Source organism: Lathyrus oleraceus, chromosome 1 (assembly GCF_024323335.1).
Source record: "Lathyrus oleraceus cultivar Zhongwan6 chromosome 1, CAAS_Psat_ZW6_1.0, whole genome shotgun sequence".
Taxonomy (NCBI): Eukaryota; Viridiplantae; Streptophyta; class Magnoliopsida; order Fabales; family Fabaceae; genus Lathyrus; species Lathyrus oleraceus.
Window position 1 is genome coordinate 444,908,136 of NC_066579.1, and position 72,089 is coordinate 444,980,224.

A 72,089-nucleotide genomic window follows, 5' to 3' on the forward strand; every position below is an offset into this window, starting at 1 on the left:
TGCTTTTACCCTTAGCATCACTCTTGGACTTAGAAATCTTTGAAGCCATGGAAATTGTTAAAACGAAAGTGCACACACCGGGTGTTTGACAAACTGTTTGAATGAAAAATGAATGAGTATAAAATATCTTTGAATATCCACACACTCAAACAAGACACACAATCACGGCAAGACGCAAAGATGAGAAGATAATCCAAAAACAAGTAGGAATTTGGAACTTTTGTGACTTAGATGAAAAGAGGGTTTTTGAAAGAACGAGAGGGAAAAATAAGATGAATGGAAGAAATTTGATGAAAATGTGAATGAAGATGAAATGGGTTGAGAGAGACAAACAAGATTTAATGAGATTGGATGACTTTTATAAGATGAGATGAAGCTTGGAGATTTGAGAGCTTTGGGTGCATGAATGTGAAATGAAGATTTTTTTACCAAAGAGAGAATATGAGTCGACCTCTGAGTCAATGTGTTGACCGGTTAAAGTTATATGTTGGCACATACTTAAGCATTTAATCAAGAATAGAAAAATTAATTCTACAATTTGACATATCCACGGATGTGTCGCCACATCCTGGAGTATTTTTAACAAATACGAAAACTCAAATTATGCGTCGACCTATACGACCATGTGTTGATGCATTATGGACAAAATGTTTTGACTTATGAAATGATTTTTGATGACTCACAATGACTTATGCATCACTAATGAATAAGAGATTATGCATATGCAATGATTTGATGGTTTGAAAGCAATTAACATGCAAACACAAAAGTAAGCATGAAATGGAGAAAGATATAGATCAAATATGACGATATTTAGTATAAAGCCACTATAAACATATGAAGTGAAACACACAATGGTTGCATTGAAGTTTTTGGAAGTGAACAAATAGTACACATATAATACACATACTACATCATATACATTTGAAAAATAAACAGGTAAAATAAATACTCACTTAAGAAATAAGAAAAAGGATTGAAACGATATAACCTCATTGTACGGAAGATGGAGGATGCACAGGCATTCCACAGGAAACTTTCGAACGAAAGTTGAAATGAATGCAACAAGTGCCACAAACATAAGCAGAACCAAAACTCTCTTACCACTTTTCTCTTTGTACAAGTATTTGAGAGTGTTATTAATAATTTATCCAAGAGTCTCGTTGACTTGATGATCATCCTAATACTTGGACTTTAAATCTTGTTCAATTATGATAATCATCTTGCTCCTCCTCACGTTTTCTCATATTAGGTTGATCAATCCCTAATTTGATGAACTTGAGTATGTCTTATCGAAGATAACCTACATCATTAAGAATAATACTTTTTCCGACACTTCTCGGATAGAAAACATTAGTAATAATTGGTACACTTTTACCAATTAAAAGAACACTAAACATTAACCTCTTTAGTAACATATTCTATCTTCCTTGTCACCAAGTCAATAAATAGAGAAGTGTTACAAGTATTATGTCTTGAGCTTCCACGAATAAGATCTCATACTCTCTTCATAGTGCCAAGACATTTATCATGCAAGATCAACGACTAGCGTTAGGTACTCAATCTTCATTGGGTCCTTGATGATTATTGAAACCTTGGTTTCATTTAGGCAACCATTGATGAGTGCCTTTGGGGACCAAGAGTCTCCTAAAGTTACACTTTGTAATGGTATGACCCTTCATGCAACAATAGTGACAATAAACATTGTGAGAAGATGATCTTTTGCTAATTGAACTCTTTTCAACATAATTATACCTTCTATAAGGATTATGAGAAGGCGTATCATATTTTCAAGTGTCAATGGCAAAAGTGACTTTGGGTTACAAAGCCTTGTCCAACTTGGCTTTACGATATCTCGACTCTTTTTGCCAAGTATGACAAGTCTCACACCCAAACCATGAGGTTATATTATCATCACATTTATCTTTTAAAATATTTATCATATATTTCCTTAGAGCTTCCATATTCTTTTCATTTTCCAACATTTTAGCTTGCAAATGAGAGAAAATTATTTTGTTTGAAGCAAGCTTTTTGAAAGCTTCTATGACTTATCTTTGTAGATTTTCAAAATATTCTTGCAATTAAGAATAAGATAAGTCATGAGTAGATTTAGGCTTAGAGTGACTTGCATTCTTTTTCTTTCCTTTGTTGGTCATGTAACACATCTTTTCCGATTTGTCGCTGGAGTTAGAACTTTCTCCACTTGAAGAACCACATTCGCTTTCCTAAGAAACATAAGCCCTTATAGGCTTATTGGACCTTTCGTGAGGACCTTTTTCATTTTCTTTCACGATTTGAGGACACTTCAGCCTAACGTGACCTTTTTTGCCATAATGGTAGCATGTACTTCTACCCTTACTTTTATTTTTCTCATCTTCCTTTGAGGAATTTGATAACCTTTTGGATTTACCATGATCCTTATTTTAGGAGTACTTATTTGTTTATTCCCCCATACATCTATTGTAACTTTTGATGAACAACTCCATATCTTCTTCATCGGAGTCTTCATCATCTTTAGTTTCACAATCACTAAGCTCACTATTTGAGGACTTTAAACTAGAAGTCTTTAGAGCAATGGACTTCTTCTCTTCCACCTTGTCTTTACCTTTCTCTTTCTTCATCTTATTTTCATATTATTTTTCATTTTTTCCAAGCAAGTGAATTCTTGCGCATGTTCTTCCAATTTACCAAACAAGGTAGTAAGATCAGGTGCTTTAAGATCATTCGCTTCTTTAATCGCGGTGACCTTGGGTTTCCATTCCCTATTAAGACATCTTACAACCTTGTTATTAGCAATAACGTTGGATATAAGATTAACTAAAGCATTCAATCTATTAATAATATGTGTGAATCTCTTTCGCATGTCAGCAATGGTTTCACCATGTTTCATACGAAAGAGTTCAAACTTTTGGTTTAATGTGTTGATTCTAGCTTGTTTGACCTTATTAGGTCCCTCATGGGAAAATTCTAATGCATCCCACATAGCTTTGGAGGCTTCACAATGAGAAACACGATAATACTTATCAACACCTAAAGCGGATATGAGAATATTTTGTGCTTTTCAATCATGTGACCATAACTTTCTATCATTATCATTCCATTGACTTTCTGGTTTTGGTATGATGACGCCTTCACCATTTGTCATTGTAATTTCTTTAGGACCATTGGTGATGGCTTCCCATACACCCTTACCAATGGAGTTGATATGGATATGCATACAAACTTTCTAATAGCCATAATTTCCTCCGGTGAAAATAGGTGCTCTATTATATATCTCTTTAGTTCGGTATCCATTATCTAATAAGAAAATCTTAAGACCGGAAACAATTGGAGCTCTGATACCACTTGTCAGACGATAGGCCTAGATCTAGAGGGGGTGAATAGATCCCAAGTTAAAAATTTATCCAAAAATTTGACTTACAAAAATTTATGGCACGGAAGCAAGTTTCAAATATTTCCCGGATCAAAAATCGTCTAACTGAACCTACTATTGAAAAATCTGGATATGCGTAAGAGTTTCAATGATATGATAATAATCCACAAGTTGATTAACAACACTTTAAACAACAAATTGAATACTCTGCTATAGTAAAGGTTTATCTGCAATAATAATAACACAAAAAAAAACTAGTTGAAACAATTTATCGAACATTTTACGTGCGATTAACAAAGTTTGGATGTTAGTATAGTGTTTGTAGTTCTTAGAAATCCAATCACTATCAAATGGTGTGTGATTACTACAACAAGACAAATTTCACAATGATTCAAAAATTATTATCCAAACAATATTGATCAAGAGATCAAAGTAATCGGTAATTTGCGAACCGAAAAATACAAGAGAGAGAGAGAGAGAGTACACAAGGATTTATTTAGGCAAATCCCCAATCGACCTCACTAGGGGTACGTCTTCCCTAAATTTGAATACGAATTGAGATATTATTATAATAAATCTTACTTTGCAGATGTATGTATACAAGAATGAGAAATTAAATCCCAAAAACCCTAAGTTTGTTCTTGACTCTAGCACCTCCAAAAACCTTGATCAAAGATTGATCAAGACACCAACAATGCCGCTTTAATTCACATGTTGTTGCTACTTCCTTGCACGATCTCCTTGTCTCAAGGATTTCAGTCGGCTAAATTAATCTCAAGCACACACTTGTTGAACCCAAGATTTATCAACACAGTCCATTATTTCACGTTACTCCCTTGCACGACACACCTAGTCCTAAGGCCTTCACTTGATCGGATCTGAATTACACAATCTTGTCCAAAACCTTCAAACCCTAAGGATCTTGAAGGAAAACCCCACCTCGATTTTCTTATTTAAATCCCTCAAAGATCTCAACCCAATATTATTGGTACAACAAATCTAATTTGACGTTACCAATCCTAATCTAGATGGAATCCAATCCAAAAAATGATTATGTGTAGTTTGGTTGTGTGTATGCATAATTGAATTAAAAATGATGAGATATTTTGAAATCCTGGATTCATGTAGGTTTTACTCACTCTAGAAACCTTACTAGATAATGATGCATGTACCAAGTATATATATATCTGTAAGACTCATAATAAGCAAAAGGAATGCAAAAGGAATGGAAACAAATGTAATTTTTCAAAAAATTTAATCAATAGGTCGACCTATACGAGTCATGTGTCGACCTATTCAAGTCATGCGTCGACCTATAAGGTTATGTGCTGCCTATAGGTCAACCTGAAGACTCGACATATGAGACAGAAGCTACAAACTTTAATACTGCAGCGTACGTGTCGACCTGTACCATCTATGTGTCGACTTGAGGTTTAAAAAAGTCATCTATAAGTTGACCATTAGTCGTATGTGTCGACCTATAATGAGGATTTTTCACGTAAACCAAAATTTTCATGCTTAACACAATATTTCGATGCACAAATATTTTCCAGACCATTTCCAACAATGTTGACATACTTCCTAATGCAAGAACGCTAAAATATAAAGGTAGACTCGAATGATACCGTTCAATGTACATAAACGTTCTTTCCTAGTTTTGACATCATTCAAAACATATCTAAACGAGAGAATTCACTCACATATTGGAAAGACTAAGCATATTGAGGCTATGTTTCATTTCCTAAGGGAAAAGGTAAACCAGGGTGAACTTGAAGTGAGGCGTTGCTAGAGTGAAGCACAGTTGACTGATGTTTTTACCAAATTATTGAAGATCGACAGATTCCTAATTTTGAGAAAAAAATTATAAATTGTTTAGATCAATTATATATATATATATATATATATATATATATATATATATATATATATATATATATATAAATTCAGTTTTATTACGTCTCTCTCTTTCTCTCCTCACTAAAAGTACCTCACGCACTAACAACTTACATAACAATATTTTCTTTCCTTCTTTCCTCACTAAAAGTACCTTACGCACTACTAATAACTTGTACAGTACTACTAATAACTTGTACAGTAACATTGTCTCAAACCAATGCAAATCAAATTGTGATACGCAATCATGACTCTGTCCTCAAGTCAAAGACACTGTATACGATGTACAATTATTAGTATCATAAGAGTTTTTAACTAAATAGTGTATTGATAAGTACAATTGTAAGCGGTTAAATCTCGCATCGTATGGTCTGTATCAATGTTCACAAGTGTTTCTCTATATATATTTGTGTTTTAATAGCAACATTGAAATAATGACTAAAATAATGCCTCCCAATTTTACTTTTGCAAGAACTTAGTTCAATATAGTAATTGAATTAATGACTGAATTTCATCGCAAAATAATGCCTCCCAATTTTACTTTTGCAAGAACCTATTTCAATATAGTAGAAAGGAGTACCCAACAAATAATTTCTTGAGGGAATTATGCACCCACGTTAACAAACATTTCTTCCTATTTAAAATTAAGAAAAATGTATCGATACACAAATTAAAGCCTTAATTCATCTGTTTTTAAATTAATATCTGCTCTAAATCATGAAATACATTTGCCATTAAATTTGAACTTTTCTTCTAACTCAACTAGAAGATAACAGTCACCCCTCTGGCCCTCTCCCCCAATATCCCTTACTCATCAATTCAAGGACAACCTCATCAGTTACAGCACCATCACAATCATTCTTTCCAACCACTGTCATCATCCTTAATCTTCAAGCTCCATCCTTTCCAACCACGGCCTCCTTAATCTTCTGTGTCTCATCCTTGGTCGCCTCTCACGCTCCTTCTCCTGCCTCGTTCGCCTTCTCCCCTTCATTCTTCAGAGCCTCCGTCGCGCTCTCAATTCCTTCTTTCGTCTTGTCAACCAAAGAACCTACTGCTTCAGTGGCTTTGTCCTTTGCATCATAAGCATAATCTCTTGCTTTCTCTCCAGCACTCTCTATCGCCTCTACAGCCTGGTTTGTTCCTTCTGTAGCTTTATCCACAACCGAACCCGCCGCTTCCTTCGCTTTGTCATTTGCATCAAAAGCATAATCTTTTGCCTTCTCTCCGGCACTCTTTGCTGCCTCTACAGCCTTGTTTGTTCCTTCTTTTGCTTGATCAAATACTGAACCTGCGGCTTCCTTTGTCTTCTCATTTGCATCAAGTGCGATTTTTTTGACGTCTTCTATGCCTTCACTGATGGATTCTGCGGCTCTGACGACTACTCCATCTACGCCGCGTCTAGTCTTTGTTGCAATTCTATAGCATACGTGTGAAGGGTTGGAAGCTGAAGCTAAGAAGAGTCTTGAGGATTTTTGAAGGGAGAGTGAAGGAACGTTTGGGAGTGGCTTTGTGAAGTGGCAGAGTACTGTGTTTCTGACAATGAGCATTGCTTCCATGTTTCTTAATTTCTTCGACTGTGTTGTGTGTGTTTTGTTTTGGGAATGTAATGAAACATGTGATTGGTTTATACTCTGTTGTCAGTGGAAGTAAAAGGTGGCAAACAAGTGGGGGTTGGGTTGAGACGTGTTGTTCCAAGTGGTGTTTTTTGTGCCGACGTGATTTTCCTTTAGTAGTTGAATTGTGAGGACGTGATTTTTGCATTAAATGGGCCGACATGAAATAAGACTAGGTGGTAAACTCTCTATAATTACAGTTAGTGTCTTATTAATATCAACTACGTATTATTTATTTTCTTCTCTTTTTAGGCTCTTGTCTTTTTTGTGACAATTTATTATTAAAAAGAAAAAAGAGAATTGAAAGTGTGAGAAGATCTAAATTCTATTTTTATTTTCCTTTTTTTACATTGAGAGAGAGAAAAAAAATGTGTGTTAATAAAGAACATTCATATAGCAATGGTTAAGAGCATTGAAAAGAGACAAAATACTTGTATATGAACCTTCACAAGAGATTTCACCAAATTTGAATGCACAAGATTTTTTTTAAATAGAGATACCATGTCTTTAACAATATAACTTTGAATTAGTTCCAAAAAGTTAGAATAATGAGGAAGTTCCATTGTTTTCTTTCATTTTAATCTCTTATTCAATAAAGATTAGATATTAATTTTTTAAAATCGTTCGTTTAGTCAAATAATTTATATTTATATATATTAAATATTAAAAAAAAGTTAAATTGTGATGATGTGATAAATCAGTTTCATAAAAATCAAAATAGTGTGACAATAAATAATTTTATAAACTATAATCAATTTCCTCAAAGCAACTCACATATTTCTTCAAACACACATCCTCAGAAACTTTGAAAGGTCGACTCAATTTATCATCCATAATCAAACCTTTGAATTCAAGAAATGTCAAGACAAAATTATGAGGAATAACCCCTTTCTCCAAATTGTCATAATAAGTATAGAATGTTTAGTAAGTACAAGAGACTCCCAACCAATTTAATTAAAAAAAAAACTCATGATTCTCTCAATTTTTTTTCTATATACCAACGTGAAAATTTTATCTCATACTCCTACAATTATATCTATATTTTTATATTTTTTTTTAAATGTCAACTTTACCCTTATTTGTTTTTAACCAATTTATCATTTCACTTTTAACCATTCAAATGAGACTTCGGAAAATTGCACTATTCAGCTTCATACCGGAACACATTGGAAAACACTTGCGGTATATTTTTTTTCTTAACCGGAACAGTTTATGGAAGACATCCGATTTAGTGTGAAACGTGTTCTGGAAGACTTACTTGAAGAGTTCCGGTTTAGTTTTGAAAAAGTATCGTTCCGGAACACATAACATATGTGTTCTGGTTAAGTTACTAATATATACCGGAACTCTTTCATAAAGACTTCCGGTGTGTTATTTTTGTATTCCGGAACTCTTCTCTGATGTCTTCCGGTTTGCATTGTTATTTTATTTTTTGACAATTTTTTATTGTGCAGGTATGGAAATTCTTCTCCAAATATGTGTAGATACTTCTGGTGCTTTTTCAACTACTCAAAGATTTGGTACACGAGAAGAGGTGATCAGGTGGATTAAAGAGGTTGGAATCCATAATAAAGTAATCGTTATTATCACTGTTGAAAAGTATATTTTCGCTCCACAGAGATTGGTTGTTATTACCGCCGTTCTATAATCCAAATTGTTATAAGTTCAAAATGTAACCAAGTTGTTTTGTTTGAAAAGTATCTTTTGAGTAAAATATCACTAAAACAATAAAATAGTTTTAATCAAATGTAAAATGCTTGGCAAGATTGGAGTTCACTATTCAAATTGCTTATGATTCCTTATGACAACTATATAGACTTAAGATTATTGATGATGTTCAAGTATCCTCTCAATATCATTTATGTTTAAATGATATTGTGATAATCACTATATTAATCTTTAGACGATTTCTCCACCTAACTATCAATATAGCAATCTTTAATGGTTGATACAAAAGAATAGTAGTGAATAAATCTATTTCTACAACTTATTCACTACTTGAAAATATATTTTATGTCAAGACTTAAATAATTTCTTTCAACAACTACTCAAATCTAATATTCAACTTAGGGCAAAAATATCATTCAATACATCAATAATCTTTTATCATATATAAGAGTCAAATGAAATACATAAACAAATAGGAATATCTACTACCTCCAATCTTGACAAAATGGGGTTTAGCTCCTCGTCATCATTTTGGACAGCAAAATGCAATGGTAGAATAAACTTTGTTTTTCTCTTACAAAATGTGTATCTAGGAATGAATGTTTCTATGTTTTCCATTTTGTTTTCTTAAAGAGTCTAACCTTTCCTAAAATGTTCATTTTCATCTAAAACTGAAAAGCACTCTAAAACAGATACAAAACTGTCACAATACAACTGACTTCAAAACAGAACACTTGGCCCAACAAATTATTTGCTGGTTTCGCAAGGTTCACGGCGCCATCCCTGGTCGCGGCGCGAACTGAAGCTAATTCAGCTTCCTTGCCTTGCAAGCTTCATGTAATAAGTCTCCCAAGTGTTAGTCTTCCAAATTATGCCTCCAAATTGCATTTATCACTTCTTCCAAATTATGCTTATGCACTCTGAAGCTCTCTTGTCCAAAAAACTCTACAAAACTAACAAATACGTGAAATAACTACTCAAAACAACATCAATTAAACTTAATTGCATTTATACAAAATTGTGAGAATAAAAGTGTGTAATTACATCAAAAATTGGTAAAAGGGACCAATAAAGTTATATGAAAAGTAGTACTAATTGGTCTCTAACAATCACTCGTTCAGATATTGAAACAGATAAGAGAGAGAGAGAGAGAGAGAGAGAAGTAACAAATTAATATTTGGTTATGATAAATGTGGGAAATACAAGGATACTGATAGTGGAACCTAAAGTGCGGCCAAAAAATGTGGATGCCCATTTAAAATTAGGTCGACTCCGACGAAAGATGGATCTGGCTGGAAGATTGATGTAAAATGTGGGATCCATAACCATGGTTTACCTGATAGATTAGAATGTCATTCCTTTGTTGGTAGGTTGACCACATATGAGAAGCAGCATGTCGTTGATTTGACAAAGAGACATGTACCACTTAGACACATATTGCTTTCCTTGCAAGACTGAGATCCAGAGAATGTCACTCGCATCACGCAAATATACAAGCATAAGAGTATGATAGAAAAAGAGATAAGAGGTTCTAGAAGTGAGATACAACATTTGTTTAAGCTTATTGAGGATGTGGGCTATGCGTATTGGAGTAGAAAAAAGATGACTCGGAAGTTATGAGAAAGATATTTGGGCTCATCCTGATTCAGTTAAGTTGTTGAATGTTTTTCCTATTATGTTAGTTATGGAGAACACCTATAAGACAAACAAATATAAACAATATTTGTTTGAAATTGTTGGCATGACATCAACCGAGTTGACTTTTGCTGTCGCCTTTGCGTATATTGAGTCTGAGCAAACAGAGAATTTTTGTTGGGTATTGGAGAAACTTAAAGAATTGTTTGTGAAGAAATATTTGTGTCCACAAGTGATTTTGACAGATAGAGATCTTGCTTTGATGAAAGCAAATGAAATTGTGTTTCCTAGGTCGATTAATTTGCTATGTAGATTTCACATTAACAAAAATGTTGGTGCAAAATGCAAGCAATGTGTGGTGAATGACATGCAAAAGACGATCGACACATTATGGACGGAAGTTGTTTGGGCTAGTGATGAGGTTGAGTATGATCAACGATAGCATCAACTTGAGCAGGCATGTCTTGATTTTAGTGGATTTATTAATTATATGAAAGACACATGATTGACTCCACATAGACATAGATTTATTTGAGCATGGATTAATCGAGTGTTACATTTTGGTAACACGACGACTAATCGGTATGTGTTATATTTTTTACTATATATTTTTTTTACAGGTGATCTTTTTAATATTTTTAATATGTGTTATTTTTAGGGTTGAATCTGCTCATTGGAAGTTAAAGCAGGTGTTGGGAAATAGTATAGGTGACATGGTCAAATATTGGGAAGCTATGAATAACAACTTGAGGTTACAACTGGACAACATTAGAGCTTCTTTTCAAAAACATTTTTATGAAGTTGAGCACGCGCATATAAGTCCATTTTATGGTAATCTTTGTGGCTCAGTGTCTCGAGCTACTTTGAGACGTATTACTGAAGAGTTATTGAGAGTTGATTATGTTAGAACTAACAGGAAAATATGTGGCGGGACCAAACGAGTATGCGAAATACAATAATACCATTTTAGGTATCCATCATCTATATCAGATGGAGTGGTGACCAATGTTGTCGGACAGATCACAGCAACAACGCTTTGATGGTAACTAATCCACTCAACATCAATATCATTAGCCATCATACAATAAGGAGGTGGGGTGGAACATACCGTCTGTATCTGAATTGACGTATACATCTATCAGGCAAGTATGGAACAACTATGTCACCCCACTTCATACACCTCCTATACAGACATAACTCATCAAACTGACGTCATACTCTATGATCCTCGAATGGACGCCATATGACGTCGACAGGTGTCAGCTCATCCAAAATAGGTCACGAGTCGTCCACCTTCAGGACTCCTTACTTATAGGACAATCTCATCATTCGAGGAAGATCCAAATTATCAGTTGGTTTCCAATTCTCTCCTCTTTTTCCAACTGTTGGAAAGTACTCGTGAATCCGGCACTGTTACAATATAAAAACATAATAAATTAAATAAATTAAATAAATTAAATTAATATACTAAATAAAATTAATTAACATATAATAAACAAAATTAAATTAAATACATGTATGAGAGTAGGATATCCACCAAGTTGCTTGTAATTGAACATGGAAGCATCTCTGAGGTATCTGTAAAGGGCAACCACTGCAGCTGCTCCCCAACTGTATCTTGAACATCTCTTTAAGTTCGTAAACAATAAGAGGTATCGTGCCTCGACAAACGTAAAGGTTTTGTCGACAAAAATTATGGAATCCACCACCATCAACAAATACGCTCTAGTCGCATATGTCCAACTAGAAGCAGCTCTATGCGCTATGAATAAATCGTATAACCACTCCAACTTATACTAAGAACCGCTACAGCTACGAACATGTGTTTGTGCCTAACTCTGTGACACTTCTAAGTAGTTAACAGCAAGTTCAACAGCAACCTCTTCAGTGACATCTTGAGGGCTCCAGAAAACACCCATGATGGGCAAGTAAAGCAGACAAGAGACGTCATCCAGAGTAATGCTCATCTCACCAAACGGCATGTGAAGTGAAGATGTTTCTAGATGTCATCTCTCTACAAATATGGATATCAGGTTTGTGTCTATCTTTGTCAAACTGGTTCTCTGAAGTGAAGATAATACAGACCTAGAAACTCAATTCTCCATCTAATGTGGAAGAGTTTGTGGAATCCTCGATGTCAGCTTAAGCCTATGTCCATCAACCTTCAATTCTTTCTTCGGACCTCTCTCCTGAAAACAATTAAAACACATATTATAAAATAAAATATAAAATACTCAAATATTATTCAATATCAACTATATGTCGTTTACTTACCTCACCAAACCATAAATGTCGAGCAACATGATGCTCGTAGAGACGTATTGTACGGTCCTCTTGGAAAGTCAATCGGCTCTACTACGGATGTAGATGTGCCCCGCCCTAAACTACGATCTGGAATCCTACCGTCGGTACCTCGTCTTCGAACCACTATAAAAAAAATTAAAAATTAACAAAAAATAAAAAATTAAATAAAAAAAATGCACCAAAACACTTCTTAAAATAGTTCTGGTGTGAAAAAAATTAAAAGGCAAAATCGGAACACTTTTAATAAGACTTCTGGTGAATGACATGCAAATCAGAAGTCTTTTAAGAAGAGTTCCAGTTCAAAGTTTGAAAATTGAAAGTCTTTTAAGAAGAGTTTCGGTTCAACGTTTGAAATTTGGAGTGAACCGGAAGTCTTTTAAGAAGAATTCTGGTATGCTAATTGTGAACCAGAAGACTTACTTCATGAGTTTCAGTTTGCAACAACGAAAGTGATGTTCCGGAAGTCTTGAAGCGAAAGTGAAGTTAAAAATGAAAAATTCATAGTAACCTATTTATATGAGGGCATTTTGGTTCAAAAATTTATAATGTATGGGTAGAGGGATAATTGGTGGGGTATGAGGTAAAATTTTCTACCAACATAGATTATGGATGCGCCAATAATGTTTAGACAACATTTTCTTCAAACCAACCTGGCCCATTTCTTATACACATCAATTATTTTCTCAATTGGATTTATAATTAATCTTAGCATGCAATGCCATAGTGAAAAAGGTAGTTTCAGGGAAGATTCTAAATTCCTTTAGTTCTATCACTACCTTCTCAAATATCGGAGGTTTGTGAGTGAGTACATTATACCATTTCGAAATAAAATACCAACAAGAATTGAATGTTCCTAATTGGCTTTTAGAATAAATCGCAAATTCCTTTGAAGAGATTTCTGAGGGATTTTTACCCTCAAAATCGTAAAATCCTCATTTTTATATTCTATTTGATTTATTTTTTATTTTTTATTTTCATATTTTCAAAAAAAAATTGTAAATTCATTATTTTATTTGATTTGATTTTTAGTTATATTTTTAGATTTTATTTTAATCGTATTTTTTTTCATTATATTTTATAAGTCATATTTGATTGTGATTTTATTTAACTTTGTATTGATTTGATTTTGATTTTATTATTCATATTTGGTAGTGATTTTATTTGATTATAATTAATTTGATTCTGATTTTGAATTTGATAATCATATCTTGGCTTATCAAAATAGAATCTTAAGAGAATTTGCTGCACATAATTCACTTTTTTGCTGATTTTCTTTCTTTATCTGATTTTGATGAAACTTATGCTTGTGTTGTTTGTACTAATATTCATTTATGTTCAGTTTTTGTTAAAATTGAAGTTGCTTTACAAGTTGATATTTCTTATGATATTTCTTATGACAAAGTTGATGTTTCATATGTAAATGTAGTTCCTACTGTCAAAATTTTACCATCTATTGAGCAATCATCTGCTTTAGAGGATAAGTCACTCCCTGCAAAGTTAAAATATATATTTTTTGAATTGGAGGAAAAATTGGTTGTAATAATTTTATCTAAATTTGAATTTGAACAGGAACAAAAGTTGTTGCAGGTATTAAAGAAACATAAGAATTCAATTGGATGGATCTTGGTTGATATTCCTGGAATTAGCCCGTCCATATGCATGCATAGAATCTTACTTGAAAATTGAGCAAAAGCATTGAGGCAGTCCCAAAGGCGGCTTAACCTCTTTATTTTGGATGTTGTGAAAAATGAGATCTATATGTTACTAGAGAAGAAAGAGAATATCACTTTCACTTGTCCATTCGACACTTTTGCCTATAGAAAAATGTTCTTTGATCCATGAATAAAAAGTGAAGATACTAGTACAAAATTTAAAGTCAATGGACATCACCTTAAGTTATTCCATGAGAGCCCCACATTGAAAGAGAAAAATGCAGAAGAGCTTTCTTTGGGAAAGGCTACTTATACAATCATTTATCCTATAACGCCCTGACTTTAATTAATCATTTTTAATTAAGTGAATATGTGTGTGTCTTTGTGGCATTATTAGTATCTTTATGCTAGTTTATTATATGTTTCTGGTGTTTTTGAAGACTATGGATATTTTGATTATTTAATTAATAATAGAAAAGTAGAAGTATTTTAGAATGGAGAAGAAAAATATAAATAATTAGATAAGTAAGTTATTTAGAGATAATTAAAGAATTAATTAAATTAAAATATAATAGTTATATTAGAGGGGTAGAAATTAGATTTATTTATAAAATAAATATTGGTGAGATTTTTATTTAATAAAAATATTAATTTATTTTAAATAAAATCAAATATTATAGGGTTGTGAATAGCTTAGAGGGATTCGAGAATCAATTGGGATTTTTAGGGTTAAATAAATAGTTACAGTGAGAGACTTTTGTACATACGTGCAAAAGTTAGAAATTGGAAAAAAGAGGTCGATCGTAAAGTTGGGAGAAAAGAGCATAACTTGGAGCGATCGTGAGAAGAGGGAAAGAATCCTTCAACCTTCAAAATCTTCGAGGTAAGGGGGATTTTTTACATGAAGGGTGTTTACGCAATCGGATGATGAGGGGCTTTTACCCTCTCATCTATGTTTTCCTTTTTTTATTATGTGTTTGGCTTTTACAGTAGGTTTGTGACCAAAAGGGTTTATCCCAAACCTTTGTGTATTTTGTGTTTTGCTTTGATAGTATATTTTTAGCCAAAAGGGTTGATCTCAAACCCTTTTGGGTTAACAATTTGATTATATTACGTCGAATTGAGTTGTTTTTAGTATATGATAATATTTCTGTCATCGATCTGTGATTTTGCCCCTTTAGAGAAACTTTGTTGTTTTTGCTGTATAACTAATGTTTTATTTTAATCGATCGATAAACTTGTCCCAAATTCTATTTTTTTAATGAAAAATCCATAATATCATTTTTCGAAAAATCATAAAAATGGCCAAAAAGTCAGAAAAATTGAGAAAATTGTGAAAATCGAGAAAAGGGGCAGAAAATTGAAAATCGGGTGAGGGTCGCGTCGGCAATGCTGGCGACCGGAATTGGGTACAACCTCACCCTAGAACTCATGTGGTAAGTTTTTATACTTCAACATGTTCAATTCCATGTTGAGAATAATTATTTTTCTTCTTTCTGCCAAGCCATTGTGTTGATAAGTGTATGGTGGTGTGACTTCATGAATGATGCACTGACTTGTGCTAAAGGAATCAAACTCCTTTGAATTGTACTCTCCTCCACCATATGGTCTCAATATATTTGTCATCTTGCCACTTTGTCTTTCCACCATTGCTTTGAAATCCTTGAAAATCTACAAGGCTTCACTTTTAGCTTTAATCAGTAATAGTCACAACATCCTTGAGAATTCATCCACAAAAGTGATCAAGTACTTGTTCCCACCATAGATAGGTACTTTTAGTGGTCTAAAAATATACGAATGAACAACACAAAGTTCCTCTTTAGCTCTCATAGGTAGATTGGATTTGAAGGCTAGCCTGGATGATTTCCCACCAAACATATTGTACATGAACTTTTAGGTGTCTTGACCTTAGGGACTCTAATCACCATTCCTTTTGAGCTTAATTGTCTTAGGATTTTGTAATTCAAATGGCTATTACTCAGCCTCAAGTTCATGAGATATTGCAGGAAGACATCTTAACTCTGAATTTTGGATGCATACCTTGAAAGTTCTATTTCTTGACAAGCAAGATTTCAAGATCAGACTCCTTTTGTGATCAAAGAGCTTCAAACAATCAGCCTTGATGAGTGTTGAGAAACCCTTATGCACCAGTTTCCCTACACTCAGCAAATTGCATTGAATATCTAGCACTAGAAATACATTCTTGATCACATCTATCTTACCATCATTCCTTTGTATGACTACATGTCTTATTCCTTTTTGTTGTAATGGATTTCTTATTAGCCAGTTTGATGCTTGTCTTCTTACTTGCATAAAAATAAATTAGCCAGTCTCTTCTTCCAGTCATATGGTTATTGCAGCATGTGTCAAGGTATCAAACTTGAGAGTTTGACATCTCAACATCAGTTGCAGCCATGAGCACAACTGGATCTGAGTCTGAACCAGAGTTTTCTTGAGCAATCTTGGATTCCTCTTCAACATATTTGGGATTTTTTTCCTTTTTCAAACCAACCTCGGACCTATAAGTAGAGGTTCCATTACTCATTTCAAATCATCCAGAATCGTATTTTGAAACTCTCTCTCTCTCTCTCTCTCTCTCTCTCTCTCTCTCTCTAAACATTTCTTTAACTTTCTCTCACTATATTTTTAGCCTAAGTGATTTTGTAAGAAAAGTCTTTTTATGAGTGAGATCATTTTTTAAATTATGGAATGGATAGAATTGTAAAATTCACCAAGGGAACTTTTTGTGTATACCTTGGTTGAATAATGTCCAATTAGGCATTTGTTTGGGTTAAAGTTAAACCCGTAAAAAGCTTTTGCTTAGGATTTGGTGTTTTAGTCCTAGTTTAGGTTGGAGATTAGTCTGTATAAAAACTCATAGGTCCTTGGTCAGCCCAGTGCTAAAACCAAGATAGGTTGAAGCTCGTCCCAGTACTAAAAGCTTTGCAGGATTGAGATCAGCCTGGTGTTAAAATCTATCAGGCTTTTGGTTGGCCCACGTACAACCAAGGCATTGAGCTCCAAGATTTTGGAACTTAAAGACTAACCGCTCCAAGGTCCTTGTTTGTGGGAAGAAGACTAACAACTTCAATACACCATTTGGGAAGGCATATTGTCCCCTTCACTCTTAAGCCTATTCTGAAGAAAATACATAAATGCACACATCCATCGTCTTGTATATTTTGGTTGAAGTTCAACCAACATTCCTTATATAAGGGGGTTTGTGAGTCTTTCTTGCTAAAAGCTCTCAAAATATTATTTGAAGACTCTCAAGAACAATTCTTAGGGAGAGGAGTATGTCCTTTTGTTTTTAACGAACCTCTATAATTATTGGTATCGTTCTTTTTCCTTAAACTCTTTTAATTTCTGCAATTTATTTTCTGTTTTTTATTTTTTCCACTGCTAAGTTTTTCAAAATGAATTTTAACTCTGATTTTATTTCCCAAAAGTTTTTTTAAAACTAAGGTTTTCCAAACCACATAATTCACCCTCCCTTGTATGTGTGAAGTCTCAAGTCCAACACTAACTTCTCCTAATTGTTAAGAGAAAAAGTTAATTCGCGTGCATGTAGCTAAGTGCAACCGATTAGCATAATATGTCAACCAGTTACACCTAGGAGTTTTCAGTTTTATTAGGTTGATAATTGTACTCCATCTTGTGTAGTTGTATAAATACCCTTTTAGGTAGTTCATTAATGATTAGTACTCATATTTTCACCCTCAATTACTCTCACTCCCTCTTTATTCTCTCTCACTCTCTCCCTTTCCACGCTCAATTTTCACCAATCTTACTGTTTCAAGTTCCAACATTTGGCATCAAGAGCCTAGTTTGATCCATCAAACACCTAGTGTGCAAAAATGAACTTTGTTTCCAATTAATGAATCTCTGCCAATCTCCCAATTCTAGATGCAAAGAATTATGACAAGTGGTGAAAACATATGAAGGTGTTGATTGGTTATCAAGATGTTCTTAAAGTTATCAAGAATTTTGTTACTCCAATTTTAGAAGGTGTAACATATGAACAAAGGTCTACGCATAAGGAAGAGAAGATGAAAGATTACAAGGCATTGTTTTTTATCCATCTATGTGTTTATGAAGATAATTTAGAGAAATTTGGTGATTACACAACTTCGAAGGTGGGAAATCTTTGAGAAAATGTATGCAGGAGATGACAAGGCAAAGGTGGTGAGGTTACATACCCACAAGAGGCAGCTAGAGTTTATTCAAATTGAAGAAAAGGAAACAATTTTTGAATTCACGACGAGAATCGCAATATTGGTGAACCAAGTGAAGGCATGAGGAGAAACAATCATAAAGTAGTATGTTATCGCAAAAAATTTACATTCTTCGATGCCAAGATTTGACAATGTAGTGATTGCGATTGAGGAATTGAAGGATCTTGCGACGATGATCAGAGAGGAGCTGCATTTCTCTCTTGAAGCGCATGACCAAAGAATGGAGGAAAGAATGTTGATAAGGAAAACGCGGAAATCATTTTGCAAACACGTTTCAATGAAAGAGACAAGAAAGCGAAGGGAAAGTGGCCCATGAACAAAGGTAAAGGGAACTTTAAAATTTTGGTGGAAGAGAATCCCAAAGTTCCAAAAATTCAACATTCTAAAAGGGTGAAAAATGTGGCAATAAGGTTGCTTGATCCATCAACTCTAGAGGTGGAAATGTAAGAGGTAGAAAAGGAAGAAGGATGGTTGGCAAGAGTAGTGTGTAATACTATAATTGTCAAAAGAGTTTGCAAGAGAGTGCAATGCCAACAAGAAATAACATCAATAAGATGAATCTAGAGTTGCAAAAAAAGAGTTTGATGATGAGAATACACTCTTGGTCATGATCACGGAAGGAGAATGCAGAAACAACATGTTGCAAGATAGTAGCAGCAGTAAAAAAATTACGAAACCAAAGTGTAACCAGATTCAATTTTATGCCAACCGGTTACATGCTGAAGAAAACACAACGATAACTTTGAAAGAAGCATTGGAGTGTAGCGATCAATGTTATTTGAGCTCCATATGTTCAACACGTATGATGGGAAGGAATGATTGGTTTGTTACAATAAATCGTGCCATGATCAATAAGGTTAAGTTTGTAGATGATGCCACTCTAGCGGCGAAAGAGATTGGTGATATATCGATCAAGAGAAAGGATTTTGGATATTCTTTGATAAAGGATATATTATATATCTCGGGAATCAATTGTAATCTTCTAAGTATTGGATAGTTGCTTGATAAGGATTACAAGACTCATATGGAGAATAAGATGTTACGCATTATGGATGCAAACAGAGTTTTAGTCCTAAAAGCTCTTATGGCTCCTAGAACTTTCAAAGTTGAGTTGAAGTTTATGGAGCATAGTGTCTTAATATTGTAGCTAGTATAGAAGAGTGTTTATGGAATTAAAGGGTTGGGCATCTCAACTTTAGAGATCTCAACGCCTTACAAAGGAACAAGGTGGTTACCAGACTGCCATTGATCCACACACCGGATGAAATATTTGAAGAATGTGTACAAGCAAAGCAACATAAGAGAGAATTCAGCAAGGATGTCGGTTTTAGAACCAAGTATCATCTTAAGGTGGTGTATTTAGATGTGTGTGGACCGATGCAAGTTGATTTTATTGGTGCCAATAGATATTTTGTCACATTCATTGATGATCATAGTAGAAATCTATGGACTTACCTAATAAAGAGAAGGGATGAGGTACTTGATGTGTTCAATAACTTCAAGTCCATGGTTGAAAGGAAAAGCGATCAAAAAATCAAAGTTCTCAAAATGAGCAGTGGAGGCGAATATGTCTCGAATGATTTTGGGAAGTTTTGTAATCATGGGGGCATTGTACATGAGGTAGTGCTTCCCTATACACCACAGTAAAAGGGTGTTTATGAAAGGAAGAATTGATCGATCATGAACATGGTGAGAAACATGTTGAAAGGGAAGAATTTGCTGAAAGAGTTATGGGGAGAGGCGGTGTCCACAGCTGCATATTTATTGATAATGTGTCCAATAAAGCAGCTTGAAAATATTACACCAGAGGAAGCATGGTCTAGATTTAAATTGAATCTGAGTCACTTGATATTTTTCAGTTTGGTAGAATATCGACATGTGTCGAGACAATTTAAAAAAGAAGTTGGATGATAAGGGAGAATTGATTATTTTGGTAGAGTATCACTCTATTGGTGGTTAAAAACTGTTTGATGCAGTAGATAGAAGGATCTTAATCAGCAGGGGCATCGTTTTTCGATGAAATAAAAGAGATGCAACAGAGTTTAATTGGTTTTCATAATATCTCAACCGGTTACACTAGTGAAAAGTTTGTTCCTACAGTGTTAAAAGGTACAGAACCAGCCCCCATTGAAATCTGAATGAAAGATAATGTGAGGGGATCAACAAGACAAAGAGGTTTTCCTTCAAGACTTCAATATTGTGAGTTGTTCCAAGATAATGAGATCAATGACAATGGTGATTTTGTCCATTTTTCACTTTTGCCAAATCCAAACTCGTTAAAATGAACGAGACTTTGAGTGATCCAAAATGGATTGGTCCTATGAAGGAGGAACTGAAATCGATTGAGAAGAACAAGACTTGGGAGTTGGTTGATCTATCAGAAGGAAAGAATCCAATTGGTGTAAAGCGGGTGTATAAAATGAGAGAAAATCGCAATGGTGAAATAATCAAGCATAAGGCTCGATTAGTTGCAAAGGAATTTTTGCAAAGAGAAGGCATGGACTTGGAAGAGGTATTTACACCGGTGCCTAGAATTGAAACCATTAGACTAGTTGTTGGTATTGGAAATAACAACAATTGGTTCATCTATCAAATGGAAGTCAAATCTGCATTTTTGAACATACTGCTTGAATGAGAGGTTTATGTAGAATAGCCTCATGGTTTTGTAGTGAAAACACAAGAGTCAAAGTTCTACAATTTGAGAAAAGCATTATACTGTTTAAAACAAGCTCCAAGAGCTTGGAACAAGAGGATAAATGATTTCTTAAAATAGATTGGCTTCAAGAAGTATGTATCTGAATATGGTACGTATCTGAAGAAGGATACAAATGAAGGGGTGATAATATTTTGTCCTTACATGGACGATTTGTTTATTACGAACAACGATGAGTGATGCATTTCTAAGTTCAATGGTGAACTTATGAAGGAGTTTTAGATGACCGACCTATGCCTCATGACATAATTCATTGGCATTGAGTTTTACAAGTCTAAGAAGGGACTGATCATGCACCAAAGAAGGTATGTGCTTGAGTTTTTGAAGAAGTTTAAAATGGAGCATTATAACGATGTCACTACTACAGTTGAATCGAGGTTGCAGTTATCGAAGAATGAGGATGAGCAAGATGTTAATCCAACTATATATCGGAGGCTAATTGGATACTTGCATTATTTTTGCAATACGCGACTGGATTTGGCGTTTAATGTTGGTATTATGAGCAAATTCATGGAGAGGCTGAAGTGTCTCACTTGGCAGCAGTCAAGAGGATTCTACGATACGTCAAAGGTTCTGTTGAGAGAAAAAACTAATTCTTGTGCATGTAACAGGTTATACTTTTATGCTAACCGGTTAAACCTAGAACATTTTTTGGTTAAAAACAAAGTCAGTAGCTAAATATCAACTAGTTACACTTAACAATTTCAAGATTCTATAAATCAGTGTTTGACCGTCATATAAAACTCATCAGAGTTTTAAAACCTAGACTGTTCTAATCGGTCGTACTGGTTAGACCTTGAATCGGAAGATAGAACAGTCTAATAATGGCATTGAACTATAGTTGCAATTGACCTGATAACAGTCGATGTGACCCAACCGATTCACGGGCTAAATCAATGATTTTTTTAAACCGGCAAGTTGATCTTTTTATGTTTATTTTCTACCTTATTATAATTTTGATTCCCTTAGTTTCATTTTTCGTAAGCTTTAGTGCTCCTAGTTTAAAATCTGATTTTATTATATTTATAATTATGTTAATTATTTATAATAACTATATAATCTTAAAATTATAAAAATAAAATGTTGTCAAATTTTAAAAATCAGATATGTAACCTTTCAAAATTATTAAGATTGTAGTTTTACCGACTATACCATAAATCTCTTTAATATTTAATTTGATCAAAAAGAAAAGAGAGAGATATTCTATAATTATAACAATTCTCTCTAATGCATTTTTCATTAAACTTATTTATTATTAATTACACAATAAAATAATATAATAAACTTAAAAATTTATAAAATTAATTAAATAATATAATAATATATAAATTAACAAGAAATTGGAAAAAAAATCATATTATCAAATAAAAACCAAATTATATTTAACGGAATTGATTATTGATTGCAAGTGTGACTTGGTTAAAGTCAACCATGGGAGGTTGACTCTTGGTTAACCAACTTCTTTATGGGCTTTTTCATACACTAGTTCATTAGTTACTTGGTTTGGATTCAAGACAAGGCATTACAATTCAAAATTCATGCAAGACTCAAGATTCTTGTTCAAATTCAAGTTCAAATATTCAAACAAATGCAACTTTGGAAGGAAAACATTTTTCTTGAAGCACAAGACACTTATTTTCATACAAGGCCATTTTCATTACAAAAACATACAAATATTCATTATAACATCCAAAAATTAAGTCCATACAAATTACATCATTTTGACCTAGAGTTGGCTTTTGGTCAATTGTTGACTTTTTGGTAAACAGTTGACCAAAGTCAACTACCTATCCTAAATTCTATCCTGCTTCTTCTTCATTCAAAAGCCATCTCATTTTTGTTCAAGATCCTTCATAATTCTTGATGTTCTCTTCTTGAGCTATAACTTCCTTCTTGATCCTAATATTCTTCACGACCATTTGTGTCAGTTTTTGTCATACGGTGAACTGGACTTTTTGTGTTTTTTATCGCAATGTCGCGGTTAGCAAGAGTCGCCACCGACTTTTCTTTTATCCAATAAGGAAAGGTGGAAAAGAACAGGAAAGACCTTAATTTAGATTTTGGGTTCGGGAGGTACATTATACAAAGGGAAGGTGTTAGCACCCTTTGTATCCATGGTTATCCATGGGCTCTTAATTGCTCGATCACTTATATTATTTTTGTCTAAAAAAGTGTTTGTGAATTGTTTGGAAAATTGTTTTGAAAAGAGAATTTAACTTTGTAATGATTCTTGTATGAATGTATACAAAGTGGTTATCCCGTTTTAGTTTTGAAAATTGTTTAGAAAAATATAACTCGGTAATGATTCTAGTATGAATGTATACCAAGTGGTGATTTTTTAAAGGCATTTTGAAAGGTGTGAGGTGCAAAAAAAATGTTTTAAGTTGTGAGCCAGCAATTAAGAGTCATACCGACCCAAGGTCTTTACGGGCATTTCCTATCCTTATGAGGGTAAAACTGTCCTTATTATTGAGAAATAAGTAGTTTTATCCTTTGGATGTAAAAGGGTCATCGTAGGGTCATCGATTGGTCATTGAAGGCAACAGTTATGAGGATACCTTAGCATTCGAAGGGACTATCATCCTTTAACCGTAGGCAACATCGGAGGGTCATCGAGGGACAAAGTTGTATATTCGAAGGCAACATCCGAGGGACTATAATTTATTTTATGATGATTTAACCGAAGGGTCTTTGCTAAGGGTATCCCCACGTTCGCGGGACATGACCGTAATATCGTAATCGTAAGGCAACAAAGAGAGGTCCAAGATCACTTATTCAAAGGCAAAGTTTTACAATTAATTATATAATTAGGATGAAACTCCACATTAAAATTATTAAAAATAATATATTAAAAAATTAATACATTAGAAATTAATACATTAAAAAATTAATTTAGGGTGAAACTCCACAAGGGTATCCCACAAATAAAGTGGAATACCTAGCCAATAACCTTTTTCTTGGGATATGTGAACCTTTACGAAACTCAAAAAAAAGAAACATGTCAGAACACCAAATCAGGGTGCAATCGAAGATTACACCGGAGAAATATCACAACAATAAATAGGATATGATAAATAATGCATGGCTATGATAAAAACATAAAAAAAACAGACTAGAAGAATCAGGTACTGTCTCGTTCGCCTCTGCCTCGCCTAGCGAAGGCCACGGATTTTGAATTTGAAAACAGCCCCATGTTAGGAACTTTGAATTTTATGGCATTTTATCACAGGAATAACATGGTCAAACATTCAGGGTATTCAGGCATATTTAAATTCCCATACGAAAGCAAATTATATATCAACATTTAATCATGATGCATTATATATGTAGATATGGCCAATTGAAAGTATAAACAATAGAGATACGCAAACCTGTTTGCCAATTCAAGGTTGAAGGGATTGACCACTTGTAGTATCGGAATAAGTTAGGCAACGGGAATTGGACGGCGATGGCTTCGGTGCAGATGGGCTGCCTTCAGGGTTTCTTTACTCTGAATTCTCCGGGTAGGCAGGGTTCCTATGCCAAAGTTTCTATCTGTCCTTCTCTGTTCTCTCTCTTTCTTTTTCCTCAAGGTTTTGTTCCAAGGAAACCTCAGAGTATTTTGCTTCTCTTCCTTCTTTCTCCAGTAAATCTCCCAGTGTAAACTCCAAGTCTAACTCCCCTACTGAAACTTCAGTATTTATAGACTAATTTCGTGGGTAATGGGCTTGGAATGAGGGAGACCCAAGTCCAAAATAATTTGTTATATTTTATTTATTTATTTATTTTAATTATTTGATTAATTAATTAATTAATTAATTAATTAATTAATTAATTAAAAAAAAAAAATTTCTTTTTCTTTTTTTTTTTTTTTTTCGTTTTTTTTTTCGTTTTTTTTTCGTTTTTTTTTTTTTTTTTAGGAAAAATGATGGGTAATTTTTGGGGTATGACAGCTGCCCCTGTTCAATATTCTTGAACCGAGAGAGTTAGGATGGCGTGTATGCCATTCGTGGTCTGGAGGTGGAAGATTATTGAACACTAGAATGCCCCAAAAATTTGCACTTGAGAATCGACAGTTGGTCTTGATGGAGATGGGCTTAAAGATGCCATCCGGGAGGTTTGATGACGAAAGCTTCAGATCGCGCCGTATATTAGGCCAATTTGAAGACATGGGTGCCACACTGGGTCATACGTTAGACCGTATAATGAGTCATCCATTAGGCTGCCGACTTCGCTGGGGAGTCGGAGTGTGTCATATGCTGTTGGGGATAAAGGATCAGAATGGACCATACGCTAGATCGTATCTGAGTTGCAGAATGAGCCGTACGTTAGGCTGAATCTGATGACGAAAGGGGTAGTCGTACGTTAGACTACACTTCAGAAATGTACCGTATGTTAGGTAGCATCTGAGGGGATGGACATCTGAACGGGTCGTACGTTAGACCGTCGCAGAATGAGTCGTCTGTTAGGCCGCATCTGATGATGAAAGCGGTAGTCGTACGCCAGACTACACTTCAGAAATGTACCGTACGTTAGGTAGCATCTGAGGGTTGTAAGATCCAAACGGGTCGTACGTTAGACCGCGTTGGGGTTGTTGAAGTTCAGAATGGATCGTACGGTAGATCGTATCCGAGTTGTAGAATGAGCCGTCCGTTAGGCTGCATCTGAAAAAGAAAGTAGTCGTACGCTAGACTACACCCCTGAATGTACCGTACGCTAGGCAGCATCTGAGGATTTGAAGGTCCAAATGGGTCGTACGTTAGACCGCATTGGAGTTGGTGAAGAAGTCATATGTTGGGCTGAATCAGAATGAACCGTACGTTAGGCTGTATCTGATAACCTGTATATGTTGTACTTGCAATAAATGTCTGGGATGGGCTTAGAGATGCCATCGTTAGGAGGATATCGAAGTGTTGTCAGAATGAATGTTCCCATGAACTGTATTTGAAATATGTATCTGAATCTTGAATGTGATTGATAAAGGTGTCTGTCTGAATGAACCTTTTATTTTGACTATATCAGGAGGATAAATAACCTGCAAAGAAAAGTTAGCTTCATGCTATGTCATGATGTATGAGATGTTTCGTGTTATGCTAAAATAAATGCGAATGTTGTATGCATGCGTATGCTGTGAAATGATGTAATGGATGAGTTATGCGTATGAGAAGTTCTGCTTGGGGACTCTACTGGGGAAAATAAATCCCCATCTACTGATTGGAGATATTTGTAATGATGGTGGAAATATTCAGCAGAGTCGGGCTGGAGATGGATGAGATGATCAGCCTGTCTGGCGATGCCGACCTCTGTTGGGGAGTAACTGGCTGTGCCGGGGAATGCTGCTAATTTCTTCTGAGGAATAACAGACTTGCTGGGGGAATAGAATTGGTAGCGGATTCATTGGAAGCATGGTTAGACCTTCTCCTCGATCCTGAAGTCGGGTAGTAATTGCTATTGCTATTCTACGCATATATTTTGGTAAACATTTATCATATTCAAATGCACATATTAATTCAAATTAAATCAATGGACATTTACGCAACCAAAACAGAAAAGTAAAAACAAAAGCATCTTTTTTTTGAAAGAGGGTTGTATTGATTTTGAAAGGAGGCCTATAAACAGGCAATTTGTGTACAAGGAGACAGAAATCCTAGTAAGAGGAAATTGTCGAAAACAAAGAGAAAGCTATGTGGAAGAAGTCCTATTGATTTTAAGCCTACTACTGTCATTATGTCTTCGAGCATCTCATCCCTTGCTGTCGGATAGAAGTGATTGGCTTGGTCAGTCCCTCGAACTTGGATGAAAGTTGACTGAGAACGGGACATAGTCATACGCTTTAATCCCTAATTTTTGCCTGGACCGCCTTTTCAGGTTTTCAGTCCACCAGGATACCCTTTTTTGCCCAAGCCGCCTTTTCAGGTTTTCGACTTGCCGGGTGTACATTTTTTTTATATATCCCTAATTTTTGCCCGAACCCTTTTGGTTCGCCGGGATGCCCTTACTTTTGCCTAGATACGTCGATCTAGCGGGTCTCTTTTATGCGTAGTATTTTTTAACTATGTCCGCGTTCACGGGATGTGGGAAGTCTTCACCATCCATAGTAGCGAGTATCATGGCTCCACCAGAGAATACCTTCTTAACCACAAATGGCCCTTCGTATGTGGGAGTCCATTTGCCTCTGGGATCACCTTGTGGTAGAATGATACGCTTGATCACCAAGTCGCCAAGTTGGTACACCTGTCTCTTAACTCTTTTGTTAAATGCCTGGGTCATGCATTTCTGATATATCTGCCCATGACAAACAGCCGCAAGTCTCTTCTCATCAATCAGATTTATCTGATCGAGTCGAGTCTGAATCCATTCATCTTCATCTAAGCCCGCCTCTTTCATGATTCTTAGAGAGGGAATCTGAACTTCCACTAGTAAGACGGCTTCCATTCCGTAGACTAAAGAGAAAGGAGTTGCCCCTGTCGAAGTTCGTACCGAAGTACGATAACCATGAAGAGCAAATGGTAACATCTCATGCCAGTCTTTGTATGTTACTGTCATTTCTTGCATGACCTTCTTGATATTGTTAGCAGTCCCCACGGCGCCGTTCATCTTTGGCCGGTACGGAGAAGAGTTATGGTGTTTTATTTTGAACTGCGTGCAGAGTTCAGTAATCATCTTGTTGTTCAAATTAGTACCATTGTCAGTGATAACTCTTTCAGGAGACAGCAGGTTTCTCAAATAGGTATTTGATAGAATCCATCTTAGAAGTCAATAAGGTGGTATGATTCAACATATACTGTCTTAGTCGGCGAGCAGCCCAGGCCAAAGCACAGCAAGCTTTCTCGGGCTGTGAGTATCTTGTTTCACAGTCGGTACCTTTTGCTAAGGCAGTATATGGCATGCTCTTTTCGACCAGACTCGTCATGTTGCCCCAACACACCTCATTGAATTTTCTAACACGGTCAAATACGTAATTAAAGGTCTTCCTTCAACTGGTGGCATCGGAACTGGAGGTTCTTGGCGATATTTCCTGATTTTGTCATAAGCTTCTTGGCATTCATCATTCCATACCATCTCTTGATTTTGTCTCAGTAATTTGAAGATGGGTTTGCAGGTAGCAGTCGAGTGTGGAATGAATCGGGCAATGTAATTCGAGTGCCCCAAGAAACCTCTGACTTCTTTCTTGTTTATTTCAGTACCCAGATTTACAATTTCAATTGATTCCTCATGCGGCTGTATAGTCTTTTCTTCTTGCAGTAGTCGGGCAAGTTCTCCAGGGACTTCACAATCTTCCTCGCTTCCATCCTCAGCTTGGTAGATCGGATTTTCAAAGTCATAATGAACAGTAGCAGAGTCATTACCAACAGGATCCAGAGTGGATATGGATCGGCAAATTGTTACGTGAGTGTGTGCAAGAAACATAGCTTGTTTGAAAAATGACAGGAAAGATAAAGAGCGCAATATTTGAATGCAAAAAGTCCATTGATCTATTGAATATGAATATGCTTATGAAAATGACAAACCCCTAACAAATTAGCCATTGTGCCTTGGGCATAGACACAATGCTTTAAGAAGTTTGATTGTAAAAGAAAATTAAAATTTGCAATTCTAGAATAAACAATAACAATTACTCCTGACTAAAGGAAATCGGGATAATGTCTTCAGTCTTCCAATTGTTGAGTCCGTCACCAATTGTTGGGAAAATCCAGCTATCCAAGTCGCAATCGCTATCAGCATCTTCTACAGCATTAATCTGATTTTTGACTATCTTTCCAGAGTTAAACCCCAGGCCAGCTTTATCAGACTTGTACGGTACATTGATCAGTTGACCCCAACCAGCACGATCACCATTTTCAATCGCGGCTTGAGCATCTTTCAGAGAGATCATGACAGGGGGAGCACGAACAACCTTGGGCACAAGGGGAGTTGGCTTAAGGACAGGACTGGGTGGAGGAACCACTTCAAATGACTGAGAAGGAGTCTCAAAGAATTCACCATCCATCTCAACGTATTTGAAGGCTTGCACACTACTGACAATATACTCTTCTTCTCCACATACAGTGACAACCATGCCTGCTATTGGATACTTCAGCTTTTGATGAAGCGACGAAGCTACCGCACCTGCCCCATGGATCCAAGGGCGCCCTAACAAGCAGGAGTAGGCGGGACGAATGTCCATCACGTGAAAGGTAGTGTTGAAGACTTGAGGTCCTATCTTGATAGGGAGAACCACTTCACCATAGACAACACTCTTCGCACCATCGTAAGCACGCACCACAACATCACTAGGTTTCAGTTCAATGCCTTTGTAGTCAAATTTATCGAGTACAGCTTTCGGGAGCACATTCAAGGAAGAGCCGTTGTCGATCAACACGTGAGCCAGGGTGATCCCCTCACACTCGATGGAGATATGCAGAGCTTTATTGTGATTCTTTCCTGCTGGTGTCAGGTCAGCATCGGAAAAGCCTAGGCCATTGTCAACAGTCAAATTAGCAACATAATGTTCGAATTGATCGACGGATGTTTCTTGAGGCACATGAGCGGTCTTCAAGAATTTCATCAATGCATTGGCATGGGATTCAGAGGATAATAACAAGGACAACATTGAGATTTTAGACGGAGTATGCCCCAATTGTTCCACTACATCAAAATCGCTCTTACGGATGATTTTCAGCATCTCTTCCATTTCCTGTTTGGCAACATCTTCAGAAGTAACTTCGACCGATGTCTCTGACTGAGGAGGATTGACTGGTCTTTTTCCTCGAATTTCGGGAGCGGGAGGTGAGATTTCTGGGGAGTAGATCCTTCCACTTCGAGTAACTTTACTAGTCCCCACAATATCATTAGGATTAGCAGAACTACCAACTTGCTTTATGCCGTGGATGTAAACGTCGCCTCCGTAGTTCCACGGAATAGCTTTGCTGGAGGAATATGGCACGGGGCCAGGTGCGGTAATAATCAGGGGAGCCACTTTGGGCTCAGCGGTAATCTTCACAGGCACTCTAGTAGCGGTAATCTTCACTGGAGCTTTGGACCTAGCAATCACAGATACCTCTTCAATAGAGTTGTCCACCTTAGGAACCCTTTCAAATAGAATTGTACGATCATCCATCAGCCGTTGAATGCCGTTCTTCAACTTCAAACAATCATTGGGTCGGAGTACACAGAGATCGCAATCTTCAGCACAACCTGGAAATAAACCAGCTTGCAATAAATTCTTCTTAACGATCAGGAGAGGAGATGCTAAATCAGCAACGTCAGTAACGTGAGAATTGTCATCCACAACATTAACATTCTGGTCATGATTAGGCATAGGTGCTGTGATGACATTGGGGGTCGCCGGAGGATCAAATTCAATTTCTCCAGCGTCGATCATATCCTGAATCTTGTTCTTCAACAACCAGCAATCATTCGTATCATGCCCGGGGCTATCGGAGTGATAGGCACACCTGGCGTTGGGATTATAACGAGGAGAAGTAGTGTTGGGATTTGCAGGAGGGCCTCTGAGGGTAATCAAATTGGCCTTTAACATACTCTGCAGTGCTTGGGTTAAAGTCATATTGATCTTGGTAAACTGTCTTCTCGACCTGTCTTGTCTGTGTTGGAAGTTCTGAGATGGCGGTGCAGCAATTGTAAATGCCCCAACAGTATGGTCACGATTCTTCTTGTTATGCTTCCTCTCACTGTACACAGCATTTGATTCACTCTTTCCCTGATAGGACTTTTTGGTGCTTGCAGAAGTAGCTGCCTGTATCTTTCCACTTCGAATGCCGCTTTCAACCCGTTCACCTGTCAAGATAAGTTCAGTGAAACCTGACGAGGAACTTCCCAGTAGATGGCTGTAGAATGGGCCAGTCAGTGTACCCATGAACATGTCCACTAACTCTCGATCAGTCATAGGGGGTTTGACTCTGCCAGCCAAATCTCTCCACTTTTGAGCATATTCTTTGAAACTTTCTTTAGAGCCCATAGTCATATTTTGTAGCTGTAGCCGAGTAGGCGCTAACTCAGAATTATACTGGTAGTGCTTGTAGAAAGCTGTTGCTAAATCAGTCCATGTGCGGATGTTAGAGCTCTCAAGCTGATAATACCACTCTAACTGTGTGCCAGACAGACTCTCTTGGAAGAAATGGATCCACAGTTTCTTATCAGTAGTGTGGGGCTGAATCTTTCTCACATAAGCCCTTAGATGCATCTGAGGACAAGAGGCACCATCATACTTAGTGAAAATGGGAACCTTGAATTTGCGGGGAATGACCACATCAGAGACCAGACCCAAGTTTTCGAAATCCAGACCGGGCACTTTCTGCCCCTCCATAGCTAGCATACGTTCTTCCAGCAACTTGTACTTATCATCCTTCGGAGAGTACTGTTCATGTTCATAATCTTCATCGTCGTCCTCAGAATTGACGAGATTAGGATTCTCATCTTCCGAATCATTCTCGGTCTCTTCTTCTGAATCCTTCGGAATTCTAATCTTGACTCCTGTAACCTGTCCCTTAAGCCTTCTCCCCGGGTTGATGTAACCCACAGGTTTCTGGTCCTTCTTCTTCTCCATCAAAAGAGCTTTCAGTTCTTCCTGCCCCTTAGATAAGCTCAGCATCATTTCCTGGAATTGAGCATTCTGGGCCTGGAGATCTTTGACAGTTTGTTCGAGAGCCATTGTTCAATCTGTTTGAATCTGCTGGAATCTGTTTGATAGGAAAATCGTGAGAACACTGATCCTTTAGAATACCTGTTATGCGATGCAATGCAATGTATGAAATGTTTTCAAGGACTTTCGGGATTTAACTTTGCATAAACTAACAAAAAGAGCTTTTTTTTTCTTTTCTCTTTTGTTTTTGTTTTTTCTGTTTTTTTTTTAGCAGAGTTAAATCCCTAAATCCTTGAAATGGTTAGTACAATGCCATGATGTTATGATGTTATGTTGTTATGATGTCATGTTGTTAGATAAATAACAAGCACAAGCAAGTCACACAACAATCATTCCTAGGTTTTAAGGCTTGCGTGAGTTCCATAGGTAAATACCCTCCCCACTGAAGTTTGGTTGGTTCAACCTGTCTTAGAATAGTAACCGGGTTCTAGAAGGATCTCAAATCATTGACCTTTCCTTAAGTCCACTTCAGTGCAACACCAAATGGTTGACCGAAGCTTCCCTAAAGTCCAATCTCAAAGAGTGTAGTATCGAGTCTCAACCAACTCCAGTCGGAACCGAAGCCAGTTATCTCACTACTTTCTAATGGCCAGGATGAGTCAATTAGGGTTCTAAAGGTCTGGTTAATGCTTTTATGACACCACGCGAATGCCAAATATTTCCTCAACTAACATGAGGAACATCAGGACATCCAAAGTGCCACATTAACCGTAGCCATCATTTTGACCATTCCAGTATACGCCGGACAGTCGCGATGATCTCTTGCTACTTACCTAAGGTACACTAGATCCGGGTGTAGGATCTTTCACTCAAGCATAACATACCCAAGCAATCCCTTAAAAATAAATCAGACAAATTGAATAAGTGATCTTGTTTTTAAGGTAACCTCTCTTTTTAAATATTTAGGGTCCCCAGCAGAGTCGCCAGTTCTGTCATACGGTGAACTGGACTTTTTGTGTTTTTATCGCAATGTCGCGGTTAGCAAGAGTCGCCACCGACTTTTCTTTTATCCAATAAGGAAAGGTGGAAAAGAACAGGAAAGACCTTAATTTAGATTTTGGGTTCGGGAGGTACATTATACAAAGGGAAGGTGTTAGCACCCTTTGTATCCATGGTTATCCATGGGCTCTTAATTGCTCGATCACTTATATTATTTTTGTCTAAAAAAGTGTTTGTGAATTGTTTGGAAAATTGTTTTGAAAAGAGAATTTAACTTTGTAATGATTCTTGTATGAATGTATACAAAGTGGTTATCCCGTTTTAGTTTTGAAAATTGTTTAGAAAAATATAACTCGGTAATGATTCTAGTATGAATGTATACCAAGTGGTGATTTTTTAAAGGCATTTTGAAAGGTGTGAGGTGCAAAAAAAATGTTTTAAGTTGTGAGCCAGCAATTAAGAGTTATACCGACCCAAGGTCTTTACGGGCATTTCCTATCCTTATGAGGGTAAAACTGTCCTTATTATTGAGAAATAAGTAGTTTTATCCTTTGGATGTAAAAGGGTCATCGTAGGGTCATCGATTGGTCATTGAAGGCAACAGTTATGAGGATACCTTAGCATTCGAAGGGACTATCATCATTTAACCGTAGGCAACATCGGAGGGTCATCGAGGGACAAAGTTGTATATTCGAAGGCAACATCCGAGGGACTATAATTTATTTTATGATGATTTAACCGAAGGGTCTTTGCTAAGGGTATCCCCACGTTCGCGGGACATGACCGTAATATCGTAATCGTAAGGCAACAAAGAGAGGTCCAAGATCACTTATTCAAAGGCAAAGTTTTACAATTAATTATATAATTAGGATGAAACTCCACATTAAAATTATTAAAAATAATATATTAAAAAATTAATACATTAGAAATTAATACATTAAAAAATTAATTTAGGGTGAAACTCCACAAGGGTATCCCACAAATAAAGTGGAATACCTAGCCAATAACCTTTTCTTGGGATATGTGAACCTTTACGAAACTCAAAAAAAAGAAACATGTCAGAACACCAAATCAGGGTGCAATCGAAGATTACACCGGAGAAATATCACAACAATAAATAGGATATGATAAATAATGCATGGCTATGATAAAAACATAAAAAAAACAGACTAGAAGAATCAGGTACTGTCTCGTTCGCCTCTGCCTCGCCTAGCGAAGGCCACGGATTTTGAATTTGAAAACAGCCCCATGTTAGGAACTTTGAATTTTATGGCATTTTATCACAGGAATAACATGGTCAAACATTCAGGGTATTCAGGCATATTTAAATTCCCATACGAAAGCAAATTATATATCAACATTTAATCATGATGCATTATATATGTAGATATGGCCAATTGAAAGTATAAACAATAGAGATACGCAAACCTGTTTGCCAATTCAAGGTTGAAGGGATTGACCACTTGTAGTATCGGAATAAGTTAGGCAGCGGGAATTGGACGGCGATGGCTTCGGTGCAGATGGGCTGCCTTCAGGGTTTCTTTACTCTGAATTCTCCGGGTAGGCAGGGTTCCTATGCCAAAGTTTCTATCTGTCCTTCTCTGTTCTCTCTCTTTCTTTTTCCTCAAGGTTTTGTTCCAAGGAAACCTCAGAGTATTTTGCTTCTCTTCCTTCTTTCTCCAGTAAATCTCCCAGTGTAAACTCCAAGTCTAACTCCCCTACTGAAACTTCAGTATTTATAGACTAATTTCGTGGGTAATGGGCTTGGAATGAGGGAGACCCAAGTCCAAAATAATTTGTTATATTTTATTTATTTATTTATTTTAATTATTTGATTAATTAATTAATTAATTAATTAATTAATTAATTAATTAAAAAAAAAAAATTTCTTTTTTTTTTTTTTTTTTTTTCGTTTTTTTTTTCGTTTTTTTTTTTTTTTTTAGGAAAAATGATGGGTAATTTTTGGGGTATGACAGTTTTCATGCCTTGATTAAGTCTTGTTCAAATACATATCAGCCCTGCAATTACACGAACAAGGCACAATCATAACTCATACAAGCATAGCCACACGCATCTACATACCATACATTAACACCTAACCATATACAATCCAATTCAAACCAAGTATACCATCCAATATACCATGACCTATACACATCCATGCAATAACCACACAAGAAAGTCACATACATGAAGGTGACAAGAAACACAAGAAATTGGGGTTTGAATCGGGTTTCTAAAAACAAAATATTTTTCAAAACCAAATCAATAAAAAAAACATGAACAAGAAAAATAACAAAGTTATTTTTATACTGGTTCGTTGTTAACGAAGCTACCTCTAGTCCATCCTACCAAGGTGATTTTTCCTTCTCAACAAGGACTTAATCCACTATAACCGAAACTGATTACAAACACCACAAAGACAAATCATATTTGTCTTCTTGAATCTATCTGACTAAGACCTAGTCACTCAAGGAAACCACTCAAACAACTTTGAGAAGTTATTGCCACTACAGCATATGTGCTCAATAGGTGTCCAACTAAGAAACTGGAGGAAAATTTTTCTTTTGAGAAGTGGACTGGAGATAAGCAAAGTGTAAACCATCTGAAGGTGTTTGGTTTTGTTTCTTATAAACATGGCCCATATGCTAAGAAAAAGAAGTTGGATGGCAGAAGCAAAGTCATGTTGCTTGTAGGGTACCCTAGTACAGGTGATTATAAGATCTATTGTCTTATCACCAACAAAGTTGAATTCAGCAGAGATGTCATTGTAAACGAATTAGAAGTGTGGGATTGGAACAATTCTCAATCCAACTTTGGTGCAGTGTTAACAGATGAGTTAACTTCTGAAGATATTTCAGACTATGAATGAGAGTCGGCCTCTGAAGGAGATTTTACCTCTGAAGATGAGTCAGATTCTAAAAGTGACTCTGATGCTGAAACTGAGTCTGAAGGCGAATCTAACTCTGAAGGTGAATCTGATTTTGATCCATATTCTGATGATGATCTAGACTCTAGTGGTAATCATGCCTCTGAAGGTGGTCCAGCCTCTGAAGGTAGTCCAACATCTGATATTGTTCCAATATCTGAAGAAGATTCCGAACAAATTCAGAGATCACAAAGAATCAGACGAATACCAAGAAGATTTGCAGAGTTTGACATGTTGTAAGATACTGAGATAGACTCTAAAGAGGAAGTCATTTAGTGTGCCAAGTTGGTAGACTCTAAATGAGTTAATACTGAAGAAGCTCTCAAGAATAAAGCGTAGTTGAAGGCCATGAAAGAAGAACTTTAGGCTATTGAAAGAAATAAGACTTGGGAGTTAACTAAGCTTCCAAAGAACAAGAAATCCACCAGTGTGATATGGGTTTACAAGATGAATTTGAAGGCAGATTGATCAATTGGAAAATACAAAACAAGGTTAGTAGCTCGAGGATTTCTACAGAAATATGGATTAGATTACTTTGATGTGTTTGCTCATGTAGCTAGATATGAAACAATCAGATTGGTGATTGCTATAGCTGCTAATATAAATTGGCCTCTGATGCATTAAGATCTGAAATATGCATTTCTGAATGGTCATTTATAAGAGGAAGTTTATGTGTCACAACCTCCTGGATTTATGAAAAAGAATTAGGAAGAGATGGTGTACAAGTTGCATAAAGCAGTGTATGGACTGAAACATGCTCTTAGAGTTTGGAATCTGAAAAATTGATTCATTTTTCAAGCTTCAAGGATTCAGAAAATGTGAGATGGAGTATGGTATTTATGTTCAGCATACATATGATAGCAACATGATTTTGGTGTGTCTCTATGTTGATGATATATTGCTAACAGGGAGCTAATCAAATGAGATAGCTAAGTTCAATAAGGTGTTTACAAGATTATGAGTCTATTGGAATAACTAACTGCAAGTGTACAGTCTATCGCGTAGTTTTAAAACATATCGATCCCACAAAGATCTAATTGTCAATCTATCGTATCTAGTTGCTACGGTGTTTATCTAAGGCGAATCAAAATAAACAAAGGTGAGATGAAATTAAATAACTTTAATAAACTTAGGCGAATAATACCGGGATGTGGCTCTCATCAAACAACAGTACTCTTGATTGCTTCAAAATAGGATCGTTGTACGGAGAAATATTTTTTACTTTGAAAAGAATGTGATTGAATAGGAATTGTCGCTCTTGCGTATTCAGAACATGATTTTACTCTCTAATTTATACCATCAACTGTCGCGTGTGACCAGTGCTTAATACATTAAATTAGTAAATCCTATTTTAAGAAATCAGACTCTTTACTCGTTGAAAAGTAATTTTGATTGGAAAATTTAACTTAAAAGGGTTTCAGGCTTTCGCTCTGGTAATCGGATCCTAAACCTACAAACGCGTCCGCAAATAGTTTTAAAACTTCCTTCTAAAATGTTAGACTTTCCTAGTTAATTAACAAAGTGCTTTCGCGGTATTCATTAATAAAAAACAAACCAATCTTATTCTTTAATGTCTGACGGCTTTCGATCTTACCCGATATTTTCACGGCTCTACTTTCTCAGTGACCGATTAAATTAAGTTTAGAAAGATTGTATTAAAATCAAAATAGCCCACAATCGAAATCCTAAAGAAGCAACAGTTAGAGTACCGTCAAGTGACGATCCTCACATCCCAGCATTAACAAATTGGCTGGACATGCTTATGACAAACATGAAAATATAAGTTTGAAGCTTAGAAGTAGACATTACGGAAAAATAGTTTAAAGCAATACGGTGCGATAAATAAGACTTATAAATAAAAGTAGTAGTGAGAGGTAAGATAAATAAAATGCGAGTAAATAAATAAAGCGATAATAAAATGTGAAATACGATAAAAACCTACTCCAAACGGAGGCTTGAATCTGATATAGAGTAAATTGCTAAAGACTTGTAAAGGAATACAAATATAGGCAAGATTAAAATGCGGGAAAATAAAATGCTCCAAACTTCGTACAAACTTAATACTCTCTGGTGTTATAATCCCTCGATGTGAAGAGTTATAACTTTGATCGGTGATTTTCGTGCTCAAGATTGTGCTAAGCTTGGATGATTTGAAAAATCAAGTTTGAATCCTATTTATAATGTTCTTAAAACCTAAAATGTCATGTGAAGCTTTCTCATTTCGTGGGAGGAAAAATAGGGGAACATGGGAAGAGTGGAAGACCAAGTGAGTCCATTTTCTAACCGCCTTCCTTTCATAAAGGATGGAGAACGCCATGTCAAGGTGGCGAACGCCATCTTCCCAACGTGTGAAAGAGTGGGTCAATCCATCCATTGGTGAGTGGGACACGTCATTTCTAATATGGCTTTCCTAATGGCGAACGCCATGTAGGTCGCCTTGTGTGCAATTTTCATTTTTTCATTGTTTAGCATCCGAATTGTTTCCTTTCTTTGCATATGGTCCCAATACGGTTAAATGCCTGAAATATAGACAAAATACCCACATAATACTGGAAATAGAGATAAAACAATAGCAAAACATGTACAAAATGAATCAAAATAACGGTGTAATTTGGTGATATCAGAAGGTGTTGATGAATAAGTTTGAGATGACTGATCTAGAAAATATGGTATATTTTCTAGGGATGGAGATTTTGTACGTTGATAAGGGTATAATTTTTCATCAGCTGAAGTAAAAATTTAAGCTTCTAAAGAGATTGAGCTAATAAATTGCAAGTCTGCAATCACATCTGCTACAACAAATCACAAGTTGGATTCTGATGTTAAGGATGATAATGTACATGCTACAACTTTCAAACAGTTAGGAGAATTATTGAGATATCTCTATAACACCAGAAATGACATTTGTTATGCAGTTGGAATGGTGAATAGGTTTATGAACAAACCAAAGTGGTCACATTACCAAGTTGTTGTCAGGATACTGAGGTACATTAAAGAGACTTTGAAGTATGGAGTTTTGTTCCCTTGAATCTGATTTAGAGCTGATATGCTATTTAGACTCTGATTGGTGTGGAGACAGAGTTGATAGAAGAAGTACTTTTGGATATTTATTCAAGCATACGGGAGGTCTCATTTTTTTTTGTGCTCCAAAAAGCAACCAATACAACCAATGGTTGCATTCTCAACCTGTAAAGCTGAGTATATTGCAGGTGTTTTGTCTGCTGGTAAAGATGTTTGAATTTTGAACTTGTTGCATGATGTGAAGATTAAGGTGAGCAGGTATGTGAAGTGGGTGATTTACAACAAATCAGTTATAAGTCTTGCCAAGAATTCAGTATTGCATGGAAGAAACAAACACACTGACACAAACTTTCACTTTCTGAGAAATCAAATTCAATTTGAAGTTGTTCACTGTAATACTCAAAAGCAATTTGCAGATGTACTAACCAAAGCAATCAAAACTAAATACTTCATCCATTTAAAGGATAGAATCGGTATTGTTAATTTTAATCTTGAATGTGAATTAAAGTACGGTGTTGAAGTGTCCAAATTCAATATTAGTTACATTTCATTTAGAGACTTTGATTATATAAATGTTGAATTTAATTTTTAATTTAAGATAAAATTTATTGTGTAACCGTTTTTCCAATCTTAGTTTAAAAAAAATCGATAATTGAGACAATCACACAAAAGAGCAAAACTCAACTATCAAATCTACTAATATCTAGTAATAGATAGGTATGACATGGAATCACTTAATGAGTAAATGGAAAAATAAAACTTTACTAATATCTAGTAAAGATAGGTATGACATAGAATCACTTAATGTTTCAATATTATTCCTACTTTAAAATAAAAAATATATATTTAAAAACAGTACATGAGTGGTGTTGGTGTTTATGAAATGGAAAGTAAATGATTAAATATAAAAAATTGATTAATAAAATAAAGAAATTAATTAATAAATATTCAAATATTAAAAATAATTTTTAAATTGATTAACAAACAGCTATCAAAGTTGCCATCAAAATTCAATAAAATAGGATGTAGATTTATATTGCAATATAAGAATAACATTTTTTTAATAAAAAATATTAAATAATCGGTATTAATAAAAGTTATTAAATAAACGGTGAGGGTTACGATCTTTAATATATATATATATATATATATATATATCGTATTTTTATTAGATAACCTGAGTTTCACCAATCTAGTTTGGTCCCTCTAAACTTAATATGAAGCACAGGTGTTACATTTTTATCTGCCTTTCTAAACTTAATAAGAAGCATAGGTGTTACATGAGTCTATACTTCATAGAATATGCTGGTTAGGACTAGAACACCTCAAAATTTAAACCAATACATATTTTATTTATGTGCTTTTGGCCTGATGTTTTTCTTTTTTTAGCCATTTTTTGTCCCAATTGACTCTGACATTTGGTTGTTGTTTGACCGTATATCTCCAATACTATGTCTATCTGTTCTTAAGCACGTAGGGGATACCAAAATAGCTTGTAGATTAATTTTTTTTATTCTGTATTAATAAAAATACATATTAAGATACATACATACATACACCATATCATAGTATTTATATGAATTATTTAAACCCTTAATTCTTTTCAATAACCCCTATTCTGATCATAACCTTTATTCTCACCATAACCCTTACTCTTATCATAACCTTTACTCTCACCATAACCCTTCCTTTTCAATTCAACATCATACTCATCAACAACAGCACCAACACCGCCACCACGATCATTATCGTCATCATCCTTCCCAACAACCGTCTCCTTAATCTTCTGTGTAGCATCCTTGGCCGTCTCCCATGCCCCCTGGGCCGTACGCTTCGCCATCTCTCCTGCACTCTTCAGAGCCTCAGTCGCCGCCCCAGCAACCTCTCCGGTAGTCTCCGCCGTTTTCTCAGCCCCTTCCTTTGTCATCTCCGCTGTTTTCTTAGCACCTTCCTTTGTCTTATCAGCCACAGTACCCACTGCTTCTTTCGTTTTATCCGTTGCATCATAAGCATAATCTCTAGCCGTCTCTCCAGCACTCTCTGCTGCTTCCTTGGTTCTCTCTTTTGCACCATAAGCATAATCTTTAGCAGTCTCTCCGGCATTCTGTGCTGCTTCCTTGGTTCTTTCCTTTGCATCATAAGCATAGTCTCTTGCTTTCTCTCCAACACTTTCAGCATTCTCTGCAGCCCTATTTGCAGCATCCTTTGTCCTCTCTTTTGCATCATAAGCATAGTCTTTTGCTTTCTCTCCAGCACTTTCAACATTCTCTGCAGCCCTATTTGCAGCATCCTTGGTCTTCTCTTTTGCATCATAAGCATAATCTCTTGATTTCACTCCAGCACTATCAGCATTCTCTGCAGCCCTATTTGCAGCCTCCTTAGTCCTCTCTTTCGCATCACGCACGTATTGTTTCACGTCCTCTGAATCTACATCGCCGTTTAACGTTTTTCTTTCTCTGTCGGCTATTTCATCTGCATCCTGTCTTGCCTTCGACGTAGAATTATAAGCCCAATCCATTGAAGAATTTCTCTTTCCATCTGCTGCATTTCTCCACTGAAAATAAACAATATCCAAAAAGAAAGTTATATGATACTAATAAAATTGAAAATGTGACTCTTGAGATTATTTAATATCCTAAATTACTGTTTCTGCGACCATTATCTTACGTCGGATTGGTGGGAAGCAGAAGCGACGAATACTCTGGAGGGTTTAGGAAGGGAGAGTGAAGGGACGTTAGGAAAAGACTTTGAGAAGCGGAAGATAGCGTTTCTGGTGATGAACATTGCTGCCATGTTAATGTGTGTGTGTTATTTTGTTCTGTTATGGCAATGAAACTTGATCGGTTTATAAAGTGAACGGTTTGTCACCGTTTTTCGATGACCATATGTTTGAAGTAAAAGGTGGCAAACATGTTGGGTTGCCACGAGTAATTGTTTTGCCACGTTTGCTTGGGAAATTGACACGTGCTTCATTGTTATAGATTGTTTATTTGTGATGATGTGAAATGAAACGGCAGGATCTTTGTCGCATGTAATTCTAACTTATCTTTTGATGATATATTCTTAGATTATTAAGTTTGAGACCAATGAAAATTTCCAACTCCATACTATTATCATGTTACTCGGGTGGGTATGTGATGGATTTCATTCTCCCTCTTTTTTTCATTACATATAGGAAAAGCAAAGAAATAAAAATATTGATAATAAATACTCCTACAATATACTCTTCCATTCTCTTTCATATACAATTTTTTATTTTTAAAGTTATTAAATAATTAATATATTTAATTTATATATAATTTAAATATAATATTTATTGAATAAATTTAAAAGTTCAATTTATTACTATCCTTCAAAATAATATAGTACGATGTTACCCATTTATCTTATCAATTATTTCAATTTACACTACCAATTAAATTTTATTAATTAACAAATGTTCCAATAAATCTAAAGTAAACTTCTTTTGGCATGTCAAATACCAATTAATCTATAGACACGCGGTCTCTCTCTCTCAATTCAAATACTTAGTATAAATACTAGGATTTACTTTGTAGCCCCTTTTTTGATTTACTTCACACAATGTCTCTCTTAAAAAAAACTATCACATTGCCTCATTTTCTCTCCAAGATTTCATATTCCAAAAAAACATCATCTTTATCTACTTGCTCTGCAACTCATTTCATTTCAAAGTTGGATCTTTTTTCCTCATCAAACCACATGTTTTGAACTACAAGTTTGTTCATTTGTGTAATGTTTTTTTATACATATTGTTATGGTTTCTTTTTATACGGTTAAATCATTCATAAAACATGATTTTCTTATGGTTTGTTCAAGTTCTATTCAATATATTAGCTTCGTTATATCTCATATACCGAATTAGATTTATTATCATTTGCATCTTGTCTAACTGTGATTTTTATTCGAAGTTTTATACTGTTTTTAATACATTCCGTGAATATGTGAAATCATTTGTTGCATAAAACGTTTTTCCCAGGGGTATTCTTCTAACCGTTAAATAAATGGAGCTTTGGCATTTCCTAAGTTCACTGGTCTTAATTGAGTTTGGCAAATTTTGTAAATATAAAAGTTTCATTATAAATTGTTTGTGTTTTGACCGATCAGGTTAGACACCTTGGAAATACAACAACTAACCGAGTTGAGTCTGCCTGTGCTACATTGAAAAATTGATTGGGAAATTGTAAGGGTGATTGTGTAGAGATTAGGATTTCGTGAACCAGATGATTCAAAGCCAGCATAATGAGATACAATCACCATTTGGTCGGAGCATCATAGGTTTGGAACACAAATTTAAAGACAACAATCTTTATTCTCAGTCGGTCAACAACATACTCCGAACGGGTTTGAATTATATTTCTCATGAAGCTAAACGAGTTAATAATGTAGATGCTGATAGGACAAAGTATGGATGCACAATTGTGAAAATATGTGGTCTCCCATGTGCTTGTGTTATTGTAAAAAAGGTGAAACTTTGTAGTCTGGTAAGAATGGATGAGGTTTGCACTCACTAGAAGATGCTTAGGTTTGATAATGATGGTGTCATGAAAGACAGTAAATTGAATATCTCTATCTTGATCGAATGTAAAGTGATACGAGAGAGATTTTTGAAAGTCAGTGACAACATGGAACTCCATATCAAAGAATAATTGAGGAAGATTGCTTATACAGAAACCACCAATTTGAAACCATCCTTTCAACCGGTAAAAACAAAAGGTTCTCTGAAGAAGCTCAAGCCTACACCAAGTGACACTTCAACGATGTAGTCTCCTTCGTGTTTTGAACATGTTGATGATGTTTTTTTCGGAGTCTCCAACTTCAAAAATTCAAAAAAGTGTATTCAAAGAAGCTCGCATTAGCCAACCGCCTCCTTTATCGCCTACACCAAAGATTTCATTCATTGACGAGATGATGTTTTTATGCACAAATACATCGAGTGGATCGTCAATGTTTATGGGGGAGGTAATTGTGATTATCGAGTTGTTTCGACTTTACTCGATAAAGGAAAAGATAATCAGACACTTATACGCCATTAACTTATCCAAGAGTTAAGGACTCATAAAGAATCATACACACACTTATACGGAGAGAAAGAAAACTTTGATGAAGTTTATGAGTCTCTTGTTCCTTGCCTCAGTGGACCGGCACCGGAGGAAAATGGATATGCTTCCCTGAAATGGGTAACCTCATAGCATGTATGTATGATAGAGTGTGTATTGATCTTACACGATATAGTTTTTCGGAAATATTTTTTCCACTGCACACCACCCCATCTCAAAATCCAAATAATCGTATTATGTGTATTGGGTGACTTTCAAAATCACGATATTTTGTTCAAGTTTACTTTCTGAAATGATATAAGCATGGGACCACTTGCATTTGCTTTCTATTTGTTTGAATTTGATTTTGGTTGAAGTGCCCTTGCTTTTTAGAATTTTTTCTCCCTTTTGGACCCTAGGCTTGGCCTAGTGGTCTAGTTTCTCACATTCGGTTTGACTTTTCAGGATGAAATGCACAATGCTTAAGGAGATTGCTTCAAGTCAATTAAATTGAGATTGTTTGATGTTGTCTACTAACATGACTTTGTTTTGTAGGTTGTGAAGCTTGAGCTTGAGCTTATAGCTTGCATTTGTGTGCATTAACTTGTGTTGTCGGTATAGATTAACATTTGCTGTTTATTGTTTGTCTGTCTGAGTACTGATGATACTTGATTGATTTCAGGTACATTTAGTTGCTTACAGTTCTTTAAGAACTTGCTTGCCGCTGCTTGATTTTTAAACCAATTGAGGTAGGACTTCTATTCTTCATGTAGTCTGGGAGACCCGGCCTGTTACTTGGCCGGGCAAATGTCTGAAGTCCTCCTTAAGAGGCGATGTTTGTGATTGTTTAATATTGTGCCTAAGCAGGTAAAGTCCTTGATTAAGGCAATTGGTGGAAACCAAGGGATATGCAACCTATCCCCCACTATTTTGTTGAGTCGTCCCTCTGCTCACACGGTTGTGTGTTGATGCATTGGGACACAAACCCAAGATCTTGTACTTTGTACAGTTGTGTCAGAGTCTTTGAGCGTAGAAGGGTCCCTCCATTCTGGACCCACGCTCCTTTGTCTGAAGCTCTCCCTGGTCAGGGATAAGAGCTGTGAAGTCTAATCTTCACTCATCTTTCATCTGCTTCACCTTAGCCCCGCAATGGCAAGGTTAAGAGCGAGCAATACCCACGTACAGATGACTTGCTTCGGCAGTCAAACCCATTGTTTGAGCCCACTTGACTGGTTATAGTGTGTGCTTTGTGAATATTTGTTTGCTTGTATGCTTGTATGCGTGCTTTCTTCCTAGATAGGAATAGCTTGCAGTGGTGCAAGTAGTTAGAAACCTCAACGTAGGGCAATGATGCATGACAACACTAGGCTCGAGTCCAGCTCCCTGGTAGTGTGTCTTCCCTTGGTTTCTGGCTAGATTTTCTTTCCCTTTAGGGGGAACTACATCGCCCTGATCCTTATTCCAGACGAGGTATGTAGGCAGGAGACCGTGCGAGGTCTCTCCGGGCACTTTTTTTTCCTTTTGTGTGTGTGTTTGGTTGTTCTTGTTGTGTGCTTGGAAGCCGGTGTAAGTCCATCAAGTGGCATCTGGGTTCCAGTGTGCGTGTGTTTTGGTTCGGATGCTGATGTAAGCCCATTGATTGGCATTCAGGCTCCACGTTTGCCTGTTTGGGTGTGTGTGTGTTGTTTGGCGTGCGTAAGCCGAACTACAGCAGCTCTGATTCTCGTTCCAGACGAGATATGTAGGCATAGGACGCGATGTCCTATCGAGCTCCCTTCTCTTAACCCCACCTGTGTTCCTTGTGTGTGTGTGTGTGTGTGATGTTTTAGCAACCTTTTCTTTCTTTTAGAGCGTGGATCCCGTCGAGTACGACGAACGTGAGGGGTGCTAATACCTTCCCCTTGCGTAACCGACTCCCTTACCCTTTCTCTTTGGTCGCGAGACCATGCTTTTTCCAGGTTTCTCTGAGCGTTTCCTTTCCCTATCTTGGGATAAATAACGCGCAGTGGCGGCTCTGTGTTTGTTTTGTTTTAGCCCGCCGGTTGTTTTTCGCGGATGCGACACAATTTTAGTAGGTGTAACATATGAACAAAGGTCTACGTATAAGGAAGAGAAGATGAAAGATTACAAGGCATTGTTTTTTATCCATCTATGTGTTTATGAAGATAATTTAGAGAAAGTTGGTGATTACACAACTTCGAAGGTGGGAAATCTTTGAGAAAATGTATGCAGGAGATGACAAGGCAAAGGTGGTGAGGTTACAAACCCACAAGAGGCAGCTAGAGTTTATTCAAATTGAAGAAAAGGAAACAATTTTTGAATTCACGACGAGAATCGCAATATTGGTGAACCAAGTGAAGGCATGAGGAGAAACAATCATAAAGTAGTATGTTATCGCAAAAAATTTGCATTCTTCGATGCCAAGATTTGACAATGTAGTGATTGCGATTGAGGAATTGAAGGATCTTGCGACGATGATCAGAGAGGAGCTGCATTTCTCTCTTGAAGCGCATGACCAAAGAATGGAGGAAAGAATGTTGATAAGGAAAACACGGAAATCATTTTGCAAACACGTTTCAATGAAAGAGACAAGAAAGCGAAGGGAAAGTGGCCCATGAACAAAGGTAGAGGGAACTTTAAAATTTTGGTGGAAGAGAATCCCAAAGTTCCAAAAATTCAACATTCTAAAAGGGTGAAAAATGTGGCAATAAGGTTGCTTGATCCATCAACTCTAGAGGTGGAAATGTAAGAGGTAGAAAAGGAAGAAGGATGGTTGGCAAGAGTAGTGTGTAATACTATAATTGTCAAAAGGTTGTCCATTTTGCAAGAGAGTGCAATGCCAACAAGAAATAACATCAATAAGATGAAGCTAGAGTTGCAAAAAAAGAGTTTGATGATGAGAATACACTCTTGGTCATGATCACGGAAGGAGAATGCAGAAACAACATGTTGCAAGATAGTAGCAGCAGTAAAAAAAACTACGAAACCAAAGTGTAACCAGATTCAATTTTATGCCAACCGGTTACATGCTGAAGAAAACACAACGATAACTTTGAAATAAGCATTGGAGTGTAGCGATCAATGTTATTTGAGCTCCATATGTTCAACACGTATGATGGGAAGGAATGATTGGTTTGTTACAATAAATCGTGCCATGATCAATAAGGTTAAGTTTGCAGATGATGCCACTCTAGCAGCGAAAGAGATTGGTGATATATCGATCAAGAGAAAGGATTTTGGACATTCTTTGATAAAGGATATATTATATATCTCGGGAATCAATTGTAATCTTCTAAGTATTGGATAGTTGCTTGATAAGGATTACAAGACTCATATGGAGAATAAGATGTTACGCATTATGGATGCAAACCGAGTTTTAGTCCTAAAAGCTCTTATGGCTCCCAATAGAACTTTCAAAGTTGAGTTGAAGTTTATGGAGCATAGTGTCTTGATATTGTAGCTAGTATAGAAGAGTGTTTATGGAATTAAAGGGTTGGGCATCTCAACTTTAGAGATCTCAACGCCTTACAAAGGAACAAGGTGGTTACCAGACTGCCATTAATCCACACACCGGATGAAATATTTGAAGAATGTGTACAAGCAAAGCAACATAAGAGAGAATTCAGCAAGGATGTCGGTTTTAGAACCAAGTATCATCTTAAGGTGGTGTATTTAGATGTGTATGGACCGATGCAAGTTGATTCTATTGGTGCCAATAGATATTTTGTCACATTCATTGATGATCATAGTAGAAATCTATGGACTTGCCTAATAAAGAGAAGGGATGAGGTACTTGATGTGTTCAATAACTTCAAGTCCATGGTTGAAAGGAAAAGCGATCAAAAAATCAAAGTTCTCAAAATGAGCAGTGGAGGCGAATATGTCTCGAATGATTTTGGGAAGTTTTGTAATCATGGGGGCATTGTACATGAGGTAGTGCTTCCCTATACACCACAGTAAAAGGGTGTTTATGAAAGGAAGAATTGATCGATCATGAACATGGTGAGAAACATGTTGAAAGGGAAGAACTTGCTGAAAGAGTTATGGGGAGAGGCGGTGTCCACAGCTGCATATTTATTGATAATGTGTCCAATAAAGCAGCTTGAAAATATTACACCAGAGGAAGCATGGTCTAGATTTAAATTGAATCTGAGTCACTTGATATTTTTCAGTTTGGTAGAATATCGACATGTGTCGAGACAATTTAAAAAAGAAGTTGGATGATAAGGGAGAATTGATTATTCTGGTAGGGTATCACTCTATTGGTGGTTAAAAATTGTTTGATGCAGTAGATAGAAGGATCTTAATCAGCAGGGGCGTCGTTTTTTGATGAAATAAAAGAGATGCAACAGAGTTTAATTGGTTGTCATAATGTCTCAACCGGTTACACTAGTGAAAAGTTTGTTCCTACAGTGTTAAAAGGTACAAAACCAGCCCCCATTGAAATCTGAATGAAAGATAATGTGAGGGGATCAACAAGACAAAGAGGTTTTCCTTCAAGACTTCAATATTGTGAGTTGTTCCAAGATAATGAGATCAATGACAATGGTGATTTTGTCCATTTTTCACTTTTGCCAAATCCAAACTCATTAAAATGAACGAGACTTTTAGTGATCCAAAATGGATTGGTCCTATGAAGGAGGAACTGAAATCGATTGAGAAGAACAAGACTTGGGAGTTGGTTGATCTATCAGAAGGAAAGAATCCAATTGGTGTAAAGCGGGTGTATAAAATGAGAGAAAATCACAATGGTGAAATAATCAAGCATAAGGCTCGATTAGTTGCAAAGGAATTTTTGCAAAGAGAAGGCATGGACTTGGAAGAGGTATTTACACCGGTGGCTAGAATTGAAACCATTAGACTAGTTGTTGGTATTGGAAATAACAACAATTGGTCCATCTATCAAATGGAAGTCAAATCTGCATTTTTGAACATACTGCTTGAATGAGAGGTTTATGTAGAATAGCCTCATGGTTTTGTAGTGAAAACACAAGAGTCAAAGTTCTACAATTTGAGAAAAGCATTATACTGTTTAAAACAAGCTCCAAGAGCTTGGAACAAGAGGATAAATGATTTCTTAAAATAGATTGGCTTCAAGAAGTGTGTATCTGAATATGGTACGTATCTGAAGAAGGATAAAAATGAAGGGGTGATAATATTTTGTCCTTACATGGACGATTTGTTTATTACGAACAACGATGAGTGATGCATTTCTAAGTTCAATGGTGAACTTATGAAGGAGTTTGAGATGACCGACCTATGCCTCATGACATGATTCATTGGTATTGAGTTTTACAAGTCTAAGAAGGGACTGATCATGCACCAAAGAAGGTATGTGCTTGAGTTTTTGAAGAAGTTTGAATGGAGCATTATAACGATGTCACTACTACAGTTGAATCGAGGTTGCAGTTATCGAAGAATGAGGATGAGCAAGATGTTAATCCAACTATATATCGGAGGCTAATTGGATACTTGCATTATTTTTGCAATACGCGACTGGATTTGGCGTTTAATGTTGGTATTATGAGCAGGTTCATGGAGAGGCTGAAGTGTCTCACTTGGCAGCAGTCAAGAGGATTCTACGATACGTCAAAGGTTCTGTTGAGAGAGAAAACTAATTCTTGTGCATGTAACAGGTTATACTTTTATGCTAACCGGTTAAACCTAGAACATTTTTGTGTTTTGACCTCATTTTCTCTCCAAGATTTCATATTCCAAAAAAACATCATCTTTATCTACTTGCTCTGCAACTCATTTCATTTCAAAGTTGGATCTTTTTTCCTCATCAAACCACATGTTTTGAACTACAAGTTTGTTCATTTATGTAATGTTTTTTTATACGTATTGTTATGATTTCTTTTTATACCTTTAAATCATTCATAAAACATGACTTTCTTATGGTTTGTTCAAATCCTACTCAATATTATTAGCTTCATTATTTCGTTATACCTCATATACCGAATTAGATTTATTATCATTTGCGTTTTGTCTGTAACTGTGAATTTTTATTCGAAGTTTTATACTGTTTTTGATACATTACGTGAATATGTGAAATCATTTATTGTATAAAACGTTTTTCCCAGGGGTATTCTTCTAACTGTTAAATAAATGGAGCTCTGACGTTTCTTAAGTTCATTGGTCTTAATTGAGTTTGGCAAATTTTGTAAATGTAAAAGCTTCATTTTAAATTGTTTGTGTTTGGACCGATCAGGTTAGACACCTTGGAAATACAACAACTAACCGAGTCGAGTCTGCCCATGCTACATTGAAAAATTGGTTGGAAAATTGTAAGGGTGATTGTGTAGAGATTGAAATTTTGTGAACCAGATGATTCAGAACCAGCACAATGAGATAAGTGTGATAAGAGAAGACAAATCAATTGCAACGTCTGTATTTTTATTGAGTACAATTTTGGTCTTTATACATATTCAAAAACTTTTGATATTCTAGAAAACATAATTGTAAATACTATTAACTTGTCTACTGTCTCTTGACCTTCCAAATCTCTCCATTTAACTAATTAATAAAACCTATTAATTCTAACATTAAAGTTTATTCAACAAAACTCCTCTGTAAACTTAAATGTTTCTTCTATTCATCATCCCTATCAATTTCTTGCCTCTGTCGAAGATTTCTTTTGATAATGGTTTTGTGAAAATGTTTGTTGCTTGGTCCTTACTTGCTACATGCTTCAATTCGACATTTCCTTCCTTCACGTGTTCTCGAATGAAGTGGAAACGAACGTCAATGTGTTTGCTCCTTTCATGGTTTACTGGATTCTTTGCTAACTCGATTGTTGACCTGTTGTCAACTTGTATTATTGTTGCATTTTTCTGTTCTAGCTCCATTTTACTCATCAATCTTCTGAGCCATATTGCATGACAAACGCACCAGGATGCTGCTACATATTCTGCTTCACATGTCGAAAGTGTTACTATTGGTTGCTTTTTAGAAAGCCAAGTAAATGCAGTATTTCCCATGAAAAACACATATCCAGAAGTGCTTTTTCGATCATCTATGTCTTCGCACCAATCACTGTCAGAGTAACCAACCAACTTGTATTTCTCTGAATTCGAGTAAAACATCCCAAGTGACACTGTTCCTTGGATGTACCTCAGAATTCGCTTCAATGCCTTCCAATGTGTGTAAACTGGCTCCTCCATGAATCGACTTACAATGCCTACACTTAATGAGATATTTGGTCTTGTACATGTGAGATAGCGAAGACTTCCTACCAAACTTCGATATTTGCCTGCTTCGACACGTTCTCCTCCATCAAATTTCGACAATTTTGTTCCTGGTTCCATTGGCGTCGAAGCCGGATTACAGCTTTCCATCTTATATTTTTTCAAGATTTCTTTTGCATATTTTTCTTGTGAGATGAAGATTCCTGTTTCTTCTTGTTGAACTTCCAGACCAAGAAAGAATCTCATCAGGCCTAAATCTGTCATCTCGAATTCACGTGTCATTGTGCTTTTGAATTCTTCTATCATCTGATCATTACTGCCCAGAAAAATAAGATCATCAACATAGAGAGCAACAAGTAATACATTCCTTCCATTTTTCTTCACATAGAGGGCATGTTCGTACGGGCATTGCTCGAACCCGTTCTCCTTGAAATATGTGTCGATACGTGTGTTCCATGCTCGCGGTGCTTGCTTCAGTCCATATAGCGCTTTCTTCAATTTCAGTACCTTCTTCTCTTCTCCAGCTTTCATGTACCCGAGTGGTTGTTTGACATAGACTTCTTCTTCTAGTACACCATTCAGAAAAGCTGTTTTGACATCCATTTGAAATATTGGCCATTTGAATTGAGCAGCTTGAGATATGAGTAATCGAATTGTCTCCATTCTTGCAACAGGTGCAAATACTTCGTCATAATCAACTCCTGCTTTCTGTCTGTATCCCTTCGCAACAAGTCTCGCTTTGTATCGTTCTATTTCTCCTTGAGCGTTCATCTTTTTCTTGAATACCCACTTTACACCAATGGGTTGACTACCTTTTGGCAATTCAACTAGCTCCCAAGTGTTGTTGTGGATAATTGCCCTCATCTCTTCGTCCATGGCACTTTTCCACTTCTTGTCTCGTACTGCTTCTTCAAAACTGATGTTTTCAGCATCTGCCAAAAGACATACAAGGTGCACTTCACTTGTCGAATCATACAGATCTTGCAAACTTCGCATTCTGGGTTGTGTAGGTTCATCTTCACTGTCAGAATCTCCAAGCTTTGTCGAAATGTTTGGTGGTACAGCGACATATGATTCTTCAACTTCGACAACAGCTTCTGTCGAACTGTTCCAGTCCCACTTACTTGCTTCGTTTATTCGAACGTCTCTACTCACTATCACTTTCTTTCTTATGGGATCAAATAGCTTGTACCCTTTTGTTTTCTCATCATACCCAATGAGTATGTATTTCTGACTTTTGTCTTCAAGTTTCGTTCTTCGTTGATCTGGTACGTGTGCATAAGCAACACTTCCAAATACTTTGAGATGAGAGATTGTTGGCTTCTGTCCGCTCCACGCTTCTTGTGGTGTTTGATCTTCTAACTTCGAATGTGGACATTGATTTTGAACATAAATGGCACATTGTACAGCTTCTGCCCAAAATTCCTTTGGCATGTTCTTGCTTTTAAGCATTGAACACCATGTCAAGGACTGCTCGATTCTTCCTTTCAGCCACCCCATTTTGTTGAGGTGAGTATGCTGCAGTTAGAAATCTCCTTATACCCTGCTCTTCACAATACTTCATAAAAGCTGTCGAAGTATACTCACCACCTCTATCAGATCGAACTACTTTAATGTGTCTGTCGGTTTCCTTCTCCACCATTACTCTGAACCTTTTGAACACCTCGAATGCTTCAGACTTTTCTTTCAAGAAATAAACCCATGTCTTCCGTGAGTAATCGTTGATAAAGGAAATAAAGTACCTTTTGCTACTGAAGGATTCTAGCGTGATTGGCCCACATATGTCGGTGTGAATCAAATCAAGGATATGCTTAGCTTGATATTCTGCCTTCTTTTGAAATGAAGTTCTTGTTTGTTTGCTCAGCACACATTCTTCACAGAACTTTCCTTCATAATCCATATCTGGTAGTCCATGCACCATGTTCCTTTTCGCCAACCTTTTTAAACCAGCATGATGTAGATGACCAAAGCGTAGATGCCATAGTGACGCTTTGTCTTCGACATTTACTTGTAAACATTTTTCTCGAACGTTTGTCAGATTCAGTTTGTACATTCGATTTCTCTCCATTTCGACACGAGCAATCAGATGTCCCAGCTTGTCCTTCAAATGCAGTATTCGTTCCTTCATAAGTATCGAATAACCTTTTTCTGTAAGTTGTCCCAAACTCAAGATGTTGGTTTTAAGATTTGGTACATAATAAACATCTTGAATTGATCCAATCAACCCATCCTTTTGCAAGTAACGGATCGTTCCCTTGCCTTCGACCTTCACTTTCGATGCATCTCCGAAAGACACATTTCCATCTTCAATCTTCCTCATTTCTTTAAACAAGTGTTTGTGACCACACATATGGTTACTTGCTCCTGAGTCAAGATTACAAACGTTGTCATTTGTGTTGATCTCATTTTGAGCCATCAAGAGAAAACCTTCATTTGCTTCAGCTTCCAAAGTTAGATTGGTTGTTTCTTCTACCTTCTTTTCGATTCGACAATCTTTTGCGAGATGTCCCACTTTATCACAGTTATAGAATTTGAATGAGTTGCAATCCTTCGCATAATGACCATACTTCCCACACTTGTAGCATTCAAAGTTGGAATGGTTCGACCTACCACCTCTTTGACCACGTCCTCTGCCACGCCAATTTTGCTGGATCGACTGTCCTCTCTCGAAGTTGCTGCCTCTACCACTTCGACCATTGTCACGTCCTCCACGACCACGTCCTCTTCCTCGAAATTTTTGAGAAAAAAGTACCTTTTCCTCTTTGATTTGCTCCTTGGTTTGATTTGCGTCCTCTACTCCTTCTTCCTTCTTTTTCATCTTTCGTTGTTCGTGTGCTTCGAGGGAACCAGCGAGCTCTTCGACTGCAAGCGTCGAAAGGTCCTTCGACTCTTCTATTTCACACACAATATTCTCAAATTTATCTGTTAAAGATCTCAAAATCTTTTCGACAACCCGTGCATCAGTTACTGTTTCGCCATTTCTGGTGAGTTGGTTCACCACCTTTTGTACACGCGTGATGTAGTCAGATACATTTTCTGACTCCTTTATCTGCATCCTCTCCAATTCGCCACGAAGAGTTTGGAGTCGAACTTGCTTTACTCGATCTGCTCCTTTGAACACTTTCTCTAGCGTGTCCCACGCTTCTTTCGACGTAGTCGAACCGGCAATCTTTTCGAAGCCTGATTCATCAACAGCCCTAAACAGCATGTATAGTGTCGATTTATCCTTCGATCGCGTCTCTTTCAACGCCTTGTTTTGAGCTGCCGTATATCCCTCAACATCTGTTGGTTCTTCAAACCCATCTTTGGTTACCTCCCACGCGTCTAGAGATCCGAGAAGAGCTTTCATTTGGATACTCCAGTTTTCGTAATTTAACTTCGTTAGCCGTGGCAACGGCATTTGATTCATCATGTTTGCCATTAGCTCTGATGCCAATTTGTGATAAGAGAAGACAAATTAATTGCAACGTCTGTATTTTTATTGAGTACAATTTTGGTCTTTATACATATTCAGAAACTTTTGATATTCTAGGAAACATAATTGTAAATACTATTAACTTGTCTACTGTCTCTTGACCTTCCAAATCTCTCCATTTAACTAATTAATAAAACCTATTAATTCTAACATTAAAGTTTATTCAACAATAAGACCATCATTTGGTCGGAGCATCATAGGTTTGGAACACAGATTTAAAGGCAACAATCTTTATTCTCAGTCGGTCAACGACATACTCCGAACATGTTTGAATTATATTTTTCATTAAGTTAAACAAGTTGATAATGTAGACGCTAATAGCATAAAGTGTGAATGCACAATTGTGAAAACATGTGGTCTCCCATGTGCTTGTGTTATTGCAAAAAAAGGTGAAACTTTGAAGTCCGATAAGAATGAATGAGGTTTGCACTCACTAGAAGATGCTTAGGTTTGATAATGATGGTGTCATGAAAGACGGTAAATTGAATATCTCTATCTTGACCGAATGGAAAGTGATACGAGAGAGATTTTTGAAAGTCAGTGACAACATGAAATTCCATATCAAAGAATAATTGAGGAAGATTGTTTATCCGAAAACCACCGACTAGAAACCATCATTTCAACCGGTAAAAACAAAAGGTTCTCCGAAGAATCTCAAGTCTACACCGAGTGACACTTTAACGGTGCAGTCTCCTTCGTATTTTGAACATGTTGCCAATGTTTTTCCGGAGTCTCCAATTCCAAAAACTCAAAAAAGTGTATTCAAAGGAGCTCGCATTAGCCAACCACTTCATTTGTCACCTATACCAAAGATTTCATTCATTGACGAGATAATGTTTTTTATTCACAAATACATCGAGCGGATCGAAAATGTTTAAGGGGACGGTAATTGTGATTATCGATTTGTTTCGGCTTTACTCAATAAAGGAAAAGATAATCATACACTTATACGCCATCAACTTACCCATGAGCTGAGGACTCATAAAGAATCATACACACACTTATACGGAAAGAAAGAAAACTTTGATGAAGTTTATGAGTCTCTTGTTCATTGCCTTAATGGACCGGCACCGAAGGAAAATGGATATGCTTCCCTGAAATTGGTAACCTCATAGCATGTATGCATGATAGAGTGTGTATTGATCTTATACGATATATTTTTTCGGAAATCTTTTTCCCTCTAGACACCTCCCCATCTCAAAATCCAAATAATCGTATTATGTGTATTGGGTGGCTTTTAAAATCACGATATTTTTTTCAAGTTTACTTAAAATCGGGATGTCATCTATCACTTACATTACCGGAGTGGGCATCTCATTCAACAACTAAAGTCGAGACTTGGTCGGACCATTTTGTGGAAAGGATGTAAGAGTTCGAGAAATTGAGCAACATTGAAAGAGAATCAAATACACAAAAGTCAAAGGGGGTACCATCCATTGATTTTGTCGACAACAAATGTTTAGATTCATTTTAATTTTCTGTTTAGTCTGACAAATAAGTGTATGTAATTGTTCTCAATGTTAATGAAGTGTAATATATATAATTTCGTAATATTTTAATACATTTTTTATCTCTCCCACAATATTTGTCCAATTGTCAAACAAAGTCTTCAATTAGGTTCTATTTTTAAAGGTCGTGTTTTCTGCCTGTTTAGGAGAGATTTCAGAGATGTATCTCTGAAACAAGATAATAGGATGCAGAACCAGAGATATATCTCCAGAGTCAACATGCTATATTTTGTGAGGTCCATATTTGTTTAGAGATTCTATAAGTTAAGGTTCTCTTGTTTTTTATTTCACACAAACTGGAAATATCTCAAATGTCACAAATAAACATCATCTGGTATATCACAAATGTCTCTTTCTCCAGCGCGACATCCGGGAAAAAGTTTAAACTCAACGAGTACACCTCTCTTGCAGATCTAAAATACGAAATCCATAATTTCCTACCTTACGGAGACAATCGAAAAATTGTGAAGCTCGAGTACCATTAAGTGTCGATTAACAATAAAGAGAAGATTGAGTTTAGCAACTTTGAGCTTAAGACGGATGCAGATGTAAGAGTTATGCGGAATACATTTTTCTGTTTCGAAACAAAAGTTCTACTCGAGTTGGAAGCGACGACTTAAAGAACAATCGAAGATATGTGAAGATGTTGAAGCGTCCACCTGGATAGTGAAGTGTAATGTTGCATTTTATGTTGAAATCATATATGTAATGTTTTTTTTATGTTATGAATGTTAATTTTATTTTGTCAAATTACAAGTTTTTGGTTTCTGTCTCTGATATTGTTTAGCATACGTTACAGAAATGCATCTACAGACAAATTCCGAAGATGCATTTTCGATATATAAAAAACTCAACTAATAGGACGTCACTCATAATAGCCTACGTTGTGTGTGTATGTGTGTGTTTGTGTATGTGTATTGGATGCGTTCAAATATGTATCTCTGAAATCTAAGAGATATTTTAATATTTCTTTGTGGTACATAAGTAATATATAGGATGCATTAAGAAACTCCATAAAAAAAATAGGTTGGAAACTATCATAACAATGGACTTGATAAGATTTCAGGCTCACAAGAGCATGATAGACTTCTTATTCTGCAACTGTGGTCAGGAAAGGATTCTTCTTGACAACATTAAAACAATAAGTGTTATGGTCAGAAAAGGGGAAATGAGATGATCCTTAGTACAAAACAAACTTGTAGAATATCTCAAAATCTCTAAATGCAAAGTATAATTGTTTTTGCATCATTCACCGGACTATAAAGTGATATAAATTTTATTTCTCTTACGTTATATGATAATCTGTTCATGAATAAAGAGGTGTTGTGTCCGTTTGGTTGGGAGTAGATGGAAGGGAAGGGAGGAAATATTCTTAAATATATTTGTTTGGTTTATTTTTTATAAGGGGATGGGTGGGATTTGGAGGGGAGGGAAGATTTATTGTTTAGAATTTTATTATATTCCCTAATTTATCCTTAATTATTTTTTTAATTCCAAAATTATCCTTATCGAATTATTAAAGACTATGTTTTTTTCTGTGATGTTTCATGTTTCATTTGTTTTCTATTGTGTGGCTCCTATCTGTGCGTTGTTGCTTTCAGGTGAGTTTTTTTACTTTTTATTTTGTTGAATTTTCCTTTTTTTTTCCTATGTTGTTGTTACATACGTTGTTCTTCAATGAAAACAATTTAAGCAAAGCAAAAAGATCAAAAAAGAAAGAGGAGTAAGCCAAAGATTATACAAAACAATCAAAACCAGATACGACGTGAACCGAAAAATCCATATGATAATAATAAGATCATACTAGTGAAATATTTAGGAGGTAATTTAGAAATGATTTTAACTAATCTTTAATTATAAAATAAGCAACTCATAAATGATGTCACCCATTTATAATTTTGTATGAAATACGTCAAACGATCTTCAATAGGCATCTCTTTATAGTTTGCAATTTTATTTCATACAAATTTAAATCTTTAGGCTTATATTTCAAGCATTTCGCCACCTCATATTTAGATATGTAGAACGTTGTATTTTATGGTAAAATTCAATTATTTGGATGTCAACAACACACAATATTTGGATGTAATTTGTGATTAAAAAATCTATGAATTTTTTTTTATGTGAGTTGTGATAAATAAATCTGAACTAACATTACTTGTCCAATTTCTTTTTAACATTCTAACATTATTTTATCTCTTTTAATTATATAAATTATTTTATTGTCTTAGATGGATTTTCAAGATCAAAGAATTGTTATTAGCATATGGTTTAATTTGCGTCGAAGAGTTATAGTTCATCTAATTATGTTGTTGTTTACTATTATGTTTGAATGTCTTGCAAGAGAAAATTGTGTTATAGTATATGAGCTATGAGAGAGATGGAGTCCGTGAAAGAAATAATGTATTGAACTAGTAATAGTAAAACTAGTAAAAATATATTAAAAATGAGCCCTCAAACAATTGAGATATGTTAGAAAGAGAATGGAGATTACAAGCTACCTGATGGTCAAGTGTGGAAGAGCACGTTGCAAAATCAATTTACATATTAACACATAATACTAAAAATTGTAAAGTCAACTTTTGGTTTCGTCATTCTCGCAATACTATTAGTCGTCATCTTCATCAAGTTTTAAGAGTTATTCTTGAATTGGAAGAAAAAATTCTTATCCGACCCGATGGCTCAAGAGTCCCACCTGAAATTTCTAATAGTTATAGATTATACTCGTAATTTAAGGTAAAATTTGTTATTAATAAATTATATTCCCTAAACAAAAAAACTAAAATTTCTAATAGTCATATATGTTATTGATAAAGAAATATAATATTGTGTTACGATTGTGGACCGGTGCAATAGATGGAAGACATATACGTGTCAAAGTATCTGCAAAGATACTATTAGATATTGTGATAGGAAAGACTACCCGATACAAAATATTTTAGCAGTATGTACTTTTGATTTAAAGTTCACTTATGTGCTCGTGGGATGGAAAGGGTCTGCCTCTGACTTGAGAATAATAAAGAACACATTAACACGCGATAATATAAGAATAACCTAGACTTATAGTTATTTATATTATATATTTTAAACTATCACATTTATCATTTATTTTTGCTATAGGAAAATATTATCTTGTTGATGTTGGACTCATGTTGACAAGTGGATTAATTACATCTTATAGAGGAGTTCAGTCTCACCTGACAGAATATTCGGCTAAAAATTCACCCTAAAATTATAAAGAGTTGTTTAATCATTGACATTCATTTGTATGCAATGCAATTGAAAGAGCCTATGATGTATTGAAAAAAAGATTTGAGATTTTATCTAATTTAAAATAGCTAAAATTATGGAGTCAAAGCTCAAAAATTAATCATTTTTGCATGTTGCAATCTTCATAATTATCTAATGAATATAGATCTGGATGAAGATCTTATAGCTGAAGTAGATATAGAACTTGCAAATCAAAATGTATCTCATGACAATTATCAAGGTTCAATAAGTGATAAAGATGGGGTTATAAAATATAGTGTAGCCGTATCACATGTTAAATTATGGTTAAATTATTAAAATAACGATTTAGCCTAAAGAGTCAAATTTGTATTTTATATTATTACTTTTATGTTTGTCGTTCCTTGATAAAGTAGTACCAAATTTATCGTGATATTTATTGTGATATTGCAACTTCTTGTTAATTACTATATATTTATTAATTTTGTTGTGTTATGATTGTTCATTTTCATATTTTATGGCATCGAAAAATAAATTACCAATTAATAGTGGTAATTCTGAAACTTTGACTTGGAATAGAGTTATGGATGATGGTCTTTTGATGTTTTTATGCATGAATATGAAAAAGGTAACAAAGTCAATGATATATTGACTACATCACCATATAAAAATATTGTAGCTGAACTCCATGCATTATTTGGAAACAAAGTTGACAAGGTGAAGATTAAAAACAGTTGGAAAACTTTGGAAAAAAAACTTCACTAAATAGTATATTGAGACTATTTATGTGACTTCACAATTGTCTTTAATCTTAATTAAAGGTTGTAATCACTGAGGTGATTGAGGGGGAGTGAGTAGGAACTCTGATCTTAGTGTAAGATTGAAATTGCATTGGGTAGGTGTCGCATCCGCGAAAAAACAACCGGCGGGCTAAAACAAAAACAACACAGAGCCGCCACTGCGCGTTATTTATCCCAAGGTAGGGAAAGGAAACGCTCAGAGAAACCTGAAAAGACATGGTCTCGCGACCAAAGAGAAAGGGTAAGGGAGTCGGTTACGCAAGGGGAAGGTATTAGCACCCCTCACGTCCGTCGTACTCGACGGGATCCACGTTCTAAAATAAAGAAAAGGTTGCTAAAACATCACACACACACACACAGGGAACGCAGGTGGGGTTAGGAGAAGGGAGCTCGATAGGACATCGCGTCCTATGCCTACATATCTCGTCTGGAACGAGAATCAGAGCTGCTGTAGTTCGGCTCACGCACGCCAAACAACACACGCACAAACAGATGGCAAACATGGAGCCCGACAACCACTCGATGGAATTACGTCAGCATCCGAACCAAAACGCACACCAAAGGGCAAACGTGGAGCCCGACCGCCAATCACTGGGCTTATGTCGGCATCCGAACCAAACAAACACAATTAGATAACAAGCAAACACACACAAAAAAGAAAAAAAGTGCCCGGAGTGGTCTCGCACGACCACCTGCCTACATACCTCGTCTGGAACAAGGATCAGGGCGATGTAGTTCCCCCTCAAGGGAAAGAAAATCTAGCCAGAAACCAAGGGAAGACACACTACCAGGGAGCTGTACTCGAGCCTAGTGTTGTCATGCATCATTGCCCTACGTTCAGGTTTCTACCTACTTGCACAACTGCAAGCTAACCCTATCCAGGAAGAAAGCAAGCATACAAGCATACAAGCAAACAAATATTCACAAAGCACACACTATAACCAGTCAAGTGAGGCTCAAACAATGGGTTTGACTGCCGAAGCAAGTCATCTGTACATGGGTATTATTCGCTCTTAACCTTGCCATTACGAGGCTAAGGTGAAGCAGATGAAAGGTGAGTGAAGATTAGACTTCACAGCTCTTATCCCTGACCAGGGAGAGCTTTAGACAAAGGAGCGTGGGTCCAGAATGGAGGGACCCTTCTACGCTCAAAGACTCTGACACAACTGTACAAAGTACAAGATCTTGGGTTTGTGCCCCAATGCATCAACACACAGCCGTGTGAGCAGAGGGACGACTCACAGAGTAGTGGGGGATAGATTGCATATCCCTTGGCTTCCACCAATTGCCTTAATCAAGGACTTCACCTGCTTGGGCACAAATGTAAACAACCACAAATATCGCCTCTTAAGGAGGACTTCAGACATTTTGCCCGGCCAAGTAACAGGCCGGGTCTCCCAGACTACATGAAGAATAGAAGTCCTACCTCAAGCGGTTTAAAAACCAAGCAGCAGCAAGCAAGTTCTTAAAGAACTGTAAGCAACTAAATGTACCTGAAATCAATCAAGTATCATCAGTGCTCAGGCAGACAATCAATAAACAGCAAATGTTAATCAGTCAGACTATACAGATTAATGCACATAAAGGCAAGCTATAAGCTCAAGCTCAAGCTTCTCAACCTACAAAACAAATTCATGTTAGTTTTCAACATCCAACAAAGTCTTAAGTGACTTGAATCATTCTCCTTAAGCCTTTTGCATTTCATCCTGAAAAATCAATCCAAATGTGAGAAGCAAGACCACTAGGCCAAGCCTAGGGTCCAAAAGAGAGAAAAAAGTCTAAACAGCAAGGGATTCTCAACCAAAATCAAATTCACACAAATAGAAAGCCAATGCAATTGGTCCCATGCTCATACCATTCACCATATTCATTTCATGACCAAAACAAGTCAAACTAGGTCAAATGCAACATCCAATGTCCAAACAGAATAACTTCAATCAAAAGCATACCAAAACAATTCCAAAAATCCTCAAATAATTCACACCTAAACAGGACATATTCAAGGTATAGCATGTCAATTTTCAGCTCAATTGGACAAAAGGAACTAGGTCAATGAAAATCAAGAAATCCAGACAAGATTATCCAAGCCAAACCATAGCATCAACACATGCATTCACTTCAAAAATTCATAAATCAATGAAATCAATTAAGAAATGAATGGGACCAAAACAGTGATGTCCTACAATGTGTCTATAATCAACATACCAAATTTCACTTTCATCCAAAACCATATGAGAATTTCACACAAGATATACAAACATGTGTCATACAAGCTTGTACAATGAACCAACAGAGAAGAAAAATATCAATCAAATTGAAAATGCCATATAAAAATCCAGAAAAATTCACATAACATATCAACATGTCAATAATAATTCATGCAAAATTTCAATCCATTCCAACTGTCATAGGCCATGTAAATAATTTCATGAAGTTGACCTAGCTAGGTGTGACACAAATTGTCACACCTAGATTCAAAAAATCATATCTCACTCCTCAGGTATCCAAAAATCACAAACTTTATATGTAAATCACCATCAACATGTCTAGAATGAGCTCAAAAAATTTCAGGCATTTCTTTTAATGTATGAGCATTTCACAATGAAAATGGTAAAACATATAAAAAATACACACAAGTCAAAGATCCCTAGGCCAGGTCAACATTTTTCCATGCACAACTTCTAAAACCATGTCCATAAAAAACTAGAGGGAATTTGGGATCCAACAAAAAAACTCTCATAATTTTTGGACTTGTAAATATTTTTTTATGAATTTTCTAAGGTTTAAATGAATTGTTAAATAATTATTAAGTGTTTTATTTAAATTAAAATGGAATTAATGGCAATATTGTAATTAACACGTCCAAGGCTAAAACGACCGCGCTTCATTAATTGAGGTAGAGGCATGTGATTGGTAGGAAGCGGAGGGAAACACAAATTCGAAATTGCACACGAAAACAATGGATCAAACACCTAATTTTCCAGAAAATTCACTTCCTCTTCATCGTGTTTTCCAGAAATGCCATGAACATCAAGAACACCAAAGTTCAACCAAAATTCACAAATGGATAGTCATTGGAAAGGTCTCATCATGTAGAGCACGAATATACACACGATTTTGCCTAATTGTTCCTAAATCTCTTGGATCGAGCGAATTAGGTTTTAACATTCAAACTAAAAGTCAAGATAACTCATCCTACGTTTCATCATAATCAAAACTAAGCACATCATTGCACTCTACACTGAACACTCTTCCAAACGCCTATAACAATTCATCAATCCATGAGATTCGAAAGTTTACCTTAATTGGAAGGCAGTGATGAAATTCGATGTTACAAGGCGTGTGGATCCAAAACAGATGGAGTAGGAGCTTCAGGATGTTGACTGGAGGTGTTAGGTTGATCCAATGCAGCTTCTAGTGGAAGAATTTTCAATTCACCATGGTTGAGCCAAGGAAGAACAGTCACGATCCATGAAGATTCTCAATGCCAAATGCCAAAACAGTTCTAGAGGAAGATGAATGAAGCTTGAATCAAAAAGAAATTCGTGATTTGATGGAGAATTGGAAGAGTTTTGTGGAATTTTGTTCTTGTGTGTTCTTGAGAAATTTGGAGAATTGGAGGGAAAAGTGGTTGCAATTTCTTGTGAATTGTGATTCTGATCAAAGTTAGTTACAATTAGGCATTTATATTTCAGCTTAATCCATCCTTAATCATCCAATTAGCAAAAGTGCAAGTGATTAGCAAAATGTCATTTTCAAAGCAAGGGCAAAAATGTCATTTCACCACAGGCCAATGACAGCTCATTTGACAGCTCACACACTCTCAAAATGACATGTGTGATATGTTGCAACTTGTCCCATGGCCATTGGATGTGTAATTTGCATTTTCACTATGTTATGGCACTTTATGCATTTTTCAAGTGAAGTTCAAAAGTGACTTGACCAAATATGAGACCTTGGCATGTTATGACCATTCCAACAATTTTCAAATTGCATTTGTGAGGTGTTGCAAAAATCCCCATTCCAAAATTCTCAATATTTCTCATGTTGGACCATTTTGCCCTTGGATTTTTAACTGTGCACTTGAAATTTGACTTTCTGCATTGACCATTTTTGATGAATTCCAATTATGCACCATGAAAGTACATGTCAAATGGAGTTTGCACATAAAAAGATCACTCAATTTGGACACTCCATGTGGAAGTTATGCCACTTTGATTATGGGTCATTTTTGAAATTGAATGGACCATAACTTGCCAACCATACATGGGATTTTTAAGTTCTTGGACTTTTTGGAAAGGTTAGAACAAGATCTACAACTTTCATGTTGAACAAATTTTCATTTGAAGCTTCCTTGGACACGTGGTCTTGAGGTCAAAAACTTTCCATTTTAGGAAACTTCCATTACAAGTCACTTTCTATTTTTGGCAATTTTTGTTCTGACTTGATTTTCTCCATTCTTGAGCTTTGCAATGTCAAATAACACTTGTTTCAACATGAATGAAGTATATCCAACTCATTTCCACCTCCAAATCCATTAAATCATGCACAGTTGACCACAGTTGACTTTTTCAACTGATAGATGAATTTGGCAATGCATTGATCAATCTGAGCCCCAATCTTCTGATGAAATAGCCCAAGGATGAAACCCTAGCCTCAATAATCTCAATAAAACCATGGGATGATCCCCATATCCATCATAGACCCCATCTCCTGATCATGCCCTGATTGGCCCCATGCAACTGACTAGGGTTGGCCAGTGGTCAAAACCCTAATCCCAAGGACTGTGCTCCAACACTTGATAATGACAAACCATGATGATGATGATGAATCATTTCAAACAAGATGAAGACCAATCTCCTTGAGAACCACAAAACCCTAATTTGGACCTCCACATCCTCAGATGATTGCTGACCAGTCCAATAAAACCCTAGCTTGCACTTTGACTTCCTCATCTTCTGACCAAGACTTGGGAGAATGGCTTGCACAATGTAACCACATGATATGCAATATGCAATGCCTAATGACCTAAAGATGATATGTAATATGTTATGCTAGTCCCAAGAGAGGAGGGCAAATTTTGAGGTGTTACAGCTGCCCCTATTCAATCCACTGTGAACCTGTCGATATGAACAGCCTCGGCTTTCAGATGATCAGGATGAAGAGTGATTGAATACCAAGAACAGACGAACAATTTGCACTCTGATGGGATATAATTAGCAACGCCTGTCAGAATCGGCAAAGAACACAATCTCGAAAAAAAATCCGTCTGGAACGGAGAAAGTCGGCCTGATCACCGAAACAGCAACGTCGACCTGGATACCAAAATAAATGGTAAAGAAGGGATAACCACGGCCTGAACACCACACATCCGCTGGGGATTATATTTCTTTTTGATTTTATGCTTTTCTTGAACCCCGAAATTTTCTTTTGCGCTTTTTTTCATTTTCTTGAACCCCGAAATTCTCTCTTGCGCAAATGATCCTCAGATCACCGCATTTGAACCCCTTTCTCCTGTTTGCCAAAATAATGAACCCCATTCTCCGATTTGAACCCCAGTCGCCTGACGATGACTCGCAATCGTCAATGTGAACCCCGTTCTCCAGAAAATGCCGCAACATCTCCTTTTCTCCATTTGAACCCCATCTCCAGAAAATGCCTCAACATCTTCTTTTCTCCGTTTGAACCCCAATCTCCAATCTCTCGTGATAATTCCGCTGGCAACGTCGGAAATAACACCAAACACCACTCTGAGGGCGACATGTCAGAGGGTATACCTTCACAAAGGAAGGTAGCATGTGTATCTCTTCCTCAGAAGACACCTATAACGACCTCCATCGGCCTCAGCCAGAGTCTAAGGTGACACATGAACAGAAGATAATCCTAAGGACCTCATCCTGGATACAATCTTCAACTCCAATCTTCATTTGAACCCCAGAAAATGCCTCAACATCTCCTTTTCTCCATTTGAACCCCGGAATCGCGCTGATCGCGTAACACCCTTGATTTCACTTCCATCTCCGTCCGACGGAAAAACTCCTCCAGTATCGCACTACTGGAGAACATCGTTGATCTGACATCATGATGCTAAACTCCTCAGAGTAACACCTTCAACCAGACACTGACTGATGACTGGGAAAAAACTCGACGTTTACTGGACACCGAATGATGATGTTTACAAGACATCGAACAATGATGTTTACAAGACATCGAACAATGATGTTTACAGGCATCAAACAATGATGTTTACAAGACATCGAACAATGATGTTTACAAGACATCGAACAATGATGTTTACAAGACATCGAACAATGATGTTTACAGGCATCAAACAATGATGTTGACTGACACCAAAGAAAACTCGACCAGACACTGACTGATGACTGGGAGAAAACTCGACGTTTACTGAACATCGAACAATGATGTTTACAAGACATCAAACAATGATGTTTGCAGACATCGAATCAATGATGTTGACTGACACCAAAGAAAACTCGACCAGACACTTACTGATGACTGGGAGAAAACTCGACGTTTACAAGACATCGAACAATGATGTTTACAGGACATCGAATCAATGATGTTGACTGACACCAAAGAAAACTCGACCAGACACTTACTGATGACTGGGAGATAACTCGACGTTTACAAGACATCGAACAATGATGTTTACAGGACATCAAAGAAAACTCGACCAGACACTTACTGATGACTGGGAGAAAACTGTTGCTCCAAAACCCCAATGCTGAACTCCTCAGAGTACTATCTTCCAACTTCTGTCAAAATCCAATCTCAAGCGGTAACCACGACTTGAGTCGCACTGATCGCATAACGTCCTCTGATATTATTTCCATCTCTGTCCGACGGAAATATTTCCTCCAATATCGCACTACTGGGGAACACTGCTGATCTGACGTCATGATACCAAACTCCTCAGAGTAACACTTTCAACCATCTGATGAAACCAAAGCTTCAAGCGGTAACCACGGCTTGAATCGCGCTGATCGCGTAACCTTTCCATCTCTGCCCGACGGAAAAACTCCTCCAGTATCGCACTACTGGGGAAATACCTTTGATCAAATCATGAGGCCAAACTCCTCGGAGTAACACCTCTACTTCTGGTAAAACCACCTCTCAAACGGTAACCACGGCTTGAGACTAGCTTGTGCTTGCAATATGATGCATGATTGATTTTTCTGCGTAATGCTCCATAATTATGGAAATGCTACGCGCTTTATTATTTTTCTATGCAATATGCTATGCTATTTTTCATGATGAATGTATAAAAAGTATCCCTCTCAGGGACTCTTCTTGAAGAGCTCGAGACACTCTGCTGAGGAACTCGACATTGCTCCAACTCCACCCTGCTGGGGAATAGCACTGCTGTTGGGAAATAGGCAACCCTTGCTGGGGACGAACCTCCTTTGCACCCAATCCGCTCGGGAAACTGCTGGGTATAAGCACCACCAACGCTCTGTGGGGATACCACAGTTTTTGACTTGCTGAGGATATCAATCCCAACTCTGCTTTGGGAACCCTCACAGATACCTGACGACTTCACTGGGGAAATGCTCACAGATACTCCACTGGGGAAATAGCAATCTCCAGGACTGTTGACTGGGGAAGCATCAATCTATCACCTGCTGGGGATAACCATCCTGACCCTGCTAGGGAAACGCATATCACTCCTGCTGGGGACACCCATGCAATCCATAGGTAGAATCAACTCAGCTGGGGATGCAAAAATCCGTCTGTTACAGAAACTCGTCCAATCCACTAGTAGGATGAACACTGCTGGAGATATATTTCATTGAAACCCGCTCCACTCGGGGAGTAGCAACCTTCAGACCTGGCTGCTGAGGAAACACCGCTTACCTGCCGAGGATAACCATCCTGACTCGGCTGGGGAAGTCACAGATCTGGAATCTGCTGGGGAGTTTGGTCCTCGTCACTCTGCTTGGGGACCTAGCTGGAAAAATGAGAAAAGTCGGTACAGAACACCCGTCGACTCGTCGAACCACGGTATCCAACTCCCAATCTCTTATCAGCTTTCCACTTTTGAGAACTCCCAGACTCGTCTGGACCTTTTCTGCTCCATCATCTTGTATTCCAAATCGCTCCGCGCTCGACGGAAACGTAATCCTGGGATTTATACAGACTTTCAAATTTTCCGACTTTGAAGAGTCTTCTTGATTAATTTCAAAGGTCGTCGGACGTCTCGCGTCGTCTCTTCCTACCGTCCCCCTCTGGGGAATTTCTACAAACTTTCAAACCTTCCGATTTTGAAGAGTCTTCTTGATTATCATCAAGGATCGTCGTACGTCTCATAGTCTTCGTCATCCCTTCATACATTCGTCCCTGAGCGAACTATCTAGGGATTTACTTTTGACAACAGCTTCCACATCACAACCTGCAAGTGAGTGAAAAATATCTAACAATTCCTGCAAAACAGATCGTTAGATAAAACCGTGCCCCAGGCGTGTCAAGATTTCAACACTTGGGTCACTCAACCTTCCAAATAAGATTTCAAGTTTCCAATCTTATAAACATGCATTGGAAGGGACCTGTATGTCTTAAAATGCAACATTCTTTATCAAAAATATTGGATGTTTTTGCAATCAAAGCGGTAATGAAAAACAAAAACAAAATTATTTGACTGAATATGCATTTTATTGATTGAAAAAGTGTGGCTCAAATTGAGCTATACAAAAGGAAGCAATTCCTGAAAAGAGGTAATTGCGCACAAAAGGAAAAATCTATCCTAATGGCAATGTGAAACCCGTGATCTCATCGAGTTCCAACTCGGTTACACCCCATATGTCCTCAGACTCTCCGTGCTTTCTGCCTTCTGAACAAGACGTTTCTGATTGATCCCTACCGGGTATTATCCATGATGCTTTAACCAAAGCGCAAACGATCATGCTGGACGCAGTTGTTCGTTTCAATCCCTCTTTTGCCTGGACCGCCCTTTCGGGTTTTCAGTCCACCGGGATACCCATTTTTGCCCAAGTCGCCTTTTCAGGTTCTCGACTTGCCGGGTGTACAATTTTTTCTTTTATCCCTAATTTTTGCCCGAACCTTTCTTTCTGTTTTTTGGTTCGCCGGGATGCCCATTTTTGCCTGGACTATTTTATTCTTTTCGTCCAGCGGGTCTTTTTATACGAAGTATTTTTTAACTGCGTCTGCATTCACAAGGGATGGAAAATCCTCGCCATCCATGGTCGTTAGCAACAAGGCTCCGCCAGAGAAAACCTTCTTGACCACGAACGGACCTTCATAATTTGGCGTCCATTTGCCCCTTCGATCGTTTTGAGGAGGAAGGATCCTTTTCAGCACCATATCACCTACGTGATACACCTGAGGTCGTACCTTTCTGTCAAAAGCACGCTTCATCCTTTGCTGGTATAACTGCCCATGACAGATGGCTGCTAGCCTCTTTTCCTCTATCAGGCTCAACTCTTCATACCGGGTCCTTATCCATTCAGCCTCTTGCAACTTGACATCCATCAGGACTCTCAAAGAGGGAATCTGAACCTCAACCGGTAATACAGCCTCCATTCCATATACCAATGAGAAGGGAGTTGCCCCAGTAGATGTATGTACCGACGTTCGATACCCATGCAATGCAAACGGCAACATCTCATGCCAGTCCTTGTAGGTTACCACCATTTTCTGCACAATCTTCTTGATATTCTTGTTGGCTGCCTCAACCGCCCCATTCATCTTCGGACGATAGGGAGAAGAATTGTGATGCTCGATCTTGAATTCCCGGCACAGCTCTGCCATCATCTTATTATTCAAATTAGAACCATTATCAGTAATGATTCTCTCGGGAACCCCATATCTGCAAATGATGTCTCTCTTGAGAAACCTGGCCACAACCTGCTTCGTCACGTTCGTATAAGAGGCTGCTTCAACCCACTTGGTGAAGTAATCAATAGCCACTAATATGAACCGATGCCCATTCGAAGCCGTAGGCTCTATCTTTCCGATCATATCAATGCCCCACATAGCAAACGGCCATGGAGACGACATTAAACTCAACGGATTTGGAGGCACGTGCACCTTGTCAGCATAAATCTGGCATTTATGACACTTCCGCACGAAATTGAAACATTGGGCCTCCATTGTCATCCAGTAATAACCTGCTCTCAGCAACTTCTTTACCATTGCATTCCCACTGGCATGGGTACCGAACGATCCCTCATGAACCTCTTTCATCAACTGACTTGCTTCTCTGTCATCAACACATCTGAGCAAGACCCAATCAAAATTCCGCTTATACAAAACCCCATCCTTATTCAGGTAGAACACCATGGCTAACCTCCGCAGAGTCTTTCGGTCCTTTTTAGATGCTCCCTCAGGATATTCCCGTGTCTCAAGATAGCGCTTGATATCATAATACCACGGCTTCTCATCATCAGGCGTTGTATCAACAGCAAACACATAAGTCGGTCTATCCAGACGACCTACTTCAACACTGGGGAACTGATTCCACCACTACACCTTAATCAAGGCGGCCAGAGTAGCCAAAGCATCTGCCAAAGGATTCTCCTCTCTAGGCACATGATGCATCTTCACCTTGGTGAAAAACGTCAACAATCTCTTCGTATAATCTCGGTACGGCACTAAATGAGACTGATGCGTATACCATTTTCCGTTAACCTGATTTATCACCAGAGCTGAATCTCCATATATGACAAGGTTCTTGATCCTCAAATCAATCGCCTCCTCAATCCCCAATATGCAAGCTTCATATTCAGCTACGTTGTTGGTGCACTCAAATGTTAGCCGGGCAGCAAAAGGAATGTGGGATCCCTTCGGCGTAACCAAAACAGCACCAACACCGCTTCCATTCACGTTAACGGCCCCATCAAACATCAGAATCCATTCGGATTCAGGGTCAGGCCCCTCCTCCGGGATTGGTTCCTCACAATCTTTCGATTTGAGAAACATGATGTCCTCATCAGGGAATTCAAACTTCATCGGTTGATAATCATCAATAGGTTGCTGGGCGAGGTAATCAGACAATACACTCCCCTTAATCGCCTTCTGAGAAGTATACTGAATATCATATTCAGTCAAAATCATTTGCCACCTCGCAACCCGTCCGGTTAATGCTGGCTTCTCAAAAATGTACTTGATTGGATCCATCTTGGAAATCAATAAAGTGGTATGAACCAGCATATACTGCCTTAGTCGGCGAGCAGCCCAGACCAAAGCACAGCAAGTTTTCTCGAGCAGTGAATATCTTGTTTCACAGTCGGTAAACTTTTTGCTAAGGTAGTATATAGCATGCTCTTTTCGACCAGACTCGTCATGCTGCCCCAATACACACCCCATAGACCCCTCGAGGACTGTCAGGTACAGAATTAACGGTCTTCCCTCCACATGAGGCATCAGAATCGGAGGCTCCTGCAAATATTCTTTTATCTTTTCAAATGCCACTTGGCAATCGTCATTCCACCTGACCGTTTGATCTTTTCTTAACAATTTGAATATCGGTTCACACGTGGCTGTTAGATGAGATATGAACCGTGAAATGTAGTTCAATCTACCTAAGAAACCACGAACCTCCTTCTCTGTTCTTGGTTCAGGCATTTCTTTTATCGCTTTTACTTTAGCAGGATCAACCTCGATTCCTTTCTCACTTACAATAAACCCCCAACGGCTTACCGGCCCACACTCTGATAGTGCACTTATTTGAATTCAACCTCAGTTTGAATTGTCTCAACTGGTCCACTCAACTTGGCCAGATCTGCCAGATGCCCCTTTCCTGTTAGGGACTTTGCTATCATGTCATAGCATAGCATTCCACTTCATGATGAATCAGATCATGAAACAAAGTCACCATGGCTCTCTGATACGTGGCACCGGCGTTCTGCTTCTCTAGAGGATAGTCTTCTCTCCATGGTAGCTTGTGCACAACGACATCGGTATCCGACCCTGGCATATCCTGGCATGACCAGGTGAAGGTATCCACATGTCCCTTCAACAGGACTACCATTCTGCTCTCGACTCGCCTCTGAAGCGGCCTCATTTTCCTATTTCCTTCCTGACCTCGGCGGTGCTTGGAATAACAATCTCAATCCGCTCCGCATGCAGCTGAATCACCCTCTCCTCTTGTTTCAACAACCTGGCTAATTCCAGCAGATCACAATCTTCTTCGTCTTCTTCTTCAGCAAGATAGATTGGATTGTCGAAGTCATATGAGGTGTAACCAAATTGTTATCAA

At 36.9% G+C, this 72,089-nt stretch overlaps 4 protein-coding genes across 4 annotated transcripts; 2 read left to right on the forward strand and 2 right to left on the reverse strand.

Annotated features, from left to right (window-relative positions):
* Window positions 1-5,882: 5,882 nt before the first annotated feature.
* Window positions 5,883-6,960, reverse strand: LOC127081996 (late embryogenesis abundant protein D-7). The gene has a single exon (XM_051022225.1). It carries the CDS (start codon window positions 6,823-6,825, stop codon window positions 6,220-6,222), a length of 606 nt encoding a protein of 201 aa, XP_050878182.1. The 5' UTR covers window positions 6,826-6,960; the 3' UTR covers window positions 5,883-6,219.
* Window positions 6,961-20,657: 13,697 nt separating this feature from the next.
* Window positions 20,658-21,011, forward strand: LOC127115219 (uncharacterized mitochondrial protein AtMg00820-like). The gene has a single exon (XM_051046814.1). The coding sequence runs from the start codon at window positions 20,658-20,660 to the stop codon at window positions 21,009-21,011; it is 354 nt and encodes a 117-aa protein (XP_050902771.1).
* Window positions 21,012-40,080: 19,069 nt separating this feature from the next.
* LOC127082004 (embryonic protein DC-8) lies at window positions 40,081-41,422 on the reverse strand. The gene is made up of 2 exons (XM_051022230.1): window positions 41,267-41,422; window positions 40,081-41,153 (listed from the first exon to the last, which is right to left on the reverse strand). The coding sequence occupies exons 1-2, from the start codon at window positions 41,390-41,392 to the stop codon at window positions 40,203-40,205; spliced, it is 1,077 nt and encodes a 358-aa protein (XP_050878187.1). The 5' UTR covers window positions 41,393-41,422; the 3' UTR covers window positions 40,081-40,202.
* Window positions 41,423-48,250: 6,828 nt separating this feature from the next.
* LOC127115220 (uncharacterized mitochondrial protein AtMg00820-like) lies at window positions 48,251-48,604 on the forward strand. Its single transcript, XM_051046815.1, has one exon. The coding sequence runs from the start codon at window positions 48,251-48,253 to the stop codon at window positions 48,602-48,604; it is 354 nt and encodes a 117-aa protein (XP_050902772.1).
* Window positions 48,605-72,089: the final 23,485 nt, after the last annotated feature.

Excerpts from the sequence above, each read along its gene's own strand:
- LOC127081996 (XM_051022225.1), bottom strand. The coding sequence starts at position 6,825 with ATGGAAGCAATGCTCATTGTCAGAAACACAGTACTCTGCCACTTCACA.
- LOC127115219 (XM_051046814.1), top strand. The coding sequence starts at position 20,658 with ATGAACGAGACTTTGAGTGATCCAAAATGGATTGGTCCTATGAAGGAG.
- LOC127082004 (XM_051022230.1), bottom strand. The coding sequence starts at position 41,392 with ATGGCAGCAATGTTCATCACCAGAAACGCTATCTTCCGCTTCTCAAAG. Across the intron at positions 41,154-41,266 it reads CTGCTTCCCACCAATCCGAC|TGGAGAAATGCAGCAGATGG; the intron begins GTAAGATAATGG and ends GTTTATTTTCAG.
- LOC127115220 (XM_051046815.1), top strand. The coding sequence starts at position 48,251 with ATGAACGAGACTTTTAGTGATCCAAAATGGATTGGTCCTATGAAGGAG.